This window comes from Pelobates fuscus, chromosome 10, assembly GCF_036172605.1.
Source record: "Pelobates fuscus isolate aPelFus1 chromosome 10, aPelFus1.pri, whole genome shotgun sequence".
In the NCBI taxonomy this organism is placed as follows: Eukaryota; Metazoa; Chordata; class Amphibia; order Anura; family Pelobatidae; genus Pelobates; species Pelobates fuscus.
Genome location: NC_086326.1, coordinates 63,296,324 through 63,368,412, shown reverse-complemented (window position 1 = coordinate 63,368,412; position 72,089 = coordinate 63,296,324).

Here is a 72,089-nt window from a genome sequence, read left to right as displayed (position 1 = left end):
ACAGCAAAAAATATTTTTTGGTTTGTCTGAAAAAGTTGTTTTGCGAGATTTGGATTTTATGGGTAGTCAGTGTAATGTAAAATATATAGAGACTATTTATACTCTGGATATATTTTGCAGTTTACACTACATTATAAAGCATACAATTTGGTTCACATATCAAGTGAGAAGAATATAAGAATAAAAAAATGAGAAGCAATGAAGAAAACAAATAAAAATAAATCTATATGTATTATATTTTATATATTTATTATATACAATTTTATTATTGCTCCTCCTTTTTCCCCCCTCTATAGGTAACATCTTATGTGATCTGCAAATTAAATCAACATTTAGTAGCTGTCCACTGACCATCGATTGTCTTTTTTCCATCAAATGTACTAACCAAAAACTAATCAAAATTCCACTTTTATGATCTATTTATTTTGATAGGGTTATCAAATTAATTAGGGAGTTATACTAAACAGCAGAAACATCAATATTAAGAAAATGGCTCTTAATTTTCCTCTTTCAGTTGTTTGGTATCCTTAAATATCCCATGTACAGATAGCAAATTAGCTACTAAATTATCTACTAAAAAGCTAAAAGATCAGATTCACCAAGAGTGCGTTTCTATTTTTGATATTTCAGCTGTTTATTAGATAGCTCCTTAATTTGGTATCATTAAGTACCCTATGTAAAGATGCCAAATTAGGAAGCACTATACTAAACAGCTGAAAGAACAAAAGGAAATGGCTTTTCTTATTTTTGATCTTTCAACTCATTAATAGAGAAGTCTCTAACTTGCTTTCCTTAGTTGGGATTTCAATATTTACCAAATAAGGGAGCTATGTATACAGAATGCATGTGCTGCATGTATACAGAATGTATGTTCTAAATATGCATGATAACAAATTAGTGAGCTATCAGCTGGAAGCAGTGGCATTACTAAGGGGGGCCATGGTCCCCCCACATCATGCTGTGTCCCCCCTTGCGCACCCCCGCCTCCCCTCCCCCCAAATGCAGGCACTGTATCAAGGGCAATGTGTTTATTTATTTAAATAATCCCTGGTGGAGAAAAATGAATCCTCCACCCGGGATCATTAAAAACAAAAAAACACATTGTGGCAGCAGGAGTGGGACCAAATGATTACTGTGCGGCAGGAGTGGGACCAAATGACCATGGGGCAGGGCTAAATGTGCCCAGAAGACATCGGTCAGGATAACTGCTGCACAGGAAGGGGGAAGCAGGGACATCTAGACTCCAGGAGCTGCACTGCCTCCACTCCAGCCCATAATGGACAGAGGTAAGTGTGTGTGTGTGTGTGTGTGTGTGACTAACTGTGTGTGACTTTATGCCTCTGTGTGTGTGTGGCTGTCTGACCTCTGTGTGACTTTAACTGTGTGTGTGTGTGTGTGTGTGTGTGTGTGTGTGTGTGTGTGTGAGACTGTCTGCCTCTGCGTGTGTGTGGCTGTGTGGCTGCCTGTGACTGTAACTGCGTGTGTGTGTGTGATGGTCTGCCTCTGTGTGTGACTGTAAATGTGTGTATGTGTAAGATTGTCTGCCTCTGTGTGTGTGGCTGTGTGCCTGTGTGTGACTAACTGTGTGTGTGTAACTGTCTGCCTCCTTGTGTGTGGCTGTGTGCCTGATTGTCTGTCTCCTTGTGTGTGACTGTGTGCCTATGTGCAGTGGTGTATTTAGGATTTGGGCTGCCCTAGGCAGGACGGTGCTTGGACACCCCCCTCCCCTTCAATTTAAATTTTCCCCACCCCTTTGGCCACACTTTGACAGATGCACACTTACTGACAGATGCACACTCACTGACAGATGCATACACTCATTGACAGACACACACTCTCATATACACTGACAAACAATGACATACACACACACTATTACTTGAACACACACTGACAGATGCACACACTCACTGACCGATAAATACACACTCACTGACCCACACACAGACACACACATTCACTTAGACACACACACTTACAGACACATACACACACCCCCCAATTTAAATTTTCCCCACCCCTTCCTGCAAAGCCGCACTTTGACAGACGCACACTCACTGACAGATGCACACACTCATTGACAGACAAACACTCCCATATAGACTGACAAACAATGACATACACACACTATTACTTGGACACACACTGACAGACACACGCACTCACTGACCGATACATACACACACACACACACATACACACTTACAAACACACTTACAGACACACACACATTCAAACTTACAGACACACACATTCACACTTACAGACACACACATTCACTTAGACACACACAATTACAGACACATACACACTCACAAATTATTATTTGTATTTTATTTTAAATCCACCCAGCCTCCATGGGAGAGCTGGAGTTGATTGCTTACCTGCAGTCCAGTGTGGCTGCTGGTCGGGCAGGCAGGAGGTGCACAAGCTGAGTAGGCGGCACTTAGTGATGCCGGGAGCCGGTCTGATGTCATATTCCGGCTCCGGCTTCATGAAGCAGCGCGAGGGAGCTGAGCAGGAAGTGCTCAGGTAAGTATTCTCCCTCGCTGGCCGCTGCCCACCACCCGGCCAGCTCTTGAGCCCCCCAGGATGCGAGGCAAGCAAGGGATCTGCCTGGGCATTTGGGGGCAGCTTTTTTTGCCTCGCAGAAGACACGTCCCTGACTATGTGTGTGTGAGACTGTCTGCCTCTGTGTGTGTGGCTGTCTGCCTCTGTGTGACTGTAACTGTGTGTGTGTGACTATGTGCCTCTGTGTCACTGTAACTGTGAGTGCATCACACTCTGCCTGTGTGTGACTGTAAGCCTGTGTGTGTGATTTTTCGCAGAGGGCGTCTTAAGGCCAAAGCCGGCCCTGGCTCTATCTATCCCAAAGTGCCTGCATGGACTTCCCCAGTGCTTCCTCCTGCTTTGGAGGAAGCAGTTTATGGACCCCCAAGGCGGGCGGCTGTGAGCACATCAGAGGCAGTGAGGGAGCTGTAATCCTCCTGCTCTGCTCCCTCGCGAGCCATCTACTGATGCCGGGAGCCAGAATTTGACGTCATATTCTAGCTCCCTGTATCGGTAGACATCATGCGAGCGAGCAGAACAGGAGGATTAAAACTCCCTCACCACCTCTGATGTGCTCACAGCCACCCATCTCACAGCAGCCCAACTCACTGGAGCCCAGGTACAGATCCACTCCAGCGCTCCCAAAGGTAGGGATGGACAAATTAAAATAATAATATTAGTAATTTGTGAGTTTGTGTGTGAGAGAATGTGTGTTTGACTGCCAGTGAATGTGTGAGTGTGTGTGTATGTCTGTCAGTGAATGTGTGTATGTTGAATCAGTGAGATTCTGTGTCCGTCAGTGACGTCTGTGTGTTTGTCATTGAATGTGTGTGTGAATGTCAGTGTGTCTGCCAGTATCTGCCAGTAGGTGTGTGTCTGTCAGTGAGTGTGTCAGTGAGTGTGTGCCTGGTAGTGAGTGTGTGTATGCCAGTGACTGCATGTGTCTTTGCAAGTGTTTTCTGTCAATGAATATGTGTGTTAGTTAAACAGTGTGTGAGACAATGACTGTCAGTGAGTGTGTATCAGTGAGGGCATGTTGTCTGTTAGTCTGCCCATCCACACTGTCACCTTCCTACACCCTGCCCCCCACACTGTCACCTTCCTACACCCTGCCCCCCACACTGTCACCTTCCTACACACTGCTCCCCATACTGTCACCTTCCTACACACTGCCCCCCTATACTCTCACCTTTCTACACACTGTCCCTCCCCTTTCCAGCTCACAGGTAAGAGGAGGGAGGGGGGTTAAGCCCAATTTAATTTAAACGGCTCACCCCCCATCACTTATCCAACACTACATGCAGTACACAGACATCCACTAGACACACTGCATCCACCACACATACACTAGTTACAATACAGAAACACAGGCACTGCATCCACTACACACACACACACACACACTGTATTCAATACACATATGCATACAATACAAATGACATGGAAGAAGAGGGGAGAAAAGACATGGAAGGGAGGGGAACAGAGACATGGATGGTGGGGGGGGGGAGACATGGATTCCAATTCATGGGGTAGATGTTGTCAGGGTACCTGTAGTCTCTACCTCAGAGGAGGTGAGAGACTTAGACGTTTATCCTCCCAGAGGGGTTGTTTCTTCCGTTCCTCGTGGTTCTCTCGGCCATTTACAAGCCGACCGCGAGGGATCCACTTCCTTATATGACGCGACGCTCAGTAGTCGACGTCATGACGCCAACCCGGGTCGACCTGTCAGTCAAGTCCCGAGCACTAATCAGGACTCGTCTGGGGGCGTGATTACCCTCTAGAATCAAGGTATAAAGTAAGGCTTTCGGCATCTGCTCATTGCCCTGTCGTGGTTCTAGCCTGTCTAGTCACTCAGTGCTCTTGTATTCTAGTTGTCTCTTTGGTTCTGACCCGGCTTGTTTGTACTACCCTGTTTATCTCGGTTTCCCTTTGACTCTGCTTGTCTCTCACTTACCTGTCCTCTCGTTCCCTCGACCTCGGCTTGTTCCTAGACCATTCTCTACTTTCTCCTTACGTTAAGTCCGGCCATTCTAAGGTCCGGTATACATACCTACCACCTGTTTGTACTCTGCGTGTTGGATCCCTGTCCCGATCCTGACAGATGTGAGCTTAACAGACAGTGCGGCTACATCTTAGGTGTGACACATTACCTACCTGGCTGAGACTGCAGTTTGCACAGGGATTAAGGGAGTGTGTGTAAACATACATACATGTTTTATAACTGCCCCCCTACTTTTGTCCCTGGCCCACCATGTGCCCCCCTAAAAATTAATCCTAGAGATCTTCTATTGGCTGGAAGATCATAATTAAGAAAAGCTACCTAATTTGGAACTTTTATGTTGGATTCGGTGATAGATACCACATTAGGGCAAGATTGATATATGGCTGTCCCAATTAGGGAGTTATCTACTAAACAGCTGAAAGATCAAAATTAAGTTAAGCCCTTTTCTTAATTTGCTCCTTCAGCAGTTTATCAGATAACTCCTAATTTGGTATTGTTACGTGGCATTGCAATATTTAAGGATACGAAATCTGGGAGCCGTTTAGCAGATGACGCGCTTACTTGGTAATTTCTATTGTTATGGCACTCTCACATAAGGATATAAAATTAGGGAGTTCTTTATTAAACAGATGAAAGATTGAAAGAGCTTTTCTTAATTTTTATATTTCACTGGTTTAGCAGACAACTCTCTAAATTGATACTTTCATTGGTAACTTTGTGGCTGCCACCTTCATTGCCCATAGGGGATAATGGCTTCCAAAATTCGTAAATGAAAACATTTCCAAACTGAAAATTCAGTTTGTCCAAATTGATATTTCCTGAAATTCAGATGACCCAAAATAAAAAACAAAAACAAAAAAAAACTAGTCAATCTAAAACAAAACACTTTTTTCCCATAGGCACATGTCTACCATCGATCCCCTTTTTGTGGTGCCATGGACAGAACTCAGAATCATGAAATTAAACAAAACTGTTTATCTTTATTTATTTATTTTTATGTGATTCGTCCAGAATTTCAGAGTGTGGGATTTCAGATGACTACCAATAATTCGGATAAATCCCAATTCACTTTAAACCGAAAGCACGAGTCTAGTATACGTCCAATATTTCCATGCTATTTTTATTTGATGAAAAACCTATACATATTCACAAGTTTATCTTTAAAACTGAACTTAAACACTAAATGTTAACTTACGTTTAACAGAAGTTTATTAATTTTTATGGAATAGAGCTATATTTTAATGCATTGTTTTAGAACTGTGTTTTTACTTCAGTTGTCATGCCTGACACATATACTTGTTACACCTATGTGTAATCATGTAAATGTGAATTAAGCACCATTGTTAATTACAGGTATATAATTCACTTTTTTTTTTTTGCAAACTGACTTGAGAAAGGTTGAACTGCTGGTTGAATTGCTGCAGTTAAACTTTTTGGCTCACCTGCCATGTTAATACAAATTCACCTCAATACAATTCACCTATATTCCCCATTTCAGAGATTTTGCCTTTTAGCTCAAAGAAGCAAGGTGAACAAATCATTCATACATGCACCACGACAATTTCATAAACAAGTTGTCATCTGCTGGTGCCAACAGAAATAATGTCAGAGATATGCCAAGAGCATGCAGCAATGCAAAAGCAGACCTATTTCACTGACATTACACATGCACGCCTCTCAAGTGTCCCTATTTAGAAAGGACAGTCCCTATTTAAAGCCAAAATCCCTCTGTCTATCCTAATATCCCTCCTTTCTCAGAGCATCTTATTGGTATGTATGAGTGTATAACAGAGCTCCACAGCAATAATACTCACAGCAATGTGTCATGAAACTGCAAAAAAAATGTGTTTAGAAATCAGTCTGTCTAAATAAAATATATTATTCTTTTTCCGAGTTACATTTTAGTTTCACAAATTGTTATTAGTCACCTAAAATTTCTCAGAACAGACCCACCCTTTGCCCCACTCACACCGCTGAAATTAAATATTCCCTCGTGTCCAAACTGAAATGTTGAACTGTATGCATAAATTGTACGTGAAAGGCAGGAATCTGCTACTTGATTATACAATCAAATTTTCCTTATGAAGGAGGGACAGGCAGAAATAATAAATTGAACATGGGAGCTGTTGAACAATGCTCAGTCTAAGAATGAAATGTGTAATGGTTCAATGATTAAGGAGACAGCCTACTAAACATATAATATTCCTGCTGGGAACTAGTCAGACACTCTAAATATGAGAAATATTATGGTCACCATTAACCAGCCAGCTGGTGGGTTAGTGCAAATGCTGACTTTTAAACGCCACCTGAAAGTTCACACAAAACAGTGGGCCACTTATCTAGACTACTGTTCATTCATCGCCACATGATGTAGACGTTTATTACTTGACTGTTTTATTTAATGAGCTTTTGTGATTTGTTCTTTTAATTCTTTGTGCGTCCGTGTTTCTGGATTTGTTCTGTCAATTTAAAACGGTGTGTATTTCGATTATTCTAAATGAAAAAAAAGGGCTTTAATACACAAGTACATTTAGCATCTACCTGCTACTTGTCCTATTAAAATGTAATTTTAGAGAGAATCACAAACAAAACTAACCTCCGAGCTAATCTTAGGTGTTGTTTGTGGATCTCACCCACAAGTATTTTATAATGCTACTTCCTTTACGTGTATTATATTTGCATCCTTAATTAAAGCTTTTAAACTAGACTGCTAGAGGGAATGATATTGAAACATTTCAAAACGCTCCTTCTTAAGTACTTTGATCTCCTTATTTCTCAAGGATTGTGGTTCCTGTTTTGTTTGGTATTCTAATACAGGTAAATGTTGCATTCATCTTAGTTTTTAGCTACAAGGACACCTGTACTGTGAATTGCCATCGGCAACAGTGCTTTGAAAAGTCATAGAAGGCGCAATTTGGTATTAATCCTGATGAAAGGAATGTCAGCCAGAACAGTTGATGTTTGTTGCTACCACTTGCCACGTCAAACTCCTGTGTAGTGCTGACTAACAATTACTTCCTGTTATTATGACCCTTTGTTAATACACAATTTGAAAATCCTTTTGCTGACAATATTTACTTTGTAATGAAATCTGTTCTAAACTTGTAAATAGTGCTTCTTGAGACATAACACAATGTTTAAAATACATTATATACTACATTATTAATAACCCAGAGTATTTAAAATTATATCTGAAATACATTATATACTACATTATTAATACCCCAGGGTATTTAAAATTATATCTAAAATACATTATATACTGCATTATTAATACCCCAGGGTAAGTTTAAACAATAGAGGAAATTACAGTAATTATTTTTAAATATTTTTAAAGTCGATTTGTAACGTTAATTACAGTATTGACATGAGTCTTTATGTGATAAGCGCTATGCATGTTGCTTTATTATCAATAAATGTATATTTTATTATGCTTTATCAAACAAAGAAATCAACATACAAATAGACTAAACATAGCATAATCACAGAGCATATAATGTACCACAAAACTCTGCACCACTATTTAGACCTATGTAAGACACGACATATAGTATGAATTTACACTGGTACTAAGGATTATTGTTCGTGATTATATATATATATATATATATATATAACCAAAATAAGTAAGCAAGGCACTCCCCTTAAAGCTTCTGAATGTAAAGTTAAATTGCCTAGGTGCAATCCCGCGTAAATATATAATAGAAAATGAAGGGAGCACACTAGGACTCTTCTCAGTGGAAAAAAACGGGTATTTACTGTATCAACAATAAATACATATTCTGTGCAAAGTACAAAAAAATCGACGTTTCGACCCTCCTTGGGTCTTTATCAAGATCACAGTGAAACAGTGGTATCAATAACAATATATACATATAAGTGTAATGAAGCTTACCAATTAGGTGATCAAGCAGCCGGCGGGCCGAGAAACCCGGAAGTGAAGGACCACGTGAGCGCGTGCATGTGACAAGCGTGAGCGTGCATGTGACCAGGTTGCTAAGCAACCAAATCAACAAAACTTTCGATCCCATTGTAAATGGGAGTAGGTTATACTTAGTGCTTGTAAAAGGAGGATTGATGATAGAACACCGGATAAGTGTAGATCTGAATGTGAAAACAGTGGTGATGTGCCTAAAAAATCTGCCAAGTGACAATAGTGAACAAAAAATAAAGTGAAACATGTAAAAACCAGATCTATTGATATCTAAGGTCAGGGCCGGTGCTTGGATTTTTAGGTACATAGGCGAAGATGCATTTTTCCGCCCCCCCTCAAAAAAACATCTTCACCTATGTGCCTCTTAACCAGCCCCTCTCCCCTCCCCGACCAATAGTGGTCCCTTCCCTGCCCCTTAGTGTTCTTCTCCCCTCCCCCCTCTTGTCCCTGTCTCTTGGTGTTTCTCTCCCATTCCCTCCCTGTCCCTTGGTGCACCCCACACCAGTGGTTACACTCCCCTTCCTGGTGTGCCTTCTACCTCTATTGTTGCATTGCCTAGCGGAGCAGATCCCCTAAAGGAGCTTCAGTTTTCTGTACCCGGCCGAACTGACAGGGAGTGCTCTCTCTGTGAGCACCTCCTGTCAGTCTGGCCAGGTACAGGAAACAGAAGCTCCTGTACCGCGCTCCGCTCCGCTACACTCTGTACACACTGACAGTCACACACTCAATGACAAACACACAGACGTCACTGACAGACACAGACTCATTGACACTCATTGACAGACACACGGATAGTCACACACATACTCAATGACAAACATACTCTCACTGATTTGACAGACACACACTCATACACTGACAAACACACTCATCATACACTGACAGACACACTCCTAAACTCACATGCACACACACAGACGCACTCACTCACACACGCTGTCACTCATAGACGCACGCTGTCACTCACAGACGCACACTCTGTCACTCACAGACGCACACGCTGTCACTCACAGACGCACACGCTGTCACTCACAGACGCACACGCTGTCACTCACAGACACAGACACTCACAGACACACACACTGTCACTCACAGACACTCACAGATACACACACAGACACACACAAATACACTCACAGACACACACACTGTCACTCAGACACAGACACTCACAGACACACACAGACACTCCCAGACACACACAAATACACTCACAGACACACACACTGTCACTCACACTGTCACTCACAGACACACACACAGACACTCACAGACACACACACACAGACACACACACAGACACTCACAGACACACACACAGACACTCACAGACACACACAGTCAATCACAGACACTCATCACATACATTCACTAATTATTTTAATAAATATACATTTTCCACCCAGCCTCCTTACCTGGAGAGCTGGTGTGGATGATGCATCCTTCCCTGGGGTCCTGCTGAGCGGCGTGCGGCTGTGCTGTGCGGAGATCAGACGCGGCGAGGGAGCTCTAATCTCACCGCTCTGCTCCCTTGCACGCTGTCTGCTGATACCGCGGGAGCCGGAATATGACGTCATATTTCGGCTCCCGCGGTAATCAGCAGACAGCGCGCGAGGGAGCAGAGCGGTGAGATTAGAGCTCCCTCGCCGCGTCTGATCTCCGCACAGCACAGCCGCGCCGGGGGCCGAGACGGTGGCTGGCAGGAGGGAGAGCTTCCCTCCTGCCGGTCACTGAAATTTTGCGCCCCCAGAGCCCGTGCGCCCTAAGGCGGCCGCCTGTGCCGCCTTATGGACGCGCCGGCCCTGTCTAAGGTATAGTGGATTAAAAAAGGCTAACTATCATATAACATAGTATATCCAGTAGGTATCTCTAGTCCCAATATTAAAGAATATAGAAAATCTGATCCAAGTATATTATAATCGTATTATTTTAAAGGAGCAGCGTCATATATACATTATGCGATTATTTTTCCTAATAGGTGTACAGAAAAACATGATTAATCAAAGATATGAAATCAATATTTCCAGATTTGAAGGCCATAACTACCTGGCAGGAGCCCATTGTGCCTTTACATGATATATTAACTATGTTGGATATAGACGTACACCAGTAGGACCGCATAATCGAAAATGTAAAGGGAAACGGACTAAAAAACTGACAAACAAACTAACTAAGAAGATAACAAAGAAATTAACGAACAAACTGACTATCAGTGCCAGGGGTCATATCGCCTTAACGTACTGCTAAATTTACAAAGAAATTGTAATTTTTCAATCCTGTATGCAGGCGGTGGAAGGTTTAGGATACGGAATACTCCAACCAATATATAATTTTACAAAAACATAGAGAGAACCAGATGTTCATTTAGTCCTTTCGGAGTAACTGTGTTTAGATGGTGAATCCAATAAGCTTCTCGTTGAAGTAGTAGCTTGGATCTGTCTCCTCCTCTTGATGGAGCTGGGACATGATCAATCGCTATAAAGCGAAGAGTTGGCAAATGATGTTGAGCGGTTAGATAATGTTTAGCCACAGGCTTATTGGTTCTTTGATCTCTGAACGCTGTTGTAATCCCCGATCGGTGTCCCCTAATTCGGTCTCTCAGGGTCATGTCGGTTTTCCCGACGTAGGATAGTCCGCAGGGACATGTAATCATGTATACTACATGTGTAGTCTTACATGTAATGTAATGCTTGATAGGGATTCTCTTCCCATTATGGGGATGGGCAAATGTCGTTCCAGTGAGCATATGGCTGCATGTGACGCAGCCACTGCATTTATAACAGCCCTTCTTTTGGATTTTAGGCATCTTGGCATAGCATTGTCGAGGGTCATTTTTCACGAGTAAATCTCTAAGGTTGCGGTTTCGTCTATAGCTGATTATGGGATTATTTTTGAATCTATCAGGAAGGTTCTGGTCTACTTGAAACATATTCCAATGTTTGTGTATGCATTTTTTGATTGCCGGAGTGGCAGTATTAAATGTAAGCGGGAGGAAGATATTATTCTTTTTCATAGGGCTTACGGTATTGGTATGATTGAATTTATTCCAAGCTTTCTTTTTGGCTGTTTCAAGTGTCCTAGGATGGAAGCCTCTTGCTATAAACCTATCCAAAACTTCTTGGAGCTGATGTTCGCGGTTGGTTGAGTTACTATTGTACCTCATAACTCGAAGAAATTGTGAGATAGGTAGGGAATCCTTGACATGTTGAGGATGAAAACTAGTTGCGGACAGTAGAGTGTTCCTATCTGTAGTTTTTCTAAACAAAGTGAAACCTAGTTGGTTTTCATTTCTGTATATCGTGACGTCCAGGAATTCAATGCTGTGTTCATTCCAATTACAGGTTAGCCTTACAGGGGTTGGTAGGGTATTGATCCGCTGGATCATGTTCTCAAAGGATGTTGTAGATCCTTCCCAGATTATGAGGATGTCATCCACATATCTGACATATTTAATTATTTGTGATTGGTATTCTTGTAGAATGTATTTCTCCTCGAACCAATACATGAAGCCATTGGCATAGGCTGGTGCCATGGCTGCCCCCATGGCAGTCCCGGAGGTTTGCAAATAGAATCTATCCTCAAATTTAAAATAGTTACATGTTAGAGCAATATCCAACCATTCCATCAGATATGGGATGTAGGGGCCCTTGTATGTATCATCCTTAGATAAAATCTCAGCTATGGCTTCAATGCCTTCTTTTTTGGGTATTATCGTATGAAGATTTTGTACATCCATCGTAGCCAAGATAATTTCTTTACCAGCCAGATCAATATTCTGTAGTTGAGTGATGAGGTGTTGAGTATCATTCAGACATGTCGGAAGCTTTCTTACACTGTTATTAATGTGGTGATCAATGAATTGAGCGATAGGCTCAATCAATCCCTCCTTCGTAGACACAATCGGGTGACCTGCTGGTCGTTTCAAGTCCTTGTGTATTTTTGGTAGTGTATACATAACCGGGTGTTTCGGGTGTTTTACAGCCAAAAATTTTGCAGTGTTTTCATCCAAATACCGGTGTGATAGTCCTTCTTCTATGAGCTTTTCAATTTTCTTTTGAAATTTTTAAACTGGGTCAAAGGTGAGTATTGAATATGTAGAGTTATCCTGAAGCTGTCGCATAATTTCTGTCCTATAATCTTCATAGGTTTGTATCACAATGGCCCCGCCTTTATCGGCTGGCCGAATTATGATATTGGGATCTTGGATCAAATCTTTTAAAGCTATATGTTCATCCTTAGACAGATTGTCCCTGTGGTAAGGTGGTGTTGTTACAATAGGACTTATCTCATGGCGTAGGACCTGCATGAAGGTCTTGATTGAAGGATTAGGTGTATAGATGTCTTTTTTATTCCGGGGAACGTATGTTAGGGAACGTATGTATCCTTGTAGGATTCTCATCCTTTTTTACCTCATTGCTGTATAAAATTCTTTGTAATTTGTATAGATCAATGGCCATTTCACATTTTTTAGGCTTGGCAACGGGTATGAACGCAAGTCCTTTCTGTAAAAGTGAAATATGATTATGATCCAAGATCTTGTTGGAAAGATTGAATATAGATGTCATCTCCGTTGTCTGGGAGGTTTTCCCGTGGCTCATATTTCTTGTGACCCTTTTGTCCACGTCTGAGGTGTCTCTTATGTCTCTTCGATATTGTTCGCTGGAATTGATTGATCGTGGTGGATCGTTTGAATGTCCTCCATCTTCTAAAAAAGTACTCTGTTTTTCTGTTGGAGGGTCAGCCCTCTTTTCTCCATCTGAGGCTGACTCACCCGAACTGATATCCACTGTGTGTAAAGCCAGTTTTCTTATACGTGTCCTAAATTTAGGAGCAGGATTCCGTGTATTAGAGTCTGACCCGCTTAGCCAGCGGTAGACTTGATGGAATTTATAATCTTGGTTCACCTTTTCCACCTTGATTTTCTTAAAGCAGATTAATTCATTTTGGTATTTCTGTATGTCGTCTTGCAATTTCAGCATAAATTCAGTGGATGGTATTGCTTGTAAAGCAGTAACGTGAGTCAGTTCGAATTCCTGTATAGATTTCTTAACTTGAAGTAATTCTGTCCCGACTTCCTCAATTACTATTACCAGCCAGTCTAAGGAGCACTTATTCGAAATGTTCATCCATTTTTTACAGAAATTGGGATTCTGTCTTCCTATGGTTGGAGCGTTTTTTATCCGAAAACCCCTTGGAATCCGTTTAGATCTATAATAGTCAGATAGAAAAACCCCATGCAGATCTAGATCTACTTCCCTTTTTTTCAATCTAGATAGATCATTATATAGATCTTTTGCTGTGTGTATATGAGGTAGATCTTGTGAACTGCGTGGCCATAGTACTGATAGTGCTTGTTCTTCTGTTATGGATAGAGTTTCTGCCGTTTCCGCTAATGCTCCAGCCGGATTTAAAAAATCCTCCATGGCAAAATGGATCCTGATTGTGCTGCAGATCACTGTTTAGGCGATAAGCGGTATTATCTAATATGGGGGTGCACATGCAAGTGCCACGCTAGCACTTATCAAATATAACCAAAATAAGTAAGCAAGGCACTCCCCTTAAAGCTTCTGAATGTAAAGTTAAATTGCCTAGGTGCAATCCCGCGTAAATATATAATAGAAAATGAAGGGAGCACACTAGGACTCTTCTCAGTGGAAAAAAACGGGTATTTACTGTATCAACAAGTAATACATATTCTGTGCAAAGTACAAAAAAATCGACGTTTCGACCCTCCTTGGGTCTTTATCAAGATCACAGTGAAACAGTGGTATCAATAACAATATATACATATAAGTGTAATGAAGCTTACCAATTAGGTGATCAAGCAGCCGGCGGGCCGAGAAACCCGGAAGTGAAGGACCACGTGAGCGCGTGCATGTGACAAGCGTGAGCGTGCATGTGACCAGGTTGCTAAGCAACCAAATCAACAAAACTTTCGATCCCATTGTAAATGGGAGTAGGTTATACTTAGTGCTTGTAAAAGGAGGATTGATGATAGAACACCGGATAAGTGTAGATCTGAATGTGAAAAAGGTGGTGATGTGCCTAAAAAATCTGCCAAGTGACAATAGTGAACAAAAAATAAAGTGAAACATGTAAAAACCAGATCTATGGATATCTAAGGTAAATACCCGCTTTTTTCCACTGAGAAGAGTCCTAGTGTGCTCCCTTCATTTTCTATTATATATATATATATATATATATATATATATATATATATATATATATATATATATATATATATAAAAAAGTGTACAGTACCTTGCACTCAGGCTGCCAGTGGATTCCAAAATTGTCCAAAAAAACGGGTGCAATACCAGGGCTGTTTATCCATATATCAAAAAGATGTGGCTGCACTCACGGATGTATCTTAAAACTTAACTTTTATTCAATCCATAAAACCGATCGACGTTTCAGTCCAACATGTGGACTTTCATCAGGATCATTTGAACATTAATACAGATATCACATATATATGAATGCATTAATTAATTAACTCACCCCAGGTGCTGTAAGTGTGTGCTACCGGCGTCCTCCCCAGCTGTGTGCGCATGTGCCGCGGTCTCCCCGCCCCTTAATATGACGTCATGACGCTCTTATGCCGTCGTTGCTATGGGGACGCGGTTACACAAAAATGTAACCATAACATTACCGAGCACTCAGCAACCACCCATGTAATAGCATACTGAACTAGCTGCTGCTAATACAGTAGTTATATTTATCATCTGAACTTAATAACAAAATAAGAAAATATATAGTGTAGCATCAATTACCATTTTATGCTGTCATTTAAGTGGCTAGTGCATAGATACCAAGAAGTGTAGTGAATATAGTAAAGCAACACATTAACGTTGCTATCAAAGTGACAAGTGTCACCTAATCATATAGTGTCACATCATAATGTGATGAGTGTTGTAGGGCAACATAAGTTGCAGTCAAAGTGACAAGTGCATATTCTAGAGTGTGCATTACACTTCACTGTGTCTTAAAGTGTCAAAGTGAAAAAACTTAATAAAAATAAAGATAAAGTGCAAGGTGCCAAAAAAGTGCAAACCATTCAACATTCTATATATGCATATTAATAACTACATATTAAAAATTCACTAAACATATTGCATACTGTAGAGGATCTGAAACGGTCTATATATATTTTATACTTATTACTACATCAAACTATAAAGTCCAGTTCAATGTCATCGAGGTAAGTCCTGTTGTTGGGTATTTCATACCCCTATATATCTTGTTCCATTTCAATATGATTCATACTCTATACTGTCCTGCAATTATATAAAATATTCTATTCTATACACAACTTAATCTTACACTATATACACTAAAATTATTGTACAAGTCGGGCTTTCAAAATTCACAGAAAAGAATGCAGGGATAGTGATTAATTGAGGCCTCTTGGGGAGACAGTATCTAGTTCATATAACACACCTTGGCCACGTTAAAATTTGTGGCGATTGACCATATCCCACTGTCAAGGAGAGGAGGAGACCGGGGGAAGATGCTTCTAAATAAAGAAGCATTCTGGATATATGAACTAGATACTGTCTCCCCAAGAGGCCTCAATGAATCACTATCCCTGCATTATTTTCTGTGAATTTTGAAAGCCCGACTTGTACTATAATTTTAGTGTATATAGTGTAAGATTAAGTTGTGTATAGAATAGAATATTTTATATAATTGCAGGACAGTATAGAGTAGGAATCATATTGAAATGGAACAAGATATATAGGGGTATGAAATACCCAACAACAGGACTTACCTCGATGACATTGAACTGGACTTTATAGTTTGATGTAGTAATAAGTATAAAATATATATAGACCGTTTCAGATCCTCTACAGTATGCAATATGTTTAGTGAATTTTTAATATGTAGTTATTAATATGCATATATAGAATGTTGAATGGTTTGCACTTTTTTGGCACCTTGCACTTTATCTTTATTTTTATTAAGTTTTTTCACTTTGACACTTTAAGACACAGTGAAGTGTAATGCACACTCTAGAATATGCACTTGTCACTTTGACTGCAACTTATGTTGCCCTACAACACTCATCACATTATGATGTGACACTATATGATTAGGTGACACTTGTCACTTTGATAGCAACGTTAATGTGTTGCTTTACTATATTCACTACACTACTTGGTATCTATGCACTAGCCACTTTAATGACAGCATAAAATGGTAATTGATGCTACACTATATATTTTCTTATTTTGTTATTAAGTTCAGATGATAAATATAACTACTGTATTAGCAGCAGCTAGTTCAGTATGCTATTACACGGGTGGTTGCTGAGTGCTCGGTAATGTTATGGTTACATTTTTGTGTAACCGCGTCCCCATAGCAACGACGGCATAAGAGCGTCATGACGTCACATTAAGGGGCGGGGAGACCACGGCACTTTTGTGTAACCGCGTCCCCATAGCAACGACGGCATATGAGCGTCATGACGTCATATTAAGGGGCGGGGAGACCGCGGCACATGCGCACACAGCTGGGGAGGACGCCGGTAGCACACAATTACAGCACCTGGGGTGAGTTAATTAATTAATGCATTCATATATATGTGATATCTGTATTAATGTTCATATGATCCTGATGAAAGTCCATATGTTGGACTGAAACATCGATCGGTTTTATGGATTGAATAAAAGTTAAGTTTTAAGATACATCCGTGAGTGCAGCCACATCTTTTTGATATATATATATATATATATATATATATATATATATTACACAAGATCCAGCGCACTCACCTATCCACTAAACAGCAACTTCACTGTTGACAGATTTTATTAGTTTAAAAAAAAAAAAAAAACTAATCTAGGAAAAAATAAGGGGGGTTTAGTTACATTATGTAATCATACATTGCATAAGCCTGCCACAACGTCAATGTACCCCATCAGGTCCTACTCTAACAGCCGAATGTCTGCTCTGAAATTAACCCACTTACTTGGGGAAAAAAATCCATCTGGGGCTCTCTGCTGTACAAGGCTAAATAGGGCCCTGGAATGAGGCACCTATGACAGGGAGGGGTGCAAAACCAAGGAGTTGGCTAGACTCCCAAATATATACACCCTGTTCCAAATTATTATGCAAATTCAATTTAAGTGTCACAAAGATTAAATATTTTGGTTTTCAGTTTAACTCATGGATGACATTGTGTCTCAGGGCTCTTTTGATCACTGAAAACAATCTCAGACACCTGTGATAATTAGACAATGTACCCCATCAGGTCCTACTCTAACAGCCTAATGTCTGACATTAAACAGCAACTTCAGTGTTTTGACGTTGCTGTTTAGTGGATAGGTGAGTGCACTGGATCTTGTGCATTGTATAATGTGGCCCCCAGCAGCACCCCTCTTATGCATGTTTTTCATCTTGTGTTCCTGTCATAGCATGTCTACTTCTCTTTGGGTGTTTCCTGTTTGCAATGTACTGTTGCTAAACTTTCGTATTCTACATTGGTGGAGGTTTATGACTTGTGTTATAGAAGATCGCTGCTATCAGTATGAGAAATGCTAATCTGCGAATCGGTTTTGGGAGGTCCAAGGGCCACATGACCAGCAGAAAGCATTCTATTGATTGGCTAATACGTGTACCTGTGCTGTCTCTTATCAACTGTGCCACTTGTTTCCAAAATGGTTCTATGAGTGAACACGTCCACCATATGCGCAGGGTTGTGCCTTCTCCCGAAAGGCACCTCCAGCAGCTATTGTGTGGTAAGTGATACATTTTGGTTAGCTTATGCAGGATCAGATGCCACTGGTACATTCATTTTCTCGACATCTCCAGATGGGATGTGCAGAATGACATGCCTATAACTGCAGTGAACGCTTTTTACCAGGATTGGGGTGACAGATCCCTCCCCATGTCTTTGTGCCATTTTTTTTAAAGGATCACTATAGTGTCAGGAAAACAAACTAATTTTCCTGACACTATATAACCCTTAGGTCCCCCCCACTGGGCTGAAGGGGTCAAAACGCCTTCAGCCACTTAACTTAATCCAGTGCCGGGCTCCCTCGGCGCTGGTGACCTCTCCTCCCCCGCCGATTCAGGTCCCGAGTGGAGCAGAATGAGCATGCACAATGCTTTCCTATCGACGTTCTGCACGCTGAATGTGATTTTCGCATCCAGCATCTCAGATGCGGCTCTAGCGGCTGTCAGGAAGACAGCCACTAGAGGCTGGATTAACCTTGCAATGTAAACATTTCCCTGAAACTGCTATGTTTACATCTGAAGAGTTAAAATCTGGGGGACTTGGCACCCAGACCACTTCATTGAGCTGAAGTGGTCTGGGTGATTATAGTGTCCCTTTAAATGCCCACCTGCATCTTGTGCCCCTCTTATGAGTGTGTTGTAACAGAATGATAGTTTTTTTTTTTTGCCTGATTGTGTTTAGAAACATGAGTTTGAACCTGTTCTCCTACGTCATGTCTGTATCTAGTTTATTGAGGCCTATCCCATGTCTGAGCATGTGTTCTAGTTGGCAATATGAAAATTGTGCTGTGTTTGGAAGGTGGTACTGTTGTTGCAGGTCTCGAAAGATTCGGACCCTTCCTTTGTCAACTACTTGTTGTACCCGAGTTACTTGATCTTCTGCCCACAGTTTAAAGTTAAATGTGGGGTTTATTGTGTGTATGGTCATTGGAACTGCAGGTGACCATTGCGTGCCGGAGCATATTCTGTGTCGGTTGGTGTCCCAGATGAACAACATCAACTTTGTAGATGGCAGAATCTTTTGTGATTTGGGTCTCAGTGTTTTCAGAATCCAAATGCAATGTGCTAGATGTGTTCCCCCCATGAACGGTGATTCCAGGTCGGCCCATTGAGGTGTGTGCTTCTGAGAGTGGCAGGCTAGTACATTAGGTTTCCCTGTGATATTTCCTTAAGTTTGGAAATCCTAGTCCTCCCTCCTGGACCTTGTGTGACAAAAGCTGCCAGGGCACTCTGGGTTTCTTATTTTGCCAACTAAATTCACCAGTAGTGATGTCGCGAACATGAAATTTTCCGTTCGCGAACGGCGAACGCAAACTTCTGCAAATGTTCGCGAACGGGCGAACCGCCATAGACTTCAATAGGCAGGTGAATTTTAAAACCCACAGGGACTCTTTCTGGCCACAATAGTGGATGGGCCCCCACCCACCTGAGCGGTGGGTGGGGGCCCTAAACAAGAATAGGGGGGGCTAATGTCCTCCCCCCTGGCCCCCACCCCTGAGCGGTGGGTGGCGACCCTAAATACAAATTGGGGGGGGCTAATGTCCTCCCCCCTGGCCCCCACCCCTGAGCGGTGTGTGGGGGCCCTAAATACAAATTGGGGAGGACCTAATGTCCTCCCCCCTGGCCCCCACCCATGAGCAGTGGGTGGGGGCCCTAAACACAAATTGGGGGGGGACCTAACGTCCTCCCCCCTGACCCCCACCCCTGAGCGGTGGGTGGGGGTCCTAAATACTAATAAAGGGGGGACCTAATGTACTCCCCCCTGGCCCCCACCCCTGAGCGGCGGTGGGTGCCCTAAATACCAATAAGGGTGAACTATTGTCCTCTCCCCCGACCCCACCCCTGAGCGGCGGGTGGGGGCCCTAACAAAAATGTCCCCCCCAGGAGACTAGAGGTCCCCAAACCCCTAGTCACCCCCTCCCCCCCAAAAAAGATACCCCTACCTACCCCCCTCTCCCTAAAAATAATGAGGGGGGGACATTTAACTAAGAACCTATTAAAAAAAGAATAACTTACCATTCAATGTTTTCTTTCTTCTAAAATCTTCTTTTTTCAGCCCCAAAAAAGGCTAAATAAATATCCATAATAACCAACGCAATAAAAAAAAAAAAAAAATCCATCTTCACCCGGCGAGGGCTCAGCGCAGACTGAGCTCTGCAGGGCGAGGCAAGGCTTATAAAGCCTTGCCCCACCCTGCAATTAGGCTCAGAGCACTCTGATTGGTGGGTTTAAGCCATCCAATCAGAATGCTCTGACAGGTAAATGAAGAGACTGACAGGTATGTCTCTACATTTACCTGTCACAGCACTCTGATTGGTTGGTTTGAAATCCAACAATCAGAGTGCTCTGTGTCATTTTACACAGCGTGGGAAAGTTATGTGGAATTTTCCCACGCTGTGTAATTTGACTCATCACACTCTGATTGGTGGATTAAGTAACCAATCAGAGCGTTATGAGTCAAATTACACAGCGTGGGAAAATTCCACAGAACTTTCCCACGCTGTGTAAAATGACACAGAGCACTCTGATTGGTGGATTTCAAACCAACCAATCTGAGTGCTGTGACAGGTAAATGTAGAGACTTACCTGTCAGTCTCTTCATTTACCTGTCAGAGCACTCTGATTGGATGGCTTAAACCCACCAATCAGAGTGCTCTGAGCCTAATTGCAGGGCGGGGCAAGGCTTTATAAGCCTTCCCCCTCCCTGCAGAGCTCAGTCTGCGCGGAGCCCTCCATGGGTGAAGATTAGTGATGTACCGAACTGTTCGCTGGCGAATAGTTCCCGGCGAACATAGCGTGTTCGCGTTCTTCACGGCGGGCGAACACATGCGCGGTTCGATCCGCCCCCTATTCATCATCATTGAGTAAACTTTGACCCTGTGCCTCACGGTCAGCAGACACATTCCAGCCAATCAGCAGCAGACCCTCCCTTCTAGACCCTCCCACCTCCTGTACAGCATCCATTTTAGATTCATTCTGAAGCTGCATTCTTAGATAGAGGAGGGAAAGTGTAGCTGCTGCTCATTTGATAGGGAAATGTATAGCTAGGCTAGTGTATTCAGTGTCCACTACAGTCCTAAAGGACTCATCTGATCTCTGCTGTAAGGACAGCATCCCAAAAAGCCCTTTTTAGGGCTAGAACATCAGTCTGCTTTTTTTTGTGTGTGTAATCTGATTGCAGTCGCCTACCTGCCTGCCTGCCAGCTTCTGTGTCAGGCTCACAGTGGATACTGTACCCACTTGCCCAGTGCCACCACTCATATCTGGTGTCACAATAGCTTGCATTTAAAAACAAAACATTTTTTTCATTGTAATAGATTGAATAGCAGTTAGTTGTCTGCAAGCGTCTGTGTGTCAGGCCTACAGCATGTACTCTGCCAACCTCTGCCAGTGCACAGTGCCACTCATATCTGGTGTCACAATAGCGTGCATTTAAAAACAAAAAACTTTTTTCACTGTTATAGACTGAATAGCTGTTACTTGTCTTCAAGCGGGTGTGTCAGGCCTACAGCGTGCACTCTGCTAACCTCTGCAAGTGCACATTGCCACTAATATCTGGTGTCACAATAGCGTGCATTTAAAACCAAAAAACTTTTTTCACTGTTATAGATTGAATAGCAGTTACTTGTCTTCAAGCGGGTGTGTCAGGCCTACAGCATGTACTCTGCTTACCTCTGCCAGTGCACATTGCCACTCATATCTGGTGTCACAATAGCGTGCATTTAAAACTAAAAAACTTTTTTCACTGTTATAGATTGAATAGCAGTTAGTTGTCTGCAAGCATCTGTGTGTCAGGCCAACAGCGTGTACTCTGCCAGTGCACAGTGCCACTCATATCTGGTGGCACAATAGCGTGCATTTAAAAACCCCAAAACTTTTTTTTCACTGTAATAGATTGAATAGCAGTTAGTTGTCTTCAAGCGGGTGTGTCAGGCCTACAGCATGTACTCTGCTAACCTCTGCAAGTGCACATTGCCACTAATATCTGGTGTCACAATAGCGTGCATTTAAAACCAAACAACTTTTTTCAATGTTATAGATTGATAGCAGTTACTTGTCTTCAAGCGGGTGTGTCAGGCCTACAGCGTGTACTCTGCCAACCTCTGCAAGTGCACATTGCCACTCATATCTGGTGTCACAATAGTGTGCATTTAAAACCAAAAAACTTTTTTCACTGTTATAGATTGAATAACAGTTAGTTGTCTTCAAGCGGGTGTGTCAGGCCTACAGCGTGTATACTTCCAACCTCTGCCAGTGCACATTGCCACTCATATCTGTTGTCACAATAGTGTGCATTTAAAACCAAAAAACTTTTTTCACTGTTATAGATTGAATAGCAGTTAGTTGTCTTCAAGCGGGTGTGTCAGGCCTACAGCGTGTACTCTGCTAACCTCTGCCAGTGCACATTGCCACTCATATCTGGTCTCACAGTAGCTTGCAGGCATAGTACCACTAATCCAAAAAAAAAAATGACAGGCAGAGGCAGGCCACCCCGCAGGGGCCGTCGTGGTCGTGGTGCTGTGATTCCCTTTTGCCCTAGAATAATGCACAATTTTCAGAGGCCACGTGTACTGAACTTGAAAAGTTCTGAGGACATAGTTGACTGGCTAACACAGGACACCCAATCTTCTACAGCTTCCGCTCGGAACCTTGACGCACCATCCTCCTCCAGCTTAGCTTCGGGCACCTCTCAAGATACCACTCACCCGCGTGCCGCAACCACCAACACTAGCACCACAGCCGCTTCACTTTATCTGTCAGAGGAGTTATGTACACATCCGTTTGAAGAAATGAGTGATGCGCAACTAGAGGATGTAGATAACAGGGATATGTCTCAGTCAGGCAGCATTACACACATGCACGTACGGTGTGATGATGATGATGTTGTACCTGCTGCTGCTTCCTTTGCTGAGTTGTCAGATACAAGTGAAGCGGTTGATGATGACGATGCGTCCATGGATGTCACGTGGGTGCCCGCTCGGCAAGAAGAAGAACAGGGCGAAAGTTCAGATGGGGAGACAGAGAGGAGGAGGAGACGAGTTGGAAGCAGGGGGAGGTCGTCGCAAGGAGCTAGTGGCACAGTCAGACAGCATGCATCGGCACCCGGGGTCAGCCCGACAGCACGCCAATCAACGCATGCTGTGTCCACCACCAGAATGCCGTCATTGCAGAGCTCAGCAGTGGTCTGCAAAGCATGGTCAGGGCAGGTATATCACCTACACTGCGCATTGGGTAAACCTGCTGATGGCTGCCAAGCATGGAATGCGTGGCTCTGCAGAGGAGTTGGTGACAGAGGAGGAATGTGGCTTTGAAAAGGAGGAGGAAGACCAACCACAACAGGCATCCCAGGGTGCTCGTTGTCACCTATCTGGTACCCGTGGTGTTGTACGTGGCTGGGGGGAAGAACATACCTTCATTGAGATCACTGAGGAGGAGGAACAGGAAATGAGTAGCTCGGCATCCAACCTTGTGCAAATGGGGTCTTTCATGTTGTCGTGCCTGTTGAGGGACCCTCGTATAAAAAGGCTGAAGGAGAACGACCTGTACTGGGTGTCCACGCTACTAGACTCCCGGTATAAGCAGAAAGTGGCTGAAATGTTACCAAATAACAACAAGTCGGAAAGGATGCAGCATTTGCAAAATAAATTAAAAAGTATGCTTTACACAGCGTATAAGGGTGATGTCACAGCACAACGGGAATCTAACAGGGGAAGAGGTGAAAGTAATCATCCTCCTCCCACGACCACGCCGGCAAGGACAGGACACTTTAAAGACGTGTTGTTGATGGAGGACATGCAGAGCTTTTTAAGTCCTACGCATCGCCACAGCCCTTCGGGATTGACCCTCAGAGAACGACTTGACCGACAGGTAGCAGACTACCTCGCCTTAACTGCAGATATCGACACTCTAAGGAGCAATGAACCCCTTGACTACTGGGTGTGCAGGCTTGACCTGTGGCCTGAGCTATCCCAATTTGCGATAGAACTTCTGGCCTGCCCCGCTTCAAGTGTCCTGTCAGAAAGGACCTTCAGTGCAGCAGGAGGTATTGTCAATGAGAAGAGAAGTCGCCTAGGTCAAAAAAGTCTAGATTACCTCACCTTAATTAAGATGAATGAGGGATGGATCCCGAAGGGACTGACAGTGGGCGATACATTCGACTAAAAAAGGCCTGATGAGATGAGCTGCCTTGGGCTAAAAATGGTGACCCTATGTAGGAGGAACAGTCCCTATTCTGCTCTGTGTCAGTGTGTATCAGGGTATCTGAGGACAGGTGTCAATCCATATCTGCCAAGTGACCCTATGTAGGGGGAACAGTCCCTATTCTGCTTTGTGTCAGTGTGTATCAGGGTACCTGGGGCCAGGTGTCAATCCATATCTGCCAAGTGACCCTATGTAGGGGGAACAGTCCCTATTCTGCTCTGTGTCAGTGTGTATCAGGGTCTCTGAGGACAGGTGTCAATCCATATCTGCCAAGTGACCCTATGTAGGGGGAACAGTCCCTTTTCTGCTCTGTGTCCGTGTGTATCAGGGATCATTAGGATAGGTGTCAATCCATATCTGCCAAGTGACCCTATGTAGGGGGAACAGTCCCTATTCTGCTCTGTGTCAGTGTGTATCAGGGTCTCTGAGGACAGGTGTCAATCCATATCTGCCAAGTGACCCTATGTAGGAGGAACAGTCCCTATTCTGCTCTGTGTCAGTGTGTATCTGGGTCCCTGAGGACAGGTGTCAATCCATATCTGCCAAGTGACCCTATGTAGGGGGAACATTTCCTATTCTGCTCTGTGTCAGTGTGTATCAGAGTCTCTGAGGACAGGTGTCAATCCATATGTCAAGGTGTCAATGTGTCATATGTCAGGTGTCAATGCATATCCATTGTGATTTAGGAATGTTAGGTGATTTATGCCTTTTATGGATTAAAACCAGACTCTGCATCAACTGTGTAATTTTCCATGGGAGTTTTGCCATGGATCCCCCTCCGGCATGCCACAGTCCAGGTGTTAGTCCCCTTAAAATTCGCCTGCCCATTGAAGTCTATGGCGGTTCGCCCGGTTCGCCGGTTCGCAAACGTTTGCGGAAGTTCGCGTTCGTCGTTCGCGAACCGAAAATTTTATGTTCGCGACATCACTAGTGAAGATGGAATATTATTTTTTGCGCTCTATTTTTTTTTTTTTATTGCGTCGGTTATTATGGTTTTTTATTTGGCCTTTTTTGGGGCTGAAAAAAGAAGATTTTAGAGGAAAGAAAGGTATTTTTTTTTCTTTTTCTTTACAGGTTCTTAGTTAAAGGTCCCCCCCTCATTATTTTTAGGGTGAGGGGGGTAGGTAGGGGAATATTTTTTTTTGGGGGGGGGGTGACTAGGGGTTTGGGGACCCCTAGTCACCTGGGGGGAAACATTTTTTTAGGGCCCCCACCCGCCGCTCATGGGTGGGGTGCCAGGGGGGAGGACATTAGGTCCCCCCAATTTGTGTTTAGGGCCCCCACCCACCGCTCAGGGGTGGGGGCCAGGGGTTAGGACATTAGGTCCTCCCCCCTTTCTTTTGCTTAGGGCCCCCACCCACCGCTCAGGGGTGGGGGCCAGGAGAGAGGACATTAGGTCCCCCCAATTTGTGTTTAGGGCCCCCACCCACCACTCAGGGGTGGGGGCCAGGGGGGAGGACATTAGGTCCTCCCCCCTTACTTTTGTTTAGGGCCCCCACCCACCGCTCAGGGGTGTGGGCCAGGAGAGAGGACATTAGGTCCCCCCCAATTTGTGTTTAGGGCCCCCACCCACCGCTCAGGGGTGGGGGCCGGGGCGAGGACATTAGGTCCTTCCCCCTTACTTTTGTTTAGGACCCCCATCCAACGTTTAGGGGTGGGGGCCAGGAGGAGGCCATTAGGTCCCCCCACAATTTGTGTTTAGGGCCCCCACCCATCGCTCAGGGGTGGGGGCCAGGGGGGAGGACATTAGGTCCTCCCCCCTTACTTTTGTTTAGGGTCCCCACCCACAGCTCAGGGGTGGGGGCCAGGGGGGAGGACATTAGGTCCCCCCAATTTGTGTTTAGGACCCCCACCCACCGCTCAGGGGTGGGGGCCAGGGTGGAGGACATTAGATCCTCCCCCCTTACTTTTGTTTAGCACCCCCACCCACCGCTTAGGGGTGGGGGCCAGGAGGAGGCCATTAGGTCCCCCCCACAATTTGTGTTTAGGGCCCCCACCCATCGCTCAGGGGTGGGGGCCAGGGGGGAGGACATTAGGTCCTCCCCCCTTACTTTTGTTTAGTGTCCCCACCCACCGCTCAGGGGTGGGGGCCAGGGGGGAGGACATTAGGTCCCCCCAATTTGTGTTTAGGGCCCCCACCCACCGCTCAGGGGTGGGGGCCGGGGGGAGGACATTAGGTCCTCCCCCCTTACTTTTGTTTAGGGCCTCCACCCACCGCTCAGGGCTGGGGGCCAGGGGGGGGGGTCCCCCCCAAACACAGGTTACTGGCTATGGGGCGATAATGTATAATAAACACAGGTTACTGGCTATGGGGGGATAATGTATAATAAACACAGGTTACTGGCTATGGGGGGATAAAGTATAATAAACACAGGTTACTGGCTATGGAGAATAATGTATAATAAACACACACAAAAAAATACAAAAAAAATGAATGCAGCTTCAGAATTAATCTAAATTGTATGCTTTCTAGGAGGTGGGAGGGTCTGGGAGGGAGGGTCTGCTGCTGATTGGCTGGAATGTGTCTGCTGACTGTGAGGTACAGGGTCAAAGTTTACTCAATGATAATGAATAGGGGCGGACCGAACATCGCATATGTTCGCCATCCGTGGCGAACGCGAACACGCTATGTTCGCAAGGAACTATTCGCAAGCGAACCGTTCAGGACATCACTGTTCACCAGTGATGTTTGTAAGGTTTTAAGGTATTTTGTCGGTATGGGGATTTGCAGTGTGCGAAAAATGATCATCTTGGGTAGGAATGATCATTTTAATTGTTGCACACCTTCCCACCCACGATATGTATTTCCCTTTTCATTTCTGCAATGTAGTGTTTATCTCTGTTTGCAGCTTTAGATAGTTTACTCTGAACAGGGAGTCTGGTGAACACCTGTTTAAGTCTTTCTGTCATACGGTCGTCAATGCCTACTCCCATCGCCTGGTCTTTGTGATGTTTTGTTTGTAATATGATTGTGTGCTGTATTGTTGTAGTTCTCTCTGTAGGTTGGGAAGGGAGATAGATGGTTGGGAAAGAGTCAGTAGGACATCATCGGGGGAATGGTTTAAGCTTGTATTCTTTGTCTACTATCTGTATGCTGTGTATGTTTGGATTTCTCCTAACTGAAGCATTTGGATGACTGTTTAGGGCTTTGATAGCAGTCATGAAGTCTTGGGGGAAGTCGAATTTGTTGAGTACTGCTTCTAAAAATGGTCAGTTCAGTCTGTCAAATGCTTTTTCCGCGTCTAATGATATTAACAGGCCCTGTTTTTTGGCTTTGTGTATTGTGTGTAAAAGGTCAATTACCGGTACTTTTCTAGTGTTGTCCGAACCAAGTATAAATCCCACTTGGTCATCTGACATTATGGAGGGTAAAATGGTTTTGAGCCTCGTGCTTAGAATTTTGGCATATAGTTTGGCATTCAAATTTAGAAGCGAGATTGGCCGAAAGTTTTGGCAGTGAATGGGAGGTTTGCCCGGTTTGGGGAGTGTGATAACTCTGACCACCAGGAATTAATTTGGGAATGACCCCGTTTGTGTTGCGTAATTAAATGTCTTGGACAAGTGTGGGGTTAACAGGTGTTGGAATTTTGCGTAGTATGTGTTTGTGTATCCGTCCGTCAGGGCCAGAGGCTTTCCCCTTGGGCAAGGATTTTATACCATTTAGTATTTCTTCCTGTGTAATTGGGGCTGCTAATCTTTGCTTTTGCAGTTCCGTTAGTCTTGGTTAAGGGATATCTGTTGGGCTTTCCATTGTGTAATGTTTTGTGTTGCCTGTTTCCTGAGGTAAGAGGCTCTGCTAATCAAGGTGCCCTTTGCCACCGCCTTATGCACCAGCCAAAGCATGTGTGGGTTTTGGATCAAGTTTTCATTCATGTCAAAATATTGTTTCAATTCTGTTTCTAGATGCGTGCTGAAGGCGCCATGGTCTTTTTTGTTTGTAATCGTTGGTGTTTGTGAGTATAATGGTAACCGGTGTGTGGTCTGACCATCCTGTAGGGGTGATGTCACAGTTAATCACTTTGGTCATGGTGGAAATGTGCATGAGGAACCCATCTATACTCGAGTATGTGTTGTGCACTTCTTGAGTATGTGTTGTGCACTTTGGAATCGTGGGTGTATTCTCTGTCCCCTTGGTGTAATGATCTCCAAATGTCAGAAGTGTGTCTCCTGTAAGCACACAATTTCTGCCTATGCCCGTTTAAGTTCTATGTTTAAGGGATGCCTCTTATAGGGGATATTCAATCCCTGTATGTTGTGGGTATATATTTATATTAGGTAATTGAGTGTATGCGGTGTTGGAACTTTTGTGTCCTTCCAATTGCACAGACATAAGACTGTGCAATTGTCTGTGTTATTTTTAGGGCCCCCACCCGCCGCACAGGGGTGGGGGCCGGAGAGGGGGAGGACAGTAGGTCCCCCCTCATTATCTTTATAGCCCCCACCCGCTGCCCAGGGGTGGGGGCCGGGGGGGAGGACAGTAGGTCCCCCCCTATTACCATTATGGCCCCCATCCACCGCCCAGGGGTGGGGCCAGAGGGGAGGACAGTAGGTCCCCCCGTATTACCATTATGGCCCCCATCCACCGCCCAGGGGTGGGGCCGGGGTGGGAGGACAGTAGCCCCCCCCTCATTATCATTATGGCCCCCACCCATCGCCCAGGGGTGGGGGCCAGGGGGGAGGACAGTAGGCCCCCCCCTCATTATCATTATGGCCCCCACCCGCCGCCCAGGGGTGGGGGCCGGAGAGGGGGAGGACAGTAGGTCCCCCCCTTATTATCTTTATGGCCCCCACCCGCCGCCCAGGGGTGGGGGCCGGGGGGAAGGAGAGTAGGTCTCCTCCCCCTCTTCAACCACTATTGTGGCCAGAAAGAGTCTCTGTGGGTTTTAAAATTCGCCTGCCTATTGAGGTCTATGGCGGTTCGCACGGTTCGCCCAGTTCGCGAACATTTGCGGAAGTTCGCGTACCGAAAATGTTATGTTCGCGACATCACTAGTAAGAGATAGTACAGTCAAAGTAAATACTAAGTATGCAATGATAATGCGAAATTACTAGAAGCTGGCCCTTTTTGTAACAGAGAAATGTATAGGTATGTCGGGCATGATATTTCCCACATATTAGTAAGCTTTATTTTTACTTCAGGAGATCATATATTCAACAAGATAGTCATACTGTCCAATCTCTAAAATAGCCATGCTGGTTTTTTTTTGTTTTTTTTTTTTTGCTGGTGGTAATTATATTTGTTCATATGCCTTTTTTTGGTCGCTGTATTTTTTGTATCTTTGTTATTGTATCTTTTTTGGTGTTTCTAATAAAGGATTTATAAGCAAATTTTACTTGCTGGTATGTTATTATGCATACTTATCTTGTTGAGTATATGTTTTTGGGGGGCATTTGAGGGAATGCATTATGAGGTTTTGCACCTAAGGATATAAATAGTTACTTTTGTGTTTTTTCCTCCGTGCGATTATGATATGATATTGCAGAGTTTTTCACAAACATATGTTTCTTCATGAAATAATTGGAACATGATGCCTGTTTGGACATTACATGGAGATGAAGAGATCAATTACTTACTTACTCCATTACTACTTTCTACTTATCTACACTATATACTTTTTTTAAAATTTCTCCTGAATATTGCTAATGCTAGGAAACAAAATCTAAATCATCAAAAAGATTGACTGCTCTTTAAACGCATTTGTTGTAACCCATAAACAGTTGTTTTTCTTGAAATTGAGAACATCAAATATGATGTTCTTCAATCCTTCAAAGTTTATTAAAATAATTCTAGTACAATTAGATTCTACTGGAAATGGCAATACAAGTAAGCTGTTGTGGTAGGTCTTGTGAGGAGTTGTTGAACCATAAGTGCATGTAACCAGAACTTTTAAGTAGAACATTAATAAAAGAAAGATATATGCAATTGCGCAAGAGTTGTGTCTTGACTATTGGCAAAATTTTACGATATCACTTAAGTAAAGAATGATTTAAAAGAAGATTCTTGTGGAAGACATGCCAAATAAGCTGTGGTTTCTACAACCAAAAACAAACCATAAATCATTTGGCAATACAGTTTATTGGTTGTTTTACTGAAAGTTAGCAAATTTTAGGACAGACTCTTTTCTGAAACCACAAATTATATCTTCATTGATCAAGTGTCAAAGAAAAAAACACAGCCAAGATGTAAATGGAGATAACAGTCAAACTGGATAACTGGTTGGTGTGAAACAATATATTGCAAGACACATAAACATGGTAAGTGACTTTGGGGATGCTACAAAAATGACATTTTCAGAAACTGAAATTAAAATTGAATTTTTGGGGGTTAATATAGCTAAAATAGAGATTCACAACTAAGATATTCTGGCATTGCGCATAAATTAAGCTATGTGACATTTTGCATGAAATGTGATAAATAATTCATATCTCCAAACAGTTCCAAAAATGGCAAGGCTCTCCTAGTTTTATAGTCCTGTCTCACTTTCTTAGAACGTTCATTAGCATTTGCAATGCAGCCGCATCTGAAGATATGGTTGGATAATAAGGAAGGGAAAGAGGGAAGGGGGGAAGGGAAAAAAAAAAGAATAGGCATATGAGTCTATGACTCTATAGATATGTATGCATTATGCATCTATTGGCATTGCTAATTCTGAGAGAATATATAAGGTCCATAGCCCGACGATTAGCTCACAGAAGAAACTTAACTTGTTCAGGGAGAGACATACCCACCCCACACACCCTGTGCCACCCTACCCTCACTGTCAGGATACACTGGGTAGCCTGTAGGGGGCTCATGGGAAGAGGGCAGGTCTACTTGGTAGAGGAGACTCATAAACGATAAACGGTACACTCACCATTCATTATAACATGAGTTGTTGGGCTTCTGAGAGAACTTTGCCTATGCATTTTTTAACAACTTTAAAGTTACAGTATTGTTTACTTTGTTATATAAAAACTGTTGTTTTGAGGCACTGACTCTTTCTGTCTATGCACAGGCCCATTGGCCATATTCCTAAATGGTGAGGATTAACTATATGACACAGATATAATTTCGAGAGCCACACAGGGGAACAAAGAGGCTCTAAATTGGTCAAGATCAGCCAGATATCAAGACAGAGCAGATTCATGTTGCACAGACTTGTTCCAATCTGAGGATCTGGGCCTCCTATTTTCCCATAGGGCACAGCAACTTTGGTTAGGTGAGTGGGACCAAAACAAACTCCACGCCATACCTTCACTACTTTACTGACTATCTCACTTTTCCACCCCTCTTCGCTTTCTTTACGCCCTACCCCCTTGCCTCTCCTTCCATACACCCACGACCTCCCCAACGTGAACAGATAGGGCTGACCCAAAGAATATACTGACAACATACTGCAGCAGCCTAGATGGCACTGTCATAGGCCAACCTTACCATTCTTTCCATTAATGCTAGACGACTCAACAAGCCGGAGAGGCACTCAGGGGTACTACGAGATTTCCACACCAAACAAGCCTTTATTTGTTCTGATCCAAGAGATGCATTTCAGAGAGGGGGATAGACCTAAATTAACTAACCACCATTTCCCTCAGGGCTACTACAGTGATAACCAAGTGGGAAAGTCCAGACGCACCGCAATACTAATTAATAAGAGAGTGCCATTCCACGAGGGGCGGCACCTGGTGGACCGGAAAATCCGGTATTTATTTCTCTATATAGGACTACACTTTTTTCAACACAGTGTAAGAGAATTGCTAGGGCATTGCAATTAAAAACCGGACTAAAAATCGAATGCACAATGAACAAAATCATTGGGGACATAAAAAAAAAACAGAAAAGCTCAAAAAAAGAGTCTCCTACAACTAAGACGAGACCTGACTTTGTAACTCTATTCAAAACACCATAAGGAGGCAGATAGGCATAAAGCCTTCTTCTCCCTCCATGGAAATAAGAGCGGCAAATTGCTAGCTGGAATGCTAGCTAAGAGGAGAAGGGCGACATATATCAACAGTATTAGAGACAAACACAACACCCTACACCACCTGCCTAGCAAAATTTTGGAAGCAGTGAGAACCTATTACTCTGATCTATACTCGCTCCCACGACCCCAATCCGACATAGTGAAAAAACTCCTACAGGAATCTATCCAGAGATACTGGATGTCGCACTCACCAAAGACCATAGACAAAGCAGACCAACTAGACAAACCAATATTCCTGAAGTAGCTAGCACATGCGATAAATTTTTTTTCTAAACCAGGCAAAAGCCTTGACCCGGATGGACTACCGTTCCACTATTACAAAAGCTTTGCCGTAATCCTATATCCCCTACTATTAGCATCCTATAATGCAATGTGGAACGGACATCGCTTACCTAAACAATCACTAACTGCCCACATCATGATCATACCAAAGGGGGGCAAGGACAGAGAGCACTGTGGGAACTACAGGCCCACCCAGCTCATTAACTGGGACATTAAATTAATCATAAAGATCCTGGCTACACGACTGTGCAAACATATATCCTTAAGCTGACCCATCCGGATCAGGTGGGATTTGTGACGGGATGTGAGGCCAGACCCCCTGCCTCATGGGATATCATTTTTTGTACGCCAGGTTGCAAGAGTAAACCCCCAACAGCAAAACCTATATTTATGGGTAAGTGGGAAACTGCCCTAGGAAGAACTTTCACTAAGAAAAAAAATGGGAGAATATGTGCTGACACATCACTCCTCAGTCTTTGGCAGAACACTGGAAACAGCCTTCAAACTGTTGACCAACTGGTACTGCAATCCAGACCACACTTACCTCTGCTGGAGATGCGGAAAAGGAGTGGGCACCATGTTATACATATGGTGGGACTGTGAGAAAATTCAACCTTAATGTTGGAGATGTTCTCAGATATCCCACCTCCCTTTAGCCCGCCGCAATGCTCCTGCATCTCAGAAAACCTCCTGGGAACAGGTATAAGAAGTTGATGTCCATAAGAATACTAAACATAGCTAAAGCAGGTTCTCCCTTGTGAAAAAATCCCTCTTTATGTTCGGTATTTCTCCCCTTTTCATTCGCTAGATGTAACTAGCGAACAGAGACCACCCCCTGGCTCGTTAACTTCAAAGCATGCCTCAATTGAACCCTCTACCTGTGCGAACAAAGGCAGCGGGACTTGGTCATCGAGTGTCTGGAACTAAAATCGGACACTTGACTTCCCAGTCCCAACATACGAACGCTGGATCGTTATTTCCCGAACAGCTAGAAGAATGCTGTTCGGTACTTTTGTTCATTCGTATGAGGGGAACAATCGCTGCTAAGAGCCAAGGGAAACCGTTCGTGGAATTATTCGTTTTTTGCTACTTTACAAAATGGACCGGCAAAACTACCCAAACTCGTGGAACTGTTTTGGGCAGCAACCTCACGGTTAGCCGGTCACAAAAGACTTCCATACTTTTTGAGAACCCCTGAACAGATCTGGGTGAAATTTGAATATGTTGGTCACCCAGATCGAGCTATCAGGGGCCATATTATTTGTAGGGATACCATATGCATAAAGGGGTGTTCTAAATATTGGGTAAAACTGTAATTTTTCTGCCTGGAAATAATTAAGTTATTACTTTATCAGACTTGATTACCTCCAGGACTAGGGGAGGGAATTGTATGTTTGTGCTGGAAGTGTTTTATGTTTTCCTTGTAACTGATTGAATGTACCTTGTTCTGTTGCACCCTTCTTCTAGACTCCGGCTGATGTTTTTGTATGCTTTATTAAGAGAATCTTGTAAAGCTATTGCATTCGTATGGATTTCGTTTATTTCATCTACCGAACGTAGAGTTATAATCACTGATGCTCTGGCCGTTCGGAAGGAAACTACACAATAAGGATTGGATATACTAGGTTTCCTTACATCCCACAATACTGGAAAAAGGCAATTACCCCCCCACACCCCTACTCGCGACATGGTTCTCAATGAGCTCAGGGCAGTAGAGGACCTCCATATAAGTGCGGCTAACACCTCAAACACATACCTGGAGATTTGGTCTCACTGGCTATTGACTACTGCTGCAGCTGATTTCGCACCTAGACTTCTCTATTAAACAGACCTAATGGACTAAGAATCTTTAGAACCACTCTGAACCTCCCAGCCCCATGTGGTATTATAATTATGCTCTGCCTCTGACTTGTTAGTCTCTGACTACTTAAACCCATGCACTCAATCCTAATTCAAAAGCAATAGATGACAATATCTAACAGCATCCTGTTACAGCACACAAAGCTAACCGATCTAAACAAAGAAAACAATGTATTTTTCAAAAGATACCCTGAAATCTTGATGTAATTAATTGCTTAGCAACATTTCCAGTCATCAAAAAGATGGAGAAAAACACTCTAACACTCACTATCATTAGAACTTCCCACACCAACTGACGTTTGGGCATTGCAAAAATTGGTCAGGAAAACACTGTAACAAAGTACAAGGCATAAGCATGTAGGCATATACATTGTAGCTCTGAGCAAGGAACTAAGAGCTGAGAGGGTTTCCATAAGGATACTGAGTAATGCCACTTCACCTTTAGATGTGAATGGTGCTTGTATCGTTCTGGAACTGCAGATCCCTGGCTACAAAAGTACTACTTACTCAGGTACATGTGACACAGCATTTCCATAGCCAAATCACCAAGACCTGTCAAGGTCTTTCCACCACCCTGGGGTCTCAACCAAGTCATGAGGAGGGACAAGTCATATTGAATCATAGAAATCACCAATATTATATACTTCCAAACTGTGTGCTATGGTGCCCTCGGGTGCCTCGATGGGCACACAGAAGTGCCACAAAATATTGCCCCGGTGCTAGCACCGTGAACCATCAGTGCCTCACTCTCCCCCACCGGCTCTGCAGGACCGGAGGGGAGATCAAAGATCTCCCTCACTGGGCCGCTTGCAGTGTAATGCCAGCAGCTGGCAAGGGATGGAGGGAGAGAGGACCGGAGGAGCTTTAGCCTGCAGCTCTGCCGGGTTCTAATCTCACGAGCTCAGAGCGTTGCAGCGGTTACCACGACAACGCTCTGAATCTCGCAAGAGTGAACTCCAGCCTGAGCTGCTAGAATTCACTCTCACCACTTGGACCACCAGGGATAAGTACTGCCCTCCTCCCTGGCAAAGGTAAGAAGGGAGAGGGAATATGAAAATTATTTTTACTTTAAAAAAGTTACATATTTATGAATTTGCCCTCCTACCCCCACAGACCCACAATAACTCCCCCCATACACACACACTGCACCTCTCACACTACATCCTGCACCCCCACAAACACACACACACACGCTACAACCTTCACAAACACAATGCACCCCCATATGCACACTGCACCCCTCACACACACACACACATGCACACTCCACTACGCACGCACACACACACACCTTGCACCCATCACACTTCTGTCCCTATCCCCTACTACTGCCCCTATCCTGGCAGATCCCAGGTAAGTTGTCAAACTGTTCTTAAAGGGACACTTTAGGCACTCAGACCACTTCAGCTAATTGAAGTGGTCTGGGTGCGGTGTCCCTATTCAACCTAGTGATGCAATGTAAAACATTACAGTTCCAGAGAAATGCAATGTTTACATTGCCCCTCTAAGTCTGCCCATTGTGGCCCCAGTGGCGCTTCCGGAATTTAAACTTTTATCTGATGCTGGACGTCCTCACGCTCTGCATGAGGACCTCCAGCTTCAGATTTTCCCCATTGAAAAGCATTGATTAATGCTTTCCTATGGGGAAATCCTAATGGGAGTGCGGCTATCTCCTTGCCGGCTAATGTCGGCGGGGAAGGAGCATGGGCAGAGCCTGACCCTGCACCGAGGGACATTGGTTGCTGGATTCAGGTAAGTGGCTGAAGGGTTTTAACCCCTTAAGCCCTGAGGGAGTGGGGGCAGGAGGCACCTTTTAGACCTATAGTGCCAGGAAAATGATCCCTTTAAATAGTTTGACTACAAAACCTGGTAGGGCACTACGGCACTACTGACACCATAACCACTTCAAAGTTCAGTGGTGGTTATTGTGTCTGGATTGTTTCTTTAAATAATCTCCCCATGCCCCTCTCAAGATTAGGCAGGCATTTCTGCTGAACAATGGCCCAGTATATGCCGCAGTGCTGCACATATATACAACCTAGAAAATAGTTTTGACTTGGAGCGCCTTGAAAAAAATATTGAAATATTAAGAGCACCTTGAACCTTACAAGTTTGGGAACCACTGCTATATGGCATCACAGAAAGCAAAATGCAAGCTGAGTGGGATGTACACAGCTGATTTTTTTTTTTTTTTTTTTTTGCTAGTGTGAGTGGTCTCTACAGGCCACTATATCCATTGCTCATCTTGACAGTGATAAAGGTAACTCAATTCTAATATACCTTTTTCTATAATAATGTATTTGTGATTTTGTAATACACTTGGATTTCTGAACACATTGAAACTATTTGTATGTCCTGTCTTTCTTCTTAAATTAATAAACATAATGAAAACGGAAAAAAATATGCAGAATATAAATGCAAATCCAGTAAGTCCTTTAAATCTCATTATAGTATTTCTTTTCTCTTCCACGAATACTTAGTGAAATAGGTTTAGAAGTTGAAATATCAGCCCACTCATAATTGGTCTCTCATTGAGAGAGAAAAGTAGATCCTTCACCGAAGACCAAGGGACCAAAATACTTGTCCTTGTGCATCACAATTCATTTTTGGGTTTTTTTATTACCGTATGGTTATCACTAAATCCCAGTCAATACTATAAGATCCAAATAAATATTGATATAAATATCATTCTATACTATGTAGATGCATTGATGCATGTGCATTCATTTTTCATTATTTCTTCATTATTATTATTTTCATTTTCTCTGTAAGTTGTGAAAATTATTTTAAAAACTAATGTTGTCAAGGTAAAACAATTCGTGTAGAAAGCAGCTTACTTTAAAATGTGTTGGTTACTTCTCTGACAAAAAAAAAAAAAAAAGGATTCTAAAGAAAAGTATCATTGTGGGGCTTGCAAACACAAAATACATTGCAAAATTTAGGAAATAAATAATTAAACAAAATAAAACCCAAACAACACAAAAACAAAACTAAAAGTTTGCTATGGTTTGTGCACTTGTTTAACATTAATCAGGGCATACCAAATTAATTTAACCACTGCTATGCACAGTATGGCACTGGACAAAGAAACTATTAAAGTACTGCAATGTTTTTATTGTTTTTTTTTTTTAAGTTGCCTTTGCTACATTTCTCTTAGCAATAGTTTTACAATTTGTGTACAATATTGTCAGTGCCCTTTCACATTATCTTACACACAGGTGCCTGAAAATAGGACTGCTGTCTACCAAGTTTCAGTAACAGGATATACAAAAAACCCAGCAATACTGCTTCTTCTGACAGTGATTTTATTCATATTATGGAAGTGGATGATCTGCTCATCAACTTACTTGTTTATTTGATTTATTTCACAGTCAAGAAGTGACAGCTGTGCTCTAATTGGATAACCATGTGCTGAGTTTTTCTAAATTCCTTAAGAAGGAACAAACTACTCAATTTGAAAAATCTCAAAAATTGGGCAGACTAGATGGGCCGAATGGTTCTTATCTGCCGTCACATTCTATGTTTCTATCTATACTTCACTTTTCTGACGCATTGAATTTCATAGACTTAAATCATACTAAACAACTTTGTGCTAAATAAGCATATCAGCAAAATTTATTTGTAGTATAGCAGAATAACAAAACAAAACTAACTAGATAGAATTGCAAACTCTGCATTGATAATTACTAGATTCAAAGAAAAAAGAAAGAAAAAAAATGCAAAATGAATACATTACGATTACTGCTTTGTTTCAACAAATATGTTCACAAATATCATGAAAAATATACTTATCTGGACTACAAGTATCAAATCATACATTTGTGCCAAAGCATATCTTGAAAGCTGCAGAGTTAAAAGTTAAATTACCCATATTGGGCCTTGATTTAATACCATTATTCAATACCTTTAGAAATACTTTCCAAGCCATTATTTACCTACAAATATTCCCTTAGACTTTAATGGCAACTTCTGTAGATAAATCATGTGGCAGTTTTTCTAATGTTATTGAATCACTTGCAAAGTTTATTAAATGGAGGCCTTAGTAAGATTTTAAAGTATTACATATAATTGTAATATATAATAATACATAAACGGAAAAAAAAAATTCTACTTTCATTACTCAGCTACTAGCACACTCCTTGCACTGATTACCCCTTAAGCAGGGCCGGATTAACATAGGGGCTGATGGAGCTGCAGCTCCAGGCCCAGGCCCATGGAATAGGCCCATTTAAAAAAAAAAAAAAAAAAAAATCATTTTTTTTTTTTTTTACACACTACTCTTTTCCCCCCTGACTGGTATTTTAAGGCACAGCCTGTATTCGACCGAACAAGTATAAAACAGATTGAACACTCTAAGATGCCATCCTCTGATGAAGTGATCTGAGATCACGAAACGCGTAAGGTGGCATCTTCATATCGATACACATCAGTTCTTGAGAGCAAGCACTTTTGAAACGCATCCAGAGCCGCAGTGGAATGCACGCGGCCAGAATCCTGTGATATTCAGCACGAGGAAGTCCTAATTCACTTCTGTCCGGCCGGCAAGAAAGTGAATTCAACATCTTTGGACCCAATGTCTGTTATACCTGGTACTGGTGCTATTTCTATTTGCTACTCTTTTTTGGGACTGTCCAATTTGTAGTTTTTTTTATATTTTTATATTTCTGTGCCTTTTTGTTGGCAGTTTATATGTACTCATAAATTTTAAATAGTACTCTGTCTGTTGCACTGTATTTTAATATTCATCACCCAGATTTTAACCCTTTGTATGATTCTATATTTTGTATGTTAGTTTTGTATTTTATCAGTTCATAAACCTATACTAGATTATTATTTCAGCAGCCCGTGGACTCTACCTACCTTATATGATAGGAGGTAATGACCTGACTAGCTGATACATTCATACTTCATACTCAGGGAAGTGAGGGATGAGGGGAAAGGCATCAGGGAGATATGGGGACACTGAGACACTAGGGGACACTGGGAGATATGGGGACACTGAGACACTAGGGGACACTGGGAGACGTAGGGACACTGAGACACATGGGGACACAGACACTAGGGGACACTGTGAGACATGGGGACACAGACACATGGGTACGCTGTGAGACTTAGGTAGACACATTGGGACACGTCTCCCAGTGTCCCCATGCCTCCAAGCCAATGTCCCTAGTGTCTCAGTGTCCCCATGGCTCCCAGTATCCCCATGCCCCCCAGCCAGTGTACCCACGGCTTCAGTATCCCCATGCCTCCCAGCCAGTGTCCCCATGGCTCCCGGTATCCCCATGGCTCCCATTGTCCACATGTATCCCAGCTAGTGTCTGTGTCCCCATGTCTCCCAGTGTCCCTAGTGTCTGTGTCCCCATGTCTCCCAGTGCCCACATGTATCCCAGCTAGTGTCTTTGTCCCCATGTCTCCCAGTGTCTGTGTCCCCATATCTCTGTGTCCCCATGTCTCCCAGTGTCTATGTCCCCATGTCTCTGTGTCCCTAGTATCTGTGACCCCATTTCTCCCAGTGTCCCCAAATGTCTGTGTCCCCATGTCTCTCAGTGTCCCCATGTCTGTATCCACAAGTGCCCCCATGTCTCCCAGTGTCCCCAAGAGTCTCAGTGTCCCCATGTCTCTGTGTCTCCATGTATCCTAGTGACACAGGACACACTGAGACATGGGGAAACTGGGAGAAATGGGGACACAGACACTGGAAGACTAGGGGACTGGGCGACATGGGAACACTGACACTGTGATGCATAGGGACACTGATGCTAGGCTGGCCTTCCAATTCTTTGGACAGACATACCCCCTTTTTGGGCATGTTTGCCCCTTTTGGCAGTTCTGGTCATGTGATTCGCCTCAATGGCCTACTCTTTTACCCTGCCCATTGGCTTCCTGCTTCACTGGACACTGCTGTTGGTATGGATTTACTTCAAAGATGAAAGCATAAATTAGATAAAGAGATTAGCATAGAGTATGTGTTTTATTATAGCTGCATCCTTTGAGTTTCCCTCCAACACCAACTCCATCAGATACATGATGCTTAAGAGTTATGACTGTTTTAGTGTTTTTCATCGATAAGATTCTATAATTAGGCCCCATCATAATTGTCAGCACCAGGCCCACTGGGCTCTTATTCCGGCCCTGCCCTTAAGGACACACAACGGAAATATTTTGTCATGATTCCCTTTATTTTCTGAAATTGTGTCCTTAAGGGGTTAAGATGCATTTACTAAATGTCAAAAATCTTGAAAGAAATGGTCAACATTACAATCCAAGTCAGGATCCAAATGACTTTCAGACTGTATCATAGCGATATAATCCAAATAACAAAAAAACAAACAAACAAAAAAAGAGCAGTATCAAGGTCTAGGGCATGGTTATCGTACCTTGGCCCTCCAAAGTTGCTGAACTACATCTCCCATAATTCTCTGTCTGTTGCATACTAGGAATTTTGGAAGCGCTGTATATGAACATCTGGAGGGCCGGAGTTTTGACAATCCTTGGCTAGAGTACATAGAACTGGAATATTTATGGTTAAAGCCTTGTACTTTTCACTTCAGCTGTATACATCCTGTGTTGTTATGCTGAACATATTGGTGCTAAGGAAGTGAATCTACTTTCGAGAATTTTTAGTTAATCTAAAGTTCAACGAGTGTATAGGAGGCAATTCAAAATCCAATATGCTTGGCTTAGCAGTTTTAAACTGAAAACATATTTTTAGTCAAAACTTGGAATTCGTAAGCTCAAAGTGAAAAGTTTCAAATTTACTTTGCAGATACTTTCATGAAATGTGAGATTAGCACTGATGTTCTAGGAGTTGGTTAAAAGACATTCTAATGTTGTGGATATTTAGCTTTCATGATTCTTTAGCAGGCATAAAGAAGTAAAACAGTTATATCACATTAAGAGGTAAGGTATAGGCAGATAAGTATATTTTCTATGCCGATATTACATAGGTTTTTTTTTGCTTTTTAATGGAACCTGCAAATTCGGAGATCTGTTTTGGGCCTAATCATGTGAATTTGGGCTTGCTGACAAATTAACACATTTAATATAAACATTTAAAAAACAAACAAACAAACAAACAATGTAGGTCAATATGACCACCAGATTTAGTAGACATGTCCATGCTCACACCCACCACGTGGTGTCTTTTCCATACCTATTCAATATCAGTAAGAGTGTTCTGACTGAGCTTGCCTCAGGTAAGGGCTTTTCACACCTTTTCAAGCTTATTCTGTGAAGAGCCCTCTCCCGGTGAAGATGGATTATTTTTTCCAGCATCACAATTTTTGTTTTTCACTTTTTTTTTTTTGCAAAACATGCATTTTCCACAGGGGCCTGGATGAGTAGGGACGTGATGGCCACGTAAGCCATTGATGCCGCCCGAGCCGTTGAAGCTTGATTGAGCCGTCTGACTGAGCCGCCACGAGTGACACGCTAAACTTTTCCAGCATTTTTCTCTGCCGTAGCCGGTACCGATAAGCGTTAGTTAGAAACACAGTTGGGGATCTAATCTCTTACCCTTTACCGCTCTACCACTTATCGAGGCATCGTACTCAGGTTTCTCCTGACATAATTGGAGCCAGAACTGGAGTTAAATACCCACGCTGTGAGGTGTTGTGAGATTCTGTAAATCACGGCGAGGTTGAGAGGCTGGAGACCAGAGGGAGTTGGAAGGAATTGAACTGAACTGCCAGAGTGTCGCCAGTAGAACTGCAGTAGGAGAGGTGGTGAGAAACTGAGTGAGAAGCCAAACAGTGGAGCGGATTTGAGAGTTGAGAGAAAAAAAAAAGAAAAGAAAGAAAGGAAAAAAAAGGAAAATATTTTTGAGCCTGAGAAGATCTAAAAAGACAGATATGCTGACAAAGAAGGCTCGTGCAGCCGCGACTCTGGCCGTTCCAAGCATGGATGTTATAAATTTGCTTCAAGGTACCCCCACATCTACCTCTTCCTCTGCACCTCCGGCCCATATCCCTGTACATTCACATATACCTGCACAGGCTTGTACTGCGAAGGCAAGTCAGGCTGATGCAGATGTTCCACAGAATAACCCAAACATATCTTTAAAGTCACCTTTAATGAGATTCTTATGTAAATTGGGGGCCCAAGCAGGAGAAATGGAGGAGTTCAGGAATATATGGAAAACACAGAATGTGCAGAGTATACAAAGTAAGGTGCAAATAAGTCTGCTAATAATAGCTCTATAAGAGCATACAAGATGGACAAAATCAGCAAGAAAACCCTCTGAGATCCCCACTGATAGTTCCCTTGAGAGTTCTTTAAAGAGTCATCTCGAGAGCTCTTTAGCTGCAGAGACCTATTCAGAGGAAGTAGGAGTATGCTCCTTGCTGCTACAGATGCCATCTAGAATTGATATGGAAAAGATGATGTGCAAACTAGAAGCAAGCTTTTCTGAAAAAATACAAATCCTTCACAATGACTTATTCCAACTAGGAACAAGAGTTAAGGTGCTGTAAGAGGAGGGCGAAGAGATGACTACAAAATTTGAAGCACTTCAGATACTCTAAATTCCCCAAATAAACAACTAAATATAGGGGTTGGAGCCAGGGACGGGGTGATAGGATCAGAATATAAACAGGAGTGTAAAAGTTATTTTTTTCTTTCTTAATATTGAAGTTGGAGCGGAGTAGCTGATTAATGTCTGTATATATCCATAGTTGCTATAGGATTATGTGGCCTGTCTATATTAGAAGGCTCGGGTGGCAATCTATACTATGCTAGATGCCATCAAACCCCCAAGAGGCGCTTAGATTTACTTGCAGGTCCTTTTTTGTGCCTGTCAAGGCTTGCACTATCTCAATTGTTTTCTCTGTCTTGTAAAACATTTTGTATATGGTTTTGTTGTCTAGTAAACGTATTGAATACAGTGTTATTAATGACCTCCTGGGAGCTCAATTAAATGGATATGCCTAGGTCTGGACGAGAAGAGGCTGCTGCAAGACAGTGGAAATATTTGATTTACCTCCTTTTTTTTTATTCTCTCTTAGTTGTCAGTATATAAATGGCACAAATTAAAATTATGACACTGAATGTTAGGGTTGAATACTGAAAAATGTGCAATCTTTATGAATGAGATGCATAGAAGCTCGGCTGAGGTGTGTCTCATACAAGAGACCCACCTCAGAGGAGATTCGGCACCCATTTACAGTCAAAATTAATTTCACATGGTTTTATAGCAACTGTTCTGCAGGGAAATCAAGAGCAGTGGCTATCCTTTTTTCAAATACGATTATTTTTAATTTGATAGAATTAGTTACAGGTCCCCAGGGTAGATTTGTTTCTGTAAAGGGTATGATAAACAATATAAAGTTTACATTTGCAAAATGTGTATGTCCCAAATAAACAACAAGTAACATTTATTAGGCGTACTCTGGATAGATTAGAATCCTTTGTGGAAGGAATCTTAGTAGTAGGAGGGGACTGGAATTTAGTATTGGATCAATCATTAGATAGTACATTTAAAGGTAAGGATTATCTTAAGAATCAGAGAGTTCTCCCACAGAAAACTTTGCATGCCCACTAGATGACTGATAGCTGTCGAACTGTGAATCCGACTGGGAGAGATTATACTTTCTTCTCCCACTCAGCTAATAGCTACTCAAGATTGGATATGATTTTTTTTTACCTTTTATCTTCATCTGATCAAAAAGGTATCAATAGGGAACATTACATGGTCGGATCATGCTCCAATCTATTTAAATTTAAGGCTCCCTGGGATTAATTCCCCAAAACCTAGGTGGCATTTGAACGAGTCATTATTAGAAGATCAAAGAGTACAAGACTAATTGAAAACCACTATAGCACTGTATTTTGATGAGAATAAATAAATTGATACTCAGGATTTGTGAAGCAATTAAATGGGGAGCACATATAAAAAATGAATCTCTGGCTGCTCTAAAGACATTAACCTATAAAATAGAAATTGAAGAACTGGCCCATAAATTGAAGAACTGGCCCATAATCGAAAACCATCTTCTGACATTTATCAACGCTTAGTAGGGTATAGAATGGAGCTGAGAAGTTTACTTAATTTAAAGGCCCAACGAGCGATTCAGCTCACACGTAGATCCTTTTATTCACCCGGTATTAAATATGGAAAATCATTAGCAAAAGCATTGAAAAAAAAATCTTCAGTCCTCTTAAATAGCAAAAATAAAAGATGAAATAGGAAATGAACATTTGACAATGGAATCAATAATGAAGGCATTTAATACATACTATCAGGGGCTATATAATCTGCTTAGATCACCGGGAATCAAATATTGTATGTTAGATTATATTAGTTCAAATATTTCAGAGAAGATTTTGCTTGATGAACTGAAATATCTGGAAACTCCAATTACCAGTATTGAATTTGATAGAGCAATTAAATGCTTCCCAATTGTCAAAAGTTTTGGCCTTGATGGCCTTACAATTTGCGATTATAAACTTTTACAGTCTAATTTAGTTAGAACATTTTTAAAGGCATTAAATTAAGTAGCTCCTGGATAACTCTACCCCAATGTTACAAACATCTATTACTTTAATTCCAAAACAAGGGAAAGACCATCTTATGAGTGGGAGTTATAGACCAATTTCCCTGATAAATATGGATTTAAAAAACTACGCTAAAATACTGGCACTCCATCTCAAACAACTTTTGCCTGGACCGGTCCACCCTGATCAGGCTGGCTTTGTGATGGGAAGAGAAGCACAAGACAATACCACTAGAATCTTAAGTGTTATACATGGAGCAAAAGTGTCCAAGAAACAGGGTCGACTGTTCCTATCTTTTTGATGTGTAGGAGGCACAGGGTTTGGGGATAGGTTTAGACAATGGATAGAAGTCCTTCATAATGGCTCAACTTGCAGTGTAAAGGTAAATGGATAATATTCAAAATATATTTTTTAGAGAAAATGGAACAAGTCAGGGATGTCCTCTATCCCCCCCTTCTTTTTGTTTTAACTATAGAACCTTTATTGCACGCCATTAGGAAAAATCTATTTATAAGAGGGTACCCATTTCTTGGAGGAGAATTGAAAGTCTCGTCATTTGCTGATGGTATTCTTTTTTCATTAACAAATCCTACCCAATCAGTAACTCAAGTAAAAATAGAACTAGGAAAGTGTGGCCTAATGTCTAACTTTAAAGTAAACATTACTAAATGTAAGATACTGGGTATAAATATAACAGACGCGTTAAGGTTGAAATTAAGTAGCACACATGGGTTCTATTTTATAATATATATATATATATATATATATATATATATATATACATACACACACACACACTATATAGTTATATATATATATACACACACACACACACACACAAACATGTATAATATAATATATATACACACTATATAGTTACATATATATATATATATATATATACACATACACACACTTATACTCACACACACAAACACACACACATATATATATATATATATATATATATACATACGTGTATATATTAATAAAAATAATACACTTAGTATGACTTACATATAAGATATATGTATGTGAATATATATATATATATATATATATATATATATATATATATAAAATTGTAGAGATGATAGCACTCTCAGGACTCCAATTTAAGATTTAACTTTTAATAGTTTACAGGATAAAAAATCGACGTTTCAGTCTGCTATACACAGACTTTCATCAGGACTGTATATATATATTATTAAGATGGGTTGTAGAGATGTAGCTTTAGGAATAGTCAGTTGAGGTGTGCCGTAACCGACGTATGCTGTAGGCCGGTAAAAAGTGGGCTTACATAGAGGAAACATGAACAATGGGAGTGGAGGGTGGGGCTATTCGTCTGACCAACAAAGGTAAGTTGGGAAAGGGGGGAGTCCCTTTTATAGGTCTATACTTTTTTTCACCAGCATGGGGACTGCCTGTCAGTTCAGGCAGTCCCTGTGCAGGCAACACTATAGATGCCTATTGAGGCTATGTGACCGCTCACATTGCCCTTGGGTTCCTATTTTGCCGAGAGGGGACTGTCTGGGCTCTCAGATAGTCCCCCCCCTCCCAGTGGAGAACACCACTGATCGCCAGCGGGGGAACAGCGGCGATCGGTTAAGTGAATGGAGGGAGAGGGAGGGGGGGGTAATATTATTAAAAAAAAAAAAAAAAATGATATATGTATATATATATATATATATATATATATATATATATATATATTAGAAATTTAGTTTTTTTGCCCTCGAGGCACTCAGCACAGGCAGAGCATTGGAAGCCTGCCTGATGGCTTCCAATGCTCTGCCTCACTGCCGGGCGCCACATGGAGCAACCCGGAAGTGATCATTCCGGGGGAGCGATCACCTGGTGGCCCAGAAGTGAGGGGGGTTATTGCAGGATGCCTCAACATTGAGGCATCGCTTCAATACCCTTAGAGTGGCTGAAAGTTTTCATGATCGCTTCCAGCGCTCAAATGTGCCGCATCCAAAGGTTGTTAACTACCAGTTTTTTTCAGACGTACCTGATACGTCTGCGGTCACAAAGGGGTTACATTTATGGAGGAAATGTAAAACTAAGTGGCATTTATCCCATGGAATTTCACCGTTATATCCATTGGGGATTGGAGGAGATCCATTGTTAACTCGTCTGATGGGTGAATCTGGGGAAAACTTAAAATTATGACTACAAGAAAATACAATCCCAACTCTTAATGCATTGCATGGCACCTATAAAACATCAACGTTGCTAGACACATTGATCTATTATCAACTTGTTAACTTTCTACAAAAGGAGGTTCTCCCAGATTGGATACCTAGAGAGCTTACCTCCTTTGAGACGTTCTATATTTCCAAAGTGTAAGGAATCCATTCTCTATCCAAGATATACACTATGATACAAATAATGTAATGGACGAGGCACCTGTACATTTTCAGACTAAATGGAAAACTGCCTTACATATACATATGTCGGCTGAAGACTGGTCTTATATTTTTCGTCAAGTAATGATGAATTCGGTTAATCAGACTAAAAGGGAATCTTTTTATAAACTGCCAATGTGGTGGTATAGAACCCCTGCATTACTGCATTGTTATTTTCCAAACAGACAATAAATGGTGAAGATGTGGGCTTCTACTGGCCACATTGTTTTTCATAAAGAAGACTAGGAAGAATTTATGATTAGAATTAACGCAATACACTGATTATGTTGTTTATGTGTATGTTATTTTATTTCTTTATTTTTATATATTTTTTTGTATAAGTAGTATTAAAAAACAATATAAATGCGATACTACAAACTAAAAATTGAATATTTAAAATTTGATGCATTTGTTGTAATATGTTACATGAAAAAGAAAATAAAAATAAAAAAATATGATCTTTTTTATGTTTTTTTTAAGAGTTACATCTGTTATTACGACAAAAACATTTTATTTTACAGGTACTAGATCCACTGAGCCCCCTGATAGTAAGGGGGAAGTTAGATTTTTTAATGTTGGAGTGACTAGGGGCTTGGGTACATCTAGACACCCAGCACCCAGGAGTCCAATTGGTCATAACTTGGGCTTGTACAATAATATGTCCACATTTCTTATTAGATTTAATACCCCACACTCTAAACCTATGGGTGGGGTATTGGGGAATTGACCATAGTATTTTCACCCCCATCATGGGTAAAGGCTTGTGGGGGTCATAAGGTCACATGTGGACCATTAATGGGTGTTGGGGGAGGTGGACAGAGACCTAAACTTTTTTTAAGAAAAATACTGTCAAATGTTATAGTTTCCTTTTGTAAGTAAACTTTTTTGTTTTTAAAAGATGTATATCCATTTTATACTGTGCCCAACAACTGCACTTTAATCTGAAGCATTCAGATTATCTGGTGAGGGAAAGTTTTTTTTAAATGGATTACATAGCTGAAAAGAGACATGCGCCCGCCCATCAAGTTCAGCCTCTCACACATATGTTTTTGCTGTTGATCCAAAAGAAGGCAAAATTATTTCTTAGGCATGCACACATGATGTTTACATGTCTTGGCTATAATTATCTGTGAGTTTACTTTTCATAAAAATTAAAAATCTGAAAGCGAAATAATTTAATTTTGAAGATAACTTATGTTTCCCAGTAGAAACACAAGTTTCTGACTTTTATGTCATATTTAAATTTCCATACACAATATATATATTTCCTCTTATTTTTACTAAATTTAACATACTTAAAAAGAACCATTGAGAATCAGGACTCTGTAACCTGTGCAATTGATTTAAATGGAGTGTGTGCGGGTCCTTAACCATTGTTTTTATACTATGCCCTACAAATAGCAAACTGAACTGAAATTCACAATTGCAAATATGCTCAACACACCACCCACTCTCTCATTTTAGTAGCATGGTATTTTTGACTCAATGAGAAATGCATTGCTCTTAAATAAACATGATTATACCCTGCATGGATATACAGTTTAATTCAAATGCTAAAAATAAAACGAGAGACGTCAATTAGATTTAGGCTGCACAACAATTTAAATTCTAATTGGCTTGTGGTTATTCCACAACTGGGAATTTAACCCAGTACATTTTAAACAGGATGAAGGACTGAAAAACAAGCACCTACTGCAGAGCTCCAACAGCTCATGATTTCTTAATGGAACATCTCGGTGTATTTCAATGTACTGAGTGGTATTGTTTCATCAGCATTTAGTCTGTGATGCTGTACTTAAAAAAAAAAAAAAAAAAAAAAAGAAGTATTTAGTTGAAATAAGAGATCGTGTAGGACATAAATATTTGTTACATATCACATTACACATCACATATCATTGCAATAGCCATTTATTATATTTTTGTTATTGGTTAGTAGACTTTCCCATAGTCTAAGAGGCAGTGTTTTTTGGGATATAAAAACCCTAAACGCCAAACTAAGCTAGATTGAATTCTGAATGGCAAAAATCTGGCTAAAACAGCTCTGCTGTGTCCATAGCGGAATTCAAATGTTTTATTTTCTATTAACAATTTTACCAGAAATTTTGGGAATTGAATTTCAATTTGCAGTTTAGATAATTAGCCCACAACAATTTTACACACTTTTAACAGATAATAAGCACTGCTTAGAGAAGAACATCTCAATTAATTTCTCAAAGCATACCAGTAGTCCATTATTTAGATATTGCTCAATTCAGATACAGATAAGAGATACTGACATCTGAATTCAGATAAGAGATACTGACAAAGTGATTTGCTTTTATTACTGGGTCAGGAACCGCTAGCACAAAGAACAACCAGTGACCTTTGCAGCTTGCTTTTTAATGATATATCAAATTATATTATAAACTAGTGTCTATTATAAATTTTCAATGTAACCTATGTTGACTCATGATGCAATGTAGAAAATTATCTCATTATAATAATTTAAAAAAAAAAAATGTCACAAAAAAACAACCCTCTTTCCCCCCCTCCCCCCCCCCCCCCTTATCTTTTGGTAACATTTACAATGCAACAATATTAATCATATAATAAAAATTATGATTCATGTAGCATTAAGTAAACCCCGCTATTAGCATATATTTCACAAGACTTCAAATCTTTATTAAGCTCTGGATAATATTATGTATGATATGTTAAATGCTGTTATATAGTGTATAAACTCTGAAAAATTAACTTGAGTTGTGGTAAATGCAGACCCTATGCACATTACAAATGAATGAAAGAACATTCTAGATTGAAAGCTCTTTTTAGCAAATCTATCATAAAATGGTTACATGCAACACTGAAGGCTATGGTGTCTTCAAAAGTTATCAAAAGTTACATGGAGATTCTCTTTTTGGAGGAGATTCACAGAACTGTCACAAGTAAAGTTGTAAGACAATTCATTTTTGGACAAATAGAATGTTTTACAAACTTTTATTGTTTTCAATAATGTTTTTCCACTAGTGGTAGTAATAAGGTTTAAGAAACCTGTATGGAATACTTTACACCTATTGTCAGGGTACCATCTTGGAATTGTTCCAGTACTTGATACAACACTGTGCACCACTCTGGTGTACATTTTCACACAAATCATTCCAATTCTGAGACTATCTGGGAACCTTCTCCATCTTGATTTCATTGTCATGTATCATTCAGATGTTATGATTGACGCAAACTGCTCCACCTTTGATCTCTAGTTTCTTAAAAATGACACATGCATGGCATCTCTCCGGTGAAGACACCACCTTACAATCTGGCAACATTCTAATGATGCCGGCCTCCAATACCTATATATTCTCAGTCCACCCTTAGACCTGTTCCCTGTAGTGGTCTCTATTTTGTTAAGGTGTGTTTCTATTGTTTATAAATTTTCTGGTATTTGACTATTGACTTGTTCTCAAACCTTTCTGATTTCTACAATCCTGACTTTGGCTTGTCTCACCAACCTTTGTTCTGTTATTCCTTGACCGTGGCCTGTATTTGACTATTCTATTACTCACCTCAGTTGTTAAAGAGCCACCCCAGACCCCTAAACAACTTTAGCTTGCCGAAAAGCTTTATGTGTGAAGAGTGTGTCCTCTCTTTTTCATATTGTCAAAAGTGCAGTTTTTAATAGAAATTGACACTTTTATAAAATAACACCCTGTGGCAGAACCAGCCCTGCCACTTGTGCCTGGAGAGGACTGCTTGCCAGCCTCTTGCCCTGTGACTATGGCCCTGGGATGTATTGCCCTTCTAGGAACTGATTTGGGCATATTGTATTTTATTATGCTGCTGCTGGCCCTTTAAGAACCATCTGGGGACATACTGTGGAGTTACTGGGTGGCCACCATTTCATGTATCAGAGGCACATGGTGAGAACAATGGATGGCGGCCATTTTAACTCACATACACTGTTTGGACTTTTCTACACGGTGCCATCTCACCTGTATTTGGTGCACAAAGACATCGTGCAGTAGTTTTAAACTATACAACAGTTATACATTATACAGTTATTATTTTTCATATAGCCTGTATATGTTCTGCATTAAACTGTATCTTCCAAACTACTGAACGGATCTGGGTGAATTTTGGATATGTGGTTTACCCAGATCCCCCGGTTCCAAGGATATACATGGAGATGAAGGTGCTGTCCTTCCTCCCCAGCGGCAGTGTGAGTTCCAGGGAGCGGAAGGTGCCGTCCTTCCTCCCCAGCGGCAGTGTGTGTCACAGGGAGCTGAAGGTGCCGTCCTTCCTTCCCAGCGGCAGTGTGTGTTATAGGGAGCTGAAGGTACCGTCCTTCCTCCCCAGCGGCAGAGTGTCCTGCAGGGAGCAGAGACAGTCGGTCTCGCACCCCAGCAGCAGGACAAAATATTGAAAGGGGAGACATTCGGTCCCCCCCTCCACCAGCAGAGGCTGGAGAGGACTGCTTGCCAGCCTCTTGCCCTGTGACTATGGCCCTGGGATGTATTGCCCTTCTAGGAACTGATTTGGGCATATTGTATTTTATTATGCTGATGCTGGCCCTTTAAGAACCATCTGGGGACATACTCAGTGGCGTACACACAACCCATGGGGCCCCAGTGCGAAAACTGATCCGCCCCCCCCCCCCCCCCCCGCGCGCGCGAGCGCTTACTCTGCGCAGGCTGGGGCCGCAACACATGGCGGCGGGCACCTGGTTGCAGGGCTGCGACCCGTGCGACCGCGGTATGTATGCCAGTGCATGCATAAACACATACACTTAAAGGATCACTACAGACACCCAGATCACATAAGGGTTAATCCAGGGGCGGGCTGGGCCGGGGGGCAGGGAGGCAATTGCCCCCCAGGCCGCCCTAAGTAATTAGAAAAATGGCCACTGCAGGGCCGGTCCTGGGCGCCAGGAGGAGGGGGTGCCGCGCGGAGCAGGCTGATAGCCTGTCACAAGGAGCCCAGCAGGTGGCCAGCTGGCCACTTACGGTGCCCCAGTAGCAAGGCAGAGTAGGCACCTGCTTGTCCCAGATGGCAGGTGCCTACTCTGCAGCAATATACCGGCCGGGTGAGGAAGGAGGCATGCAGCAGCGAGGGAGCTCTGCTGATGATCTTCCTGCTCCCTCGCGCGCCCTCTCTGTTGATGTCGGGAGCCGGAATATGACGTCATTCCGGCCCCTCATCACTAAACTGCGCGAGGGAGCAGAGAGGAGCAGGAATATCACGGAGGAAGTCACTGGACCCCGGGGAAAGGACCCAGAGCACTCCTAAAGGTAGGAGCAACAAGAAATAAAATAAATTTGTGTGTGTGTGTCTGAAAGTAAGTGTGTGTGTGTGTCTGTAAGTGTGTGTGTGTGTGTCTGTAAGTGTGTTTGTGTGTCAGGAAGTGTAAGTGTGTGTGTGTGTGTGTCTGGAAGTGTGTGTGTCTGTAAGTGTGTGTGTGTCAGGAAGTGTAAGAGTGTGTGTGTGTGTGTGTGTGTGTGTGTGTGTGTGTCTGAGTGTGTGTGTGTGTCTGGAAGTGTGTGTGTGTCTGGAAGTGTGCGTGTGTGTGTGTGTGTCTGGAAGTGTGTGTGTGTGTGTGTCTGGAAGTGTGTGTGTCAGGAAGTGTAAGTGTGTGTGTAAGTGTGTGTGTGTGTCTGGAAGTGTGCGTGTGTGTGTGTCTGGAAGTGTGTGTGTGTGTCTGGAAGTGTGTGTGTCTGGAAGTGTGTGTGCGTGTGTGTGTGTCTGGAAGTGTGTGTGTGTGTGTAAGTGTGTGTGTGTGTGTCTGGAAGTGTGTGTGTGTGTGTGTGTCTGGAAGTGTGTGTGTCAGGAAGTGTAAGTGTGTGTGTGTGTGTGTGTGTGTCTGGAAGTGTGCGTGTGTGTGTGTCTGGAAGTGTGCGTGTGTGTGTGTCTGGAAGTGTGTGTGTGTCTGGAAGTGTGTGTGTCTGGAAGTGTGTGTGTGTCTGGAAGTGTGTGTGTGTGTCTGGAAGTGTGTGTGTGTGTGTGGAAGTGTGTGTGTCTGGAAGTGTGTGTGTGTCTGGAAGTGTGTGTGTGTCTGGAAGTGTTTGTGTGTGTCTGTCAGGGACGTCTTTCCGCATGGGGCCCTACCGCGCTGCCCAGCATGCCCGGCCGACAGGGGAGATCCTTTGATCTCCCCTGCCAGCCAACGGAGAGGTGGCCTTGTTTTCTGGCCTTGTGCCGATGAGGGAGATCTCAATTCAATCGGGGAGAGAGGAAGCTGCCTAGGACCCAGGGCTGCAGGAGAGGCCGACCTGTAAGGCAGATCGTTCCTCCCGCAAGCAGGCTGTGTGGAGCGTTGCAGCGCATTACCATTGCAATGCTCCACACAGCATTCTGCGCGCAGTAGGACAGGAGATAGCCTGCAGCCAGACAAGCTGCAGGCTGTACAGAATTCACAACTGGACCACCAAGGCTGGCTGTGTCCCAGCCTCTTTCACCAAAGGTAAGAAGAAGGGTGGGGGGGACATATAGATTTTATTTAACGTATAGTAGTATTAAAAAACTAAAAATATTTGCTACCTGCACCCCTCAAACACACACACAGCACCCAACACACATATAGCACTCCACTCACACGCAGCACCCCACTCACATAGCACTCCACACACACACACACAGCACCCCACTCACATAGCACTCCACACATACACAGAGAACCCCACACTCACATAGCATTCCACACACACACAGCACCCCACACACACCGCACCCATACACACAAACACATACACTGCACCCCTCACTGTTGTGTGTGTGTATTCAGCCGTCTGTGTATGTATTCAGCCGTCTGTGTGTATGTTTGTGTATGTTTGTATTCAGCGGACTGTGTATGTATTCAGCACTCTCTATGTGTACTCAGCAGTCTGTGTGTGTGTGTCTATTCGTCAGTCTGTATGCGTGTATTCATCAGTCGTCGTGTGTATGCATTCAGCAGTCGGTGTGTGACTGCATTCAGCAGTCTGTGTGTATGTATTGAATGTATGCATTGCATTTGTTGGAGGTACTTCTAAATATAATCTTCGTTGTATCTATAATTTAAATTTTTATTCCTGTAAGTTGTGTAGGCAGGGCCCCAGTGCACTGCTTTGCCCGGGGACCCATAATGTTGTTAAGATGGCACTGGTGTCTGTCAGTGTGTGTGTGTGTGTCAGCAAGTGTGTCTGTCAAGTAAGTGTCTGTCAGTGAATGTGTGTGTGTGTGTCTGCCTGTCAGTGTGTGTGTGTATGTGTCTGCCTGTCAGTGAGTGTTTGTCAGGGTTTGTGTGTGTATGTTATTGAGAGTGAGGGCAGGGTGTGTCTGTCAGCAGGGCCAACCTTTGAGGTATGCAAGCTGTGGGGTCATGTAGGGCGCAATAACAACAGAGGCGCCCGGCGGCCAACACAGCTCACAAGTTTTGGACACCAGCATATTTAATTTAAACGATTCCCTGGTGGTCCATTGGTGCGCACCAGCAGTAGTTGCCTTAGGTCATATCCTCTCCCTTGTGGTTCCGGTGCTCAGTTAGTGAGTCAGGGCACAGGCTCAGAGATTCTCAGCCTGCGCTCTAACAACATTGAAAGTCGGAGCCGCAAAGGAGTGGGTATGGCAAAGAGCTACTAATTAGCATAATATCAATATCCGTTATAAAACCAGGAAAAGGTGGCCATGGATGGTGAGCTAATTCAGGGGTGCAATGGGCCACTTGACTGGATTTGCCCCCCAGGCCTGAGGCTGCCAGCCCTCCCCTGGGTTAATCCAGCCTCTAGTGGCTGTCTCATTGACAGCCGCTAGAGGATTTTCTGCGATTCTCACTGTGAAAATCACAGTGAGAAGACGCTGAACGTCCATAGGAAAGCATTGAGTAATGCTTTCCTATGGGCAGTTTGAATGCGCGCGTGGCTCTTGCCACGCATGTGCATTCGGAGCTGAGAGGCGGATGGGGACGGAGAGATCCCCAGCGTTAAGGGAGTCCGGCACTGGAGAAAGGTAAGTGCTTAAGACAAACACACACTCTCATGAACAGACGCACACATTTACTGACAGACACACACTCAGTGACAGACGCACACAAACATACTCAGTAACAGACACACACACTAACACACACACTCTAACACACACACTCACTAACAGTAACACACTCACTAACACACACACTCTAACACTAACACTCACTAACACACACACTAACACTAACACACACACACTCTAACACTAACACTAACACACTCACTAACACACACACTAACACTAACACACTCACTAACACTAACACACTCACTAACACTAACACACACACTAACACACACACTCACTAACACTAACACTCACTAACACCAACACACTCACTAACACACACACTCTCTAACACCAACACACTCACTAACACACACACTCTCTAACACTAACACACACACTAACACTAACACACACACTCACTAACACACGCTCACTAACACACACACACACACACACACACTCACTAACACTAACACACTCACTAACACACACACTCACTAACACACACTCACTAACACTAACACACTCACTAACACACACACTCACTAACACTAACACACACACTCACTAAGACTAACACACTCACTAACACTAACACACTCACTAACACTCACTAACACACACACTCACTAACACTAACACACACACACTAACACACTCACTAACACACACACTCACTAACACTAACACACACACTCACTAACACACACTCACTAACACACACACTCACTAACACACACACTCACTAACACACACACTCACTAACACACACACTCACTAACACTAACACACACACTAACACACACACTCACTAACACTAACACACACTCACTAACACACACACTCACTAACACTAACACACACACTCACTAACACACACACTCACTAACACTAACACTCACTAACACTAACACACACACTCAAACGTTTTTTTTTTATTTAATCCCCCCAGCCTCCTTACCTGTGGGAGAGCTGGGGGGATTCCCTGGGGTCCAGTGGTGTCACCCGGCTGGCTGGCGGGCGCTGCGAGGGAGCACTGTCCCCTGGGTGCTCCCTCTTCAGCTCCCTCGCGCGCCGCGTACTGATGTCGGAGCCGGAAGATGACGTCATCTTCCGGCTCCGGTTTCAGTGCGGTGCGCGAGGGAGCTGAAGAGGAAGCACCCAGGGGACAGTGCTCCCTCGCGCGCCCACCAGCCAGCCGGGTGACAGCAGGGCCAGCCTCGGGGGGCCCGGAGGTGGCCGGCTCCTGGGCCCCCCAGCAGAAGAGGCTGGCCCAGTGACCTACATACCTGGGTCGCAGGGCGGCCGGGCCCCCTGGTGGGCCGGGCCCGGTCGCAGCCGCGACCCCTGCGACCCTGGTATGTACGCCACTGGACATACTGTGGAGTTACTGGGTGGCCACCATTTCATGTATCAGAGGCACATGGTGAGAACAATGGATGGCGGCCATTTTAACTCACAGACACTGTTTGGACTTTCCTACACGGTGCCATCTCGCCTGTATTTGGTGCACAAAGACATTGTGCAGTAGTTTTAAACTATACAACATTATACAGTAACATTATACAGTAATTATTTTTCATATAGCCTGTATATGTTCTGCGGAATCTGCATTAAACTGTATCTTCCAAACTACTGAACGGATCTGGGTGAATTTTGGATATGTGGTTCACCCAGATCCCCCGGTTCCGAGGATATACTTCATGGGGTTATTGCATGTTTTGGGGTCCCTGTGATATGTTTTATAAAACTGTATTTCTCTGCCTGTGATAATTATATTACCCATTGTGTTCAGTAATCATATCACAGGCAGAGGGGAGGATTTTGTGTTTGAGTGTCTGTGTGTATTGTACGGATTGATTGGTTGTATTTCAAAACCCTGTGGGCAGTACTATGTTTGTGTATTGTGAATAAAAGAGGCTGTATGTGTCAGTACAGTCAGTTCTGCTTGACCTCAAAACGAAGTGTCGTCTCGTTATTGGGGGAATTGGATTGTTTGCTGATTGCCAGGAGTGTAAGCTGATTGTATGCTTTTCCTGTTCAGCTGTTTACAGCATTCAGATGCTTCTCCGGTTCGGTGGTTGTGATGTCTGCTGCAGTGCTTGGAGTCCTCAGGAAGCGCTAGGAGCATCCTTCAATGGAGGTACCCAGTCGGGGTGCCCGTCAATCCGTTACACACACCCTTGGCTTTCAAGCAGACAACAAGCAATGTTACTTCCTGCTTTTGTTAGCTCAATGCAGCTGACCTCAAGAGGCCTCAGCAATTGCCTTGAGCACCTGACTTAGCTGTATTGGGAAGTCTGTGATTGGACAGCCACAGAAAGTCTGGGTGGTGTTAGAAGGTAAGAACTTGCAAAGGCAGCAGACAAGAGAACTGCAGGTTTTGCAAGCTGGTTTTAGATATACTTCAATGAAAACAATGCATAATTAAATGCATGGAAGTTTTCATTTGGAGTATATCTACTAAACAGTGATTTTTTTTATTTTTATTTTTTATTATCCAACAAATACAAGACGAACTGACTAACAAACATACAAACATTTGAAAAGACATCTGAAAAGACATTTGCTCGGTTCGCGGTGGACAAATTTTTTTTTTAAAAAAAAATCCCATATCAGGCTCGGAAAGAGGGGCCCATATATATCCATTAACGAATGGAAACCATATGGCTAGAAAAGAAAAAAAGGAAAGACCCACCAAGAAAAGAGAGGGTAAAGAAGAAAGATTTCATTGTTAAGGGCCCAATTTTTTAATCCATTTATCCCAATAAGTATAGTAATGTCCTTTATTTAGTGCAAAATTAGTAATGGCCCTTTCCATTTTACACTGAATAATGCTTTGAGTGAGAATCTTAGCCCAGTTGTCTACCATAGTAGATTTCCAGTTCCTGGCTATTGAGTTTTTCACAGCCATTAAGATGTGAAAAATTATAGGTCTTGATTCTTTATTAATACCCGTCATATCCATATGTAATAAAGCCAGAGTTGGAGTTAACTTAATCTTTGTTTTCAATAAAAATGATAAGTATTGATCTAGTTCTTCCCATAAGGGTCTAATTCTCGGGCAATCCCACCAAATATGTTTGAAGTCTGCAATTAATTCATTGCATCTCCAACAGTTGGGTGGAGCTGTGGGGTACATTTTAGTGATTTTATAGGGGGTGCTATACCATCTGTTTAATATTTTGTAATTAGTTTCATGTATATTAAGACAATGACAAACTTTGTATAATGTATTGAGGGAGTTATTCCATTATTTCATTGTTATATCTTTAGCCAAATTGTGATTCAATTTAGTAATTGCCGAGGGGATTGATTTAGTCTGAATCTTATTAATTATTTTCTGACATTTATTAGTCAAGTGAGTATAGTCTGACTGCTCATATAATTCTTAAAGAAGCTTGACTGGTGGATCAAGAGGGTAAATCTTAAAAATGTATTTAAAAAGGATTTTACCCTAATATACTTGAGCCGGTCGTTAGAAGATATATTATATCCAGTTTGAAGTTGTAAGTCGTAAGATTTTACACTGTTTCCTACCAAAAGATTAGATATCGTTTTTATACCTTGCAGTGATTTGTATTTACTTTCAATTTGGGCAGTGTACTGCCCCTTTAAGTCTAGCCCTAGCTACCTCTAAGGATGCCTGGAAATAAATTGTGCACAAATCTAATTTGCATCATACAAACTACTATCTCCTGGTTGCATCCCCTTTGAAATAGGGAGTGTATAAATAATGCAAATCCACTCACAAAACATATATACATGCACACAATCCAGTCAATTATTTGAATAAATATAAACATGATTTATGTGGCAAATACATTTGAATGTATGAGATCTATCATATAGCCATTGTGTTAATATTATATTTCAATATTTATAATATTATGTATGTAAAACTTGTTTGAAGTGGAGAGAAGACCACTTAATCAACATGCCACACTGACAAATGAGCTTTTCCTCTTACAGTAAGATTTCTTAAAATTCTATTGAATGCACCTGTAAGTGGAATGTTTCAGAAAAAGAAGATAATCACATGTAATCAGTTTTACAAGAGTATAAAGCAAAACCCTGAAAATAGAAAAATATACTATGTAAAAACACTATAAATCAGAAAAACACACACACACACACCTAACTGTAAAAACATTGAATAAGGCAACATTTAAAAGAGGGTTAGTTTTAGGTAGCTATGCACCTTTTTTCATTATTACCAGTCCCTTATTATATTGAGAAAAAGGTGAGCCATCTATTTAAAAACACCAATTATGATGCCATGCAAAGGAAAAACAAGTATAAACAAAAAAAGTTTAGATGTGATGTAATCTCAAAATATCGGTCACGCGCAATTATTTTCTCTATGTAAGTTTAATTAAAACTTCATGCTTATAGATTTTCCATGACACAATGTCTTGTGTATGTTATAATGTGCATGAAAAAGGATTTTTTTAGTCTAATCTCATAGGTATTTATCTGTAAAACAAAAAGAAAAAAATGGGACTCACATGACGTCTACAAATATATTTTAAATATTTTAGTAGGACTTTGTTGCGGTCTAAATAGTATAAAAACATTAATTTGTTAAATATATATATATATATATATATATATATATATATATATATATATATATACACATACAAGATCCAGCGCACTCACACATTCACTAAACAATTTCAAAGCTCACAGAATGCATTGGTTTTTCAATTTGCCTAAATTGGGCAAACCTAATGAGGGTTTAGTTATAGTATATGATCATACATTGCATAAGCATGTCACAACATCAATGTATCCCATATTTGGCAGGTGAAGAGGTTGAATAATTATGAGACTGGAGAAGTCATTTTAATTTAATTTAATTTGGGGAAACCACTTGATGCATTTGTTGTGTTGAGCTATTCCAATTGTTTTTGTTTGATGTGTTCATTGCAAACAGCTGAAAGTCTGTAAATTTTGACAGTAAACCTGATTTGAAACTGGATTACAACTGTACACACACTCACACTCAAAGAGTTGCATACAATAACACACACTATCACAGATGCACACAAACACACACACAGAAATAATAATATTTAAAATATATATATATATTTTTAGAACTCCTCCTTTTTGGGAGTTAAATACAATATATACATTAAAACTGACCAAAATGACAGTCAATTGCAAATCCTTAGCGCTACACTACAGTACCTAACAAGCATATTAATTTTGGTATGTATTTTTCAGTGATTGCAACTCCCCACCCAAGAACAATGTGCGAGTGACACAGCCATGCTAACCTCTAATGTTAATACATGAGAGGGCCACTTAGGAAGTGAACTCTGCTCCGGTCAGCATGAAAACTGGACACACTACTTATTTTGAGTACATTATACTCTTGGTCTGAAACCAGTGATACTCTATATGTTGGGAGTCAAGAAGGATAAATTACCAAGCGGGGGGGCACAAACTTTAATATAACTTGTAGATTATTAATGAATTCTATACAGTTAAATGTTTTTATAGTAATAAGATAAATTAATAGACCAAACACTTAAAAGGGCCCAGTTAATAAGCTAGGAGTTATAGAGAATGCCCACAGAATGAAATGTGTAGTTCAAAACCATGACACTGGAAATAACTGAGTTGGGGAATTTCCATAGCTTGACATCTTTGATATAAAATTAAGAAGTCCTTGTTCATTTCTCAATTTCCCAGCTGAGTGAATATACCACTGCGTTTACACCATAGGGTTTATTTGCTGCATATAACTGTGACTAAATAAAAATACAACTATATACTGCTGGTTTATCTGGATTTATAAACCTGTGCCTCAATATTGATGCACGTTAGGATGGAACCAATTAAGCTGAAAAACAAGTTAACCTCAGTGTCTACAGGGAGTGCAGAATTATTAGGCAAATGAGTATTTTGACCACATCATCCTCTTTATGCGTGTTGTCTTACTCCAAGCTGTATAGGCTCGAAAGCCTACTACCAATTAAGCATATTAGGTGATGTGCATCTCTGTAATGAGAAGGGGTGTGGTCTAATGACATCAACACCCTATATCAGGTGTGCATAATTATTAGGCAACTTCCTTTCCTTTGGCAAAATGGGTCAGAAGAAGGACTTGACAGGCTCAGAAAAGTCAAAAATAGTGAGATATCTTGCAGAGGGATGCAGCACTCTTAAAATTGCAAAGCTTCTGAAGCGTGATCATCGAACAATCAAGCGTTTCATTCAAAATAGTCAACAGGGTCGCAAGAAGCGTGTGGAAAAACCAAGGCGCAAAATAACTGCCCATGAACTGAGAAAAGTCAAGCGTGCAGCTGCCAAGATGCCACTTGCCACCAGTTTGGCCATATTTCAGAGCTGCAACATCACTGGAGTGCCCAAAAGCACAAGGTGTGCAATACTCAGAGACATGGCCATGGTAAGAAAGGCTGAAAGACGACCACCACTGAACAAGACACACAAGCTGAAACGTCAAGACTGGGCCAAGAAATATCTCAAGACTGATTTTTCTAAGGTTTTATGGACTGATGAAATGAGAGTGAGTCTTGATGGGCCAGATGGATGGGCCCGCGGCTGGATTGGTAAAGGGCAGAGAGCTCCAGTCCGACTCAGACGCCAGCAAGGTGGAGGTGGAGTACTGGTTTGGGCTGGTATCATCAAAGATGAGCTTGTGGGGCGTGGCTTGGTGCCTGAACTGAATGGACGCACATCTGTGAGGCTCCTAACGTTCTGGTGCCCTGGAGCTAAAATAATCGGACTACAGAGCCAATCATAGCACCTACAGACTCAATATGTCTCAGAGGCAAAAGAACAAAACGATTAAAGCAGACCGGGCGTCCTTCTTCTTGGCACGGACTGCCGGACAGAAAACGCGGGAAGGCCGCAACCATTACAAAGATGGCGGAGAGGCCCGCTCTCGAGAAGGATCTCTCTCACCCTCAGCCTCCCTGGGTTCCCTCACAGAAGAACAACCACTAACTACTTCAGCAATGCGATCCATGCTTACCGACCTGGCTGACACGATGCAGGACAACATGAAGAAGCAGCTGCAGAGTCTCGCGGCGGATCTCCGCAAAGACATCTCCGACATAGGCCAACGCACGGCCCACGTGGAAAACAAATTAGATGAATGCGCTGAGGCACATAACCGGCTGGCGGCCAAAGTGCGGGAACAAGAAACAACCCTCCAAACATATAAAATCAAACTGGCAGATCTAGAGGACAGATCGAGGAGGAACAATATTCGGATCCGAGGTATACCGGAAACAGTATTAGCCGCAGGCCTAACGGATTACCTTCAAGACATGTTCCAACTGCTCCTACCAGCCATTCACCCGGACCAACTGCTCGTGGATAGAGCGCACCGTCTCCGACGGCCACAACACCTGTCAATCTCAACGGAGAGGGACGTCATTGCACGAGTTCACTTCTTCCACGTTAAAGAGCAGCTGATGAAGACAAGCAGAAACGCTGATTTGCCTGACCCCTATGGACGCATCAAACTCTTTGCAGATCTCTCTGCGGAAACTTTACAATTTCGGAAACACTTGGCTCCGGTCACTACCACACTGCGAGAGCGCAAAGTAATATACAGATGGGGATACCCTGCAAAGCTTTTGGTCCATCACAACGGATCCATGCACGCGATCTCTACCCTGGAATCGGGTCTCTCTAAGCTCACGGACTGGGGTTTTCCACAACCAGAGCGCTTGCAGCAGAAACCTGCAAAAAACCCCAGGATCTCCCCAGACTGGACACTCGCATGAAGGCTTTGAGACACTCCTTCCTAAACGGAGGCATGATACTATTGCCCTTACATATCTGCCTGAGTTCCACTGCAGTCACAGAGATCAGGTCGTAACACAAGCTAAATGTTTTGAATTATGGACAATTATAATGTTAAATGTATTCAGTTATGTACTAGGTTATGTACTTCCGCCCTGGAGTGAATATAATAGATCTCAACTAGTACTTGTCCCAAGCAGTTAGAGAACTATCTGACCGTAGACCACCTTCCCTCAGGAAAGACCTGCCCCTCTTCTCCCCAGGACCCAATGGGGAGCTGGGAAGGACCATAGAGGCCAGCGAGTAATAGCCTCCACTGATTAAAGGTATATATGTAAGAGTTGGGCCTGTCCGGCCGCTACATTGAGACTGCCAGGGGCAACAAAAACATGTAGACACCCTACGCTGTTGGGGCCGCGGCAGCTCAGGCACAGCAAGGGCTAATTTACTGAAAAGGGGGACCACATACATCAGAGGCCCCTCCAGGGATGAATTATGATATAGGTCACCTGTGTTACCGCGACGCCGGGGACCCGGCACCGCACACCCTCATATGTCCTCCCATCCGCAAGAGAACATAGGGCATAGACGTCTCTTAGATCCCGCATAATAGAGAAGAGGGTGAACAAGGCAGAGCCCCCCCCCCTTTTTTTTACTTATGGACTGCTATACACAGGGAGCAGTTGACCCAGCCCAAACAAAAGGACAACACCTTTCACTTGATAGGACCGGAAGTACCAATGAGTTATTTCTTAATTTTTACATGTATTCTCCTTTTAGCCCAACCTGTTCTCATTGCCTCCTGAGACTCTCCAGACATACAAAAAGCACAAAGTTACAATGCTCCTACCTCCATCAGAGCCACGAATGAGCTGCACGCCTAAGGCTAAGCTCGACCTCCCGTCCCCCTAGGCTCTGCGATCGAGAGTTCCTCGACGCAATGTGGCTCCGAGTAAGGGAGCTAGTTAGGGCATGTTGCCCACCCGTTTACCCTAACCCCGTACCTATCCCCCTATCTGGACTCCTCCATCCCCAGTGGGTCCCCCCCTTCCCCATGCAATGTCATCCAGACACTCTACCTCCAGCTACCCCACAGAAGCCGAATCATTTACCACATCTTACCAAAACGCATGAACCCATACTTAGCCGACTTGTTACCGATACACGCAAAAGAAAAGCAGCGCATCCACCCCCCACCGTACCACTATGAGACTTGTCTCTCACAATGTCAAGGGGTTGAACACCCCAGGTAAACGCAGACTATTGTTTAGAGATCTAATCAAAAACAGGGCAGATATTGCCTGTATCCAGGAAACGCACTTTCGGAATGACCGTACTCCGGCCATATTTATGAAAACTTACCCCGTCCAATTTCACTCTCAAGCAAGCACTAAAACAAGAGGAGTATCAATTCTGGTTCACAGAGACGTAGCCTTTACTCCAATAGCGCACAGTATAGACCCAAGAGGCAGATACATAATACTGGTGGGACAATTCAACGATGCCCATCTCACATTAGTTGCAACTTATTTTCCCAATGAAAACCCTACGCAGTTCCTCCAAATGGTCTTACATAAAATAGATAAGATTAAAAAGGGAAATGTAATACTATGCGGAGATTTCAATTGCATACAATCACCTATGCTCGACACGACTGCTACCCTAACAGGAAGCAGCAAAAAGAGATTAGACACCACGAGTAAGGCATTCACCAAACTGATAGATCGCTATGACCTCTACGATGCCTGGAGATCACTGCACCCGGAGGACAGAGATTATTCCTTCTACTCGAGGGCACATAACACCTATACCCGCATAGACGCATTCCTCATAGATAGACAACTCCTAGCCAATCTGTCTAACTGTACCATGGGGAATATAACATGGTCGGACCATGGTCCAGTGTCCCTTGACCTACTAGACGCCTTCCAGTTTAAAGGAAGAGGCTCATGGAAATTAAATGACACACTGCTGACAGACACCACATTTGTTAAAGAAATAAGAGAAGCACTGCAAGCTTACTTTGAAACAAATAGTGGATCGGAAATCTCAGACAACACAGTTTGGTCAGCGCACAAGGCAGTCATGAGGGGCCTGTTTATCAGGAGATCCTCTTTTCTGAAGCGACACCACCAAACTAACATCCTAGATTGCCACAAACAAATAGCACTAACCTCCAAACAGAACAAACTACAGCCCTCACCACAATTAGCTACACAACTTCAAACATTATATACCCGCTTAACACAGCTAAACGCAGAAAAAACCAAAAACATGCTCCACAAATTAAAAGCCAATGTTTACCATAATAGCGGCAAAGCCAGTAAATACTTAGCCAATAGACTACGAACAAAATACGCCAACTCAAAAATTGCACATGTTATAGGCGAAGACGGCAACAAGAAAATCACCCCCACAGATATCAGCCAGGAATTTGCGGAGTTCTATTCCAAACTCTACAACCTGAACAACTCTGGCACGGTACAGCTGACCAAGGCAGAGGAAATAGACAGTTACCTTCAGATGGCCAAACTTCCCCAAATAGACTTGTCACAAGCAGCCGACCTACTAAAACCTATTACATTACAGGAGGTGCTAAATGTGATAAAGGGATTACCAAAGGGTAAAGCGCCCGGGGCAGATGGCCTCTCTAACGCATACTATAAGCTATATGCCCAAGAACTAGCCCCCCATCTCCTGAAGGTGTACCACTCTGCCTCAGAAATGGGGAAATTACCACATGAAATGTTGTTGGCCACCATAGTAACCTTGCCCAAACTGGACAAACCGCCAGACCAATGCAAAAATTAACGACCCATATCGTTACTAAACACAGACGCAAAAATATATGCAAAGGTCTTAGCGAATAGATTCAGCGACCTCTTGCCTACACTCATAAGTGACGACCAAACGGGATTTGTAAAGGGTAGGCAAGGGCTAGATAACACCCGCAAACTGACACTGCTGTTAGAAAGTCTTCGTAAGGCCAAGGGCAGCGGGCTGCTCCTTGCATTGGACGCCGAAAAGGCGTTTGACCGTCTTAGTTGGCCCTTTCTAGATCGCACACTGCGGGCATATGGGTTTCCACCACCAGTTGTGCGACAAGTGTTCGCACTGTACTCTACACCATCAGCACAAGTCCTCCAAGCTGGATTTCAATCGCACCCCTTTAACATCACCAACGGTACGAGACAGGGCTGCCCCCTGTCACCCCTGTTGTACGTCCTGGCCCTGGAACCCCTGTTACGCAATATCAGAATGCACCCTCTCATACATGGCATTACTGTGAAAGGTACAGAATATAAAATTAGTGCTTTCGCAGATGATATACTATTATATATATCGAAACCCGTGGAGTCCCTCCCTAACCTTATGCAGACCATCAAACATTATGGCCGGCTGTCATATTATTCGTTGAATGAATCAAAAACTCAAGCAATGGGGATAGGACTACATGCCTCCCAGATGTTGACCCTGAGCAAGACATACCCATTTGAGTGGAGGTCAGACAATATAAAATATTTAGGACTTCTCTTTACAAAAAATCCCTCAGACCTCACCACTAGGAACTATATTAGGGTCTGGAATGACTGTAAAGTAATCTTAAAGACATGGGGGGCCTTATTCCTTACATGGACCGAAAGAATAGTGGCACTGAAGATGTCAGTGCTCCCACGGCTGCAATATGTCTTTCGGACCCTCCCACTAAAGCTCCCCCAATCCTACTTCAAAGCAATCCAGAAAGACATGAATAAGTTTATTTGGGGGAATGGGAGACCCCGGGTGGCACTAAAACTTCTTAAGGCACCGCTAAAGGAGGGGGGACTGGCAGTTCCGGACGTTCGCTCCTACTATCACGCAGCAATACTAGCATCCGCACTACCACACCTTATAGACCAACCACCCCCACAATGGGTAACACTAGAGGCACGGCTGTTAGAACCATATATACTCTCACATGTTCTGTGGATACCCAAAACACTTCGGCCAACGATACCGGATATTCCAAACCAACTGTCACTACTACTACACACATGGGATACACATAGAGCCAAACTGTGCAACAACCCTCAAATATCTAAAGCCACGCCCACGTGGGCTTTAACATACTGTATCCCGACCTTCAATGCTAGACCATGGCACGATAAGGGCCTACACAATCTTACCCACTTCTACACAGGAAATAAACTCACAGATTTCGCCACACTGCGCTTAGTTCATGGGATCCCACAGACCTCCCACTTCTCTTATAGACAACTCCAATCCTTCCTACGCAAACACGAACAACATGACCCTACACTACAAGAAATAGGGATGCAGAACCCCACAATATGGGAACAAATCTGCCTGGATAAACGCCTACCTAAATCATGCAGGCCGCTATCCATGTGTTACAGACTTCTCCTAGACTACTCCCCACTCTCTGACGCCACACCTGCGAAACAGTGGGCGCTAGACCTCAACGAAGTGATCTCCCAACAAACATGGAATGACATCATTGTCTCCCCCCAAAAACTGGTCAAGTCGGCCACTCTCTTAGAGCAACATACAAAAATGATATATAGGTGGCACTTAGTACCCGCGAGGTTGCACAAACTTTACCCGAATAGCTCCCCACAATGTTGGAGATGCGCCTCTCACGAAGGCACTGTACTACACACATGGTGGCAATGCCCGCTGATCCAACCGTTCTGGAAGGAATTACACAGAACACTATTAGAAATCACACACACAGAACTGAAGTACGAACCACGCATGTACTTACTGCTTTCCACACCCCCAGGAATACCTCCACACATTCGGAAACTCACATATCATCTGCTGCTCACAGCACAGCGAGTGGTAGCAAGGAACTGGAAATCTAGCCGAACCCCAGCAATAGAGGTAGTTCTCTCGGAACTAGATAACCAAAGAATATATGAACAATGGTTCACCAACATATGCCCCCCTACAGTCATAAATAAGGCAGCCTGGGAAACTTGGGAGATATGGAGACAGACACACCACAAAAAGGAATAGCATAAACGCAAATACAGGGAGGGTAGATAGAGATAGAGACAGAGGCCTGACCTGGAATACTAGGGACAACCCGGAGAGTATCAAGAAAGGTTATAGATATTTATAGAGCACAATGTCAAAAGAGACTGCTGTCTACTCTGTATATTTGTATGTATGTACTTATGTGGTTCGGAACTACTGGATGACCCCCCCCCCTCTTTTATCTTCTGTACCCCTCTCAACCTTCCCCCATGATATGTTGAAAACAATAAAAATTGTCAAATTTAAAAAAAAAAAAGATGAGCTTGTGGGGCCTTTTCGGGTTGAGGATGGAGTCAAGCTCAACTCCCAGTCCTACTGCCAGTTTCTGGAAGACACCTTCTTCAAGCAGTGGTACAGGAAGAAGTCTGCATCCTTCAAGAAAAACATGATTTCCATGTAGGACAATGCTCCATCACACGCGTCCAAGTACTCCACAGCGTGGCTGGCAAGAAAGGGTATAAAAGAAGAAAATCTAATGACATGGCCTCCTTGGTCACCTGATCTGAACCCCATTGAGAACCTGTGGTCCATCATCAAATGTGAGATTTACAAGGAGGGAAAACAGTACACCTCTCTGAACAGTGTCTGGGAGGCTGTGGTTGCTCCTGCACGCAATGTTGATGGTGAACAGATCAAAACACTGACAGAATCCATGTATGGCAGGCTTTTGAGTGTCCTTGCAAAGAAAGGTGGCTATATTGGTCACTGATTTGTTTTTGTTTTGTTTTTGAATGTCAGAAATGTATATTTGTGAATGTTGAGATGTTATATTGGTTTCACTGGTAAAAATAAATAATTGAAATGGGTATATATTTGTTTTTTTTTAAGTTGCCTAATAATTATGCACAGTAATAGTCACCTGCACACACAGATACCCCCCTAAAATAGCTAAAACTAAAAACAAACTAAAAACTACTTCCAAAAATATTCAGCTTTGATATTAATGAGTTTTTTGGGTTCATTGAGAACATGGTTGTTGTTCAATAATAAAATGAATCCTCAAAAATACAACTTGCCTAATAATTCTGCACTCCCTGTATATTCATCAAGGAAGGTATCAGGCTCATATCACAGCAGGAAAAGAGCCTTTCACATGAATGCAGTTGATGCAAGCATAATGATAATTCTTTTTCACGTAAAGCTGTGGTTTGGGAGGAGTCAGTGGCTACTTCCTGTCTATTCGTCTGATTCGAGTATAAAGCTGACTAAGGTTTGCGAATAGGACATATGTTATCTATGGAGGTGGAATGGTTGAATGGTGAAATAATGGTGGAATATGAAGCAGGCTATAGTGTTGTCCCTGAAAGTGGTCAATAATTTAGACGTTAGAGAATGGAACTAGATTTATAAAAACATAGCTTGTTGGTATCTTTTAAGGTGACACCATTATGTAAAGGGTCACTCCAGACCCCTTAAGCAACTTTAGCTTGCTGAAAAGCTTTTTATGTGAAGAGTTTGTCCTCTTTTCATTTTGCAAAAAGTGCAGATTTTAATTGAAATGTACACTTTTAAAAATTAACCTGGTTACACCCAAAAATTAACCTGGTTACACCCCCTTGGCTTTCAAGCACACAACAGGTAATGTTACTTCCTGGTTTCGCTCAGTGCTGCAGACCTCGAGAGGCAGCAATTGTCCAGAGCACCTGACTTGCAAAGACGTCTTATTGAGCTGTATTGGGAAGTCTGTGATTGAACAACCACAGAAAGTCGTGGCGGGGAAAGAAGGGGAAGGGCTTGCAAAGGGAGCAGACAAGAAAACTGCAGGTTTTGCAAGCTGATTTTAAATATATCCCCAATGAAAAAATACATAATTAAATGCATGCACATTTTCATTTGAGGTATGTCTACTAGACAGTGATTTTTATTTATTTTGTACTTGGGCAGCGCAGTGTCCCTTTAAGCTGCATCTTCTACTCTGTGTCTCCTCATGTCTGTGAGCTGGGAGGAAGTAAAGTGTAATCTCTTCCACCCAGGAGAGGGCCACTGTGTTGTCGGACGGAGGAACATCTGACCAGTCGCCAGGTACAAATCTGTACAACCATGTATTTGGTCTCCATTGAACAAAATCTAGTAGCTTGTTCCTTTGTACACATATGATGTATCTCAAAAGTCCCCAGTGAAAGAAAAAATAAAGAACAGTTTTTCTGGACTAGTTACAATTAAAAGCACTACAAACTTTCCAAACTTCACACACAAATGCAATGGTAAATGCAGGATAAATGTAATCAATGAACTGTTCTCATTGTAATGACTTAATCCCTTGATTGTAGTAGCAGATAATCTTTAATGCCCATGTGACAGATTAGATATTATATTCTGCTGGAAATGATGAGGTTATGTTTGGATTGCTACTCCATTTGGGTGCACATCTCTTGATGTTCTTAATGAGTCATACTAAAATAGAAGCCTGAAGCTATATATCAAAGCAAATTTTATTAATCTTTCTACTTAAATATATACCTCCAAAGCTCAAGATATTGCAAAATGAATTCATAGAGGGAATACAGGAGGGGGACTCTGTGCTATGTGAGCAAATACATTGTTGCACATATAAGCAACTATTCCTTAACCCCTTAAGGACCAAACGTCTGGAATAAGGGGTTAAAGGAAAAAGGAGTTCTGTCCTGCACACAACCGTGAGTGGTTTAAAGGGAAACTCCAGTGCCAGAAAAACGATCCGTTTTCCTGGCACTGGAGGTACCCTCTCCCTCCCACCCCCCAATCCCCGGTTACTGAAGGGGTGAAAACCCCTTCAGTCACTTACCTGAGACAGCGACGATGTCCCTCGTCGCTGTCTCCTCCTCAGCGCTCCTCCTACTGTTTGCGTCGGCCGGTGGGCGAGACTGATCCAGCCCACCAGCCGAGGAGACCTAATGCGCATTCGCGCCAATGCCGCGCATGCGCATTAGCGCTCACCATAGGAAAGCATGGAAAAATATTTTCAATGCTTTCCTATGAGGAAATGAGCGACGCTGGAGGTACTCACACAGCGTGAGGACATCCAACGATGCTCTAGCAAAGAAAATCTTTGCTAGGATTCAGGAAGTGACCTCTAGTGGCTGTCTAGTAGGTGGAGTTAACCCTGCAAGGTAATTATTGCAGTTTATAAAAAAACTGCAATAATTACACTTGCAGGGTTAAGAGTAGTGGGAGTTGGCACCCAGACCGCTCCAATGAGCAGAAGTGGTCTGGGTGCCTGGAGTGTCCCTTTAAATGTAGTCTTTGTGTAAAGACATATTATTATACAGACATTGTTCCTCCTACAGTGTGCAGCATGAACCGTTCATCTGTTACGGAACAAGTTTGGAGTATTTAATAGGTCGAGGTGTATACAGGTTGAGTTAAGCATGGGCCTATTTTTGCCTTTATTCACTTGTTTTTTTGCATTATTTTTGCAGTAAGGAAAGACGAGACAGGGGGGATATGATAGAAACATTTAAATGCATAAAGGGAATTAGCACAGTAAAAGAGGAGACTATATTTAAAAGAAGAAAAACTAACACAAAAAGAGGACACTGTCTCAAATTAGAAGGGCAAAGGTTTAAAAATAATACCAGGAAGTATTACTTTACAGAGAAGAACAGCCTTGAAGCTGAAGCGGTAGAGGTTAACACAGTGAAGGAGTTTAAGCATGCGTGGGAAAGTTGTAAGGCTCTACTAGACTTAAGATAAGGGATAGAGATGTCCCGAATAGTTCGCTGGCGAATAGTTCCTGGCGAACATAGCTTGTTCGCGTTCGCAACGGATGGCGAACATATGCGATGTTCGCTCCGCCCTTATTCGTCATCATTGAGTAAACTTTGACCCTGTACCTCACAGTCAGCAGACACATTCCAGCCAAT